The following is a 72,089-nucleotide window of genomic DNA, read 5'->3' on the forward strand; positions in this document are numbered from 1 at the left end:
AAGACATAGGGGAAAAAATTCAACCGTCGGATTTTTCAAAAGTTGAAAGGTGTGGGCGTGGCTAAGCCTCAAACTTTGACCTGTCGCCACGCTACTCTTTTTTTCACAGCTCCCTACTGGACTCCTTTTACCCAATCACCAGGATTCTGTGGCAAACAGCAGTAGACAAGTTGAGGTTACTTGGTCTCCAGTACTGGCAGGTTTTGAAAAAAGGCGGGGCTTTGGGACCATGGCGAAAATCGCCATCACGCCATGGAAATACGTTTGTCTCTCATTTCTTCAGTTATCGTGATATTGCTACGAAACTTCTGGTGAGTGATCCTAGTCTGAGCTCCAAGAGAAATAGACAGCTGAATTTTGTGGGCGTGGCCTATGTTTTGAAATAGCGCCCCCTAGGACCATTTAAACTATTAGCCCCAAGCCATGCTTTGACTGAGGATTACGAAATTTGGTACACTAATGTGGTGTCTCAGGACCTACAAAAAAGTCTCTTGGAGTCAAGTTCAAAGTCGCACAGGAAGTCGGCCATTTTGGATCAAGTACGCGATTTAGTGGTTTTCGCACACGTTGTTTGGAGAGTGATGCTCCGTCGCCCTTTTCACCAATCTCCTTCAAACTTCTGCTATATACCCTTAAGACATAGGGGAAAAAATTTAACCGTCGGATTTTTCAAAAGTTGAAAGGTGTGGGCGTGGCTAAGCCTCAAACTTTGACCTGTCGCCACGCTACTCTTTTTTTCACAGCTCCCTACTGGACTCCTTTTACCCAATCACCAGGATTCTGTGGCAAACAGCAGTAGACAAGTTGAGGTTACTTGGTCTCCAGTACTGGCAGGTTTTGAAAAAAGGCGGGGCTTTGGGACCATGGCGAAAATCGCCATCACGCCATGGAAATACGTTTGTCTCATTTCTTCAGTTATCGTGATATTGCTACGAAACTTCTGGTGAGTGATCCTAGTCTGAGCTCCAAGAGAAATAGACAGCTGAAGTTTGTGGGCGTGGCCTATATTCTTAAATAGCGCCCCCTAGAGCCATTAAAACTTTCAGCCCCAAGCCATGCTTTGACTGAGGATTACGAAATTTGGTACACTAATGTGGGGTCTCAGGACCTACAAAAAAGTCTCTTGGAGCCAAGCGTAAAGTCGCACAGGAAGTCGGCCATTTTGGTGCAAGTACGTGATTTAGTGGTTTTCGCACACATTGTTTGGAGAGTGATGCTCCGTCGCCCTTTTCACCAATCACCTTCAAACTTCTGCAATACACTCTTAAGACATAGGGGAAAAAATTCAACCGTCGGATTTTTCAAAAGTTGAAAGGTGTGGGCGTGGCTAAGCCTCAAACGTTGACCTTTCGCCATTACTTTACTTGACTTAATAACTCCCATGTGCATGATCAGATCTTTTTCGAACTTTGTCTGTGTGATCATTGACCATATCTGTAAACAATGACAATGTGGACAGCTGACATCACCTAAGCCCCGCCCCCTGACTACAGGAATTTATTTTTTATGCTGAAATGCCCATATTTGTCCCCTCTAATTTAGTCAACATGACCCTAAGGTCATGCACTGTCTTCATGATGCTGTAATGACCATTCAGATCTGATAGCTTTCCAGAAAGGGAGGGGCTTTGATGCCATGGCGAATTCTGGCGTAACGCCGTAATCTTAATATTCAATTTAATGGTGAGCTCAGAGGGGATGCTGAGTCAGGGTGAGGTGCAGACTAGGAGGCCATTCGCGGTTTCTGGTGTCGGGGTGGTTGACGTTTCTGTTCTGTCAGACGTGCACTGGTGCCCCGGGCTGCCGTCCAGACCGGAGCGGCGCGGAGCTGCGAGGGCCGAACGACGCTGCTTGCAGCTTTAATTAGGCCCGAGCAGCGAAAGCGCTGCGAAGGCCTCTTGTTTTTGCTCTGATTATTATTATTTTTTGTTATTCCGTGCCCCCTTTGAACAGCTTTTTGGGGACCTTAACATACCCCAAAACTCACAATATTTTGCACACTTGTCAGGCCTGGTGAAAAATTTGATATTTTAAAGGTCCCAAAAAAATCGCAAAGAAAATGGCTGAACAGCGCCCCCTACAAAGTGAAAAAAAACCCTCTCCATAAAGCTTAGTTTATCGTACAGTTATGAAATTTGGTACACTTGTAGTACTCAACAGTCCGCACAGAAAAGTCTCTTGCAACCATGGTCAATATCAAACAGGAAGTCGGCCATTTTGGTTTGAAATGGCGATTTTTTGCCGTTTTTGCCGTTTTTAGGGTCCGTTTCTGATTGGATTGCTCGATCATTTTTCGCACGATCGTCTCAAAAATTGTGTAAAATTGCTCAGAAGGGATGGGCGAACAAAATGAGATAAGGATTCTGAGTTTTCGCATATGTTGAAGGGGCGGAGCCAGGCCTCGAAGTTTGACTACTCGCCAAAAATATTTAAATTGCTATAACTTCATAACTGAATGGAATAGAGTTACCAAACTTTCTGTGGTCATTCGTCATCCACCCACAAAGTAAATTGAAAGGTCGGATGATGACATCACACAAGCCCCGCCCCCTCAGGACCAAAAAGATCAAGTTTTACTGTGAAAGGTCCCAAATTGCCCCATTTCACTTAATCACCACAAATTTGTAGCTGGTAACTCAAGACAAGTGGGGGTTGCTTGGCGTCACTTTATGGGAGTTTTCGGCAGAGGGCGGGGCTGTGGTGGCGCGGCGAATTCAGGCGTACCGCCTTGGCCTTACGTTTGCCTCCCATTTTGTCATTTCCAAAGATATCGTCACGAAACTTCTTGTGAGTGATCCTAGTCCGGCCCCCCAAAAGATCTGATGTGAACATCTGGTGGGCGTGGCCTATTTTCTGAAATAGCGCCCCCTAGGACCATTAAAACTATTAGCCCCAAGCCATGCTTTGACTGAGGATTACGAAATTTGGTACACTAATGTGGTGTCTCAGGACCTACAAAAAAGTCTCTTGGAGTCAAGTTCAAAGTCGCACAGGAAGTCGGCCATTTTGGATCAAGTACGCGATTTAGTGGTTTTCGCACACGTTGTTTGGAGAGTGATGCTCCGTCGCCCTTTTCACCAATCTCCTTCAAACTTCTGCTATATACCCTTAAGACATAGGGGAAAAAATTCAACCGTCAGATTTTTCAAAAGTTTAACGGTGTGGGCGTGGCTAAGCCTCAAACTTTCACCTGTCGCCACGCCACTCATTTTTTCACAGCTCCCTACTGGACTCCTTTTACCCAATCAGCAGGAATCTCTGGCAAACAGCAGTAGACAACTTGAGGTCACTTGGTATCCAGTACTGGCAGGTTTCAAAAAAAGGCGGGGCTTCAGGAGTATGGCGAAAATCGCCATCACGCCATGGAAGTATGTTTGCCTCTCATTTCTTCAGTTATCGTGATATCGCTACGAAACTTCTGGTGCGTGATCCTAGTCTGACCCCCAAGCGACATAGACATCTGAAATTTGTGGGCGTGGCCTATTTTCTTAAATAGCGCCCCCTAGGACCATTTAAACTAATAGCCCCAAGCTATGCTTTGACTGAGGATTACGAAATTTGGTACACTAATGTGGTGTCTCAGGACCTACAAAAAAGTCTCTTGGAGCCAAGCGCAAAGTCGCACAGGAAGTCGGCCATTTTGGTCCAAGTACGCAATTTAGTGGTTTTCGCACACGTTGTTTGGAGAGTGATGCTCCGTTGCTCTTTTCACCAATCACTTTCACACTTCTGCTATATACTCTTGAGATGAAGGGGAAAAAATTCAACCGTCGGATTTTTCAAAAGTTGAAAGGTGTGGGCGTGGCTAAGCCTCAAACTTTGACCTTTCGCCACGCCACTCTTTTTTTCACATCTCCCTATTGGACTCCTTTTACCCAATCAATAGGAATCTCTGGCAAATAGCAGTAGACAAGTTGAGGTCACTTGGTATCCAGTACAGTTAGGTTTCGAAAAAAGGCGGGGCTTTGGGAGCATGGCGAAAATCGCCATCACGCCAAGGAAATACGTTTGCCTCTCATTTCTTCAGTTTTCGTGATATCGCTACGAAACTTCTGGTGAGTGATCCTAGTCTGAGCCCCAAGAGAAATAGACAGCTGAAGTTTGTGGGCGTGGCCTATTTTCTTAAATAGCGCCCCCTAGAGCCATTAAAACTGTCAGCCCCAAGCCATGCTTTGACTGAGGATTACGAAATTTGGTACACTAATGTGGTGTCTCAGGACCTACAAAAAAGTCTCTTGGAGCCAAGAACAAAGTCGCACAGGAAGTCAGCCATTTTGGTCCAAGTACTCGAATTAGTGGTTTTCGCACACGTTGTTTGGAGAGTGATGCTCCGTCGCCCTTTTCACCAATCGCCTTCAAACTTCTGCCATGTACTCTTAAGACGTAGGGGAAAAAATTCAACCGTCGGATTTTTCAAAAGTTGAAAGGTGTGGGCGTGGCTAAGCCTCAAACTTTGACCTTTCGCCACGCCACTCTTTTTTTCCACAGCTCCCTATTGGACTCCTTTTACCCAATCACCCATAATCTCTGGCAAATAGCAGTAGACAACTTGAGGTCACTTGGTATCCAGTACTGGCAGGTTTCGAGTAAAGGCGGGGCTTTGGCAGCATGGCGAAAATCGCCATCACGCCATGGAAATACGTTTGCCTCTCATTTCTTCAGTTATTGTGATAGCGCTACGAAACTTCTTGTAAGTGATCCTAGCCTGAGCCCCAAGAGATATCCATAGCTGAAGTTTGTGGGCGTGGCCTATTGTCTTAAATAGCGCCTCTAGGACCATTTAAACTATCAGCCCCAAGCCATGCTTTGACTGAGGATTACGAAATTTGGTACACTAATGTGGTGTCTCAGGACCTACAAAAAAGTCTCTTGGAGCCAAGCACAACATTGCACAGGAAGTCGGCCATTTTGGTCCAAGTACGCGATTTAGTGGTTTTCGCACACGTTGTTTGGAGAGTGATGCTCCGTCGCCCTTTTCACCAATCGCCTTCAAACTTCTGCTATATACTCTTAAGACATAGGGGAAAAAATTCAACCGTCGGATTTTTCAAAAGTTGAAAGATGTGGGCGTGGCTAAGCCTCAAACTTTGACCTTTCGCCATTACTTTACTTGACTTAATAACTCCCATGTGCATGATCAGATCTTTTTCGAACTTTGTCTGTGTGATCATTGACCATATCTGTAAACAATGACAATGTGGACAGCTGACATCACCTAAGCCCCGCCCCCTGACTACAGGAAGCCTATTGTTTTATGGTGAACTGCCCATATTTGTCCCCTCTAATTTAGTCAACATGAAACAAAGGTCATGCACTGTCTTCATGATGCTGTAATGTCCATTCAGATCTGATAGCTTTTCAGAAAGGGAGGGGCTTTGATGCCATGGCGAATTCTGGCGTAACGCCGTAATCTTAATATTCAATTTAATGGTGAGCTCAGAGGGGATGCTGAGTCAGGGTGAGGTGCGGACTAGGAGGCCATTCGCGGTTTCTGGTGTCGGGGTCGTTGACGTTTCTGTTCTGTCAGACGTGCACTGGTGCCCCGGGCCTCCGTCCAGACCGGAGCGGCGCGGAGCTGCGAGGGCCGAACGACGCTGCTTGCAGCTTTAATTAGGCCCGAGCAGCGAAAGCGCTGCGAAGGCCTCTTGTTTTTGCTCTGTTTATTATTTTTTTTATTTATTATTCCGGTGCCGCTTTGAATGGCTTTTTGGGGACCTTAACATACCCCAAAACTCACAATATTTTGCATACTTGTCAGGCCTGGTGAAAAATTTGATATTTTAAAGGTCCCAAAAAAATCGCAAAGAAATTGGCTGAACAGCGCCCCCTAGAAAATGAAAAAAACCCCTCTCCATAAAGTTTAGTTTATCGTACCGTTATGAAATTTGGTACACTTATAGTACTCAATAGTCCGCACAGAAAAGTCTCTTGCAAGCATGGTCAATATCAAACAGGAAGTCGGCCATTTTGGGTTGAAATGGCGATTTTTTGCCGTTTTGGCCGTTTTTAGGGTCCGTTTCTGATTGGATTGCTCGATCATTTTTTGCACGATCATCTCAAAAATTCTGTAAAATTGCTCAGAAGAGATGGGCGAACAAAATGAGACAATAAAATTGACTTTTCGTAAATACTGAAGGGGCGGGGCCAGGCCTCGAAGTTTGACTACTCGCCAAAAATTTTTAAATTGCTATAACTTCATAACTGAATGGAATAGAGTTACCAAACTTTCTGTGGTCATTCGTCATCACCTCACAAAGTAAATTGAATGGTCGCATGATGACATCACACAAGCCCCGCCCCCTCAGGACCAAAAAGGTTAAGTTTTACTGTGAAAGGTCCCAAATTGCCCCATTTCACTAAATCACCACAAATTTGTAGCTGGTAACTCAAGACAAGTGGGGGTTGCTTGGTGTCACATTATGTGAGTTTTCGGCAGAGGGCGGGGCTGTGGCGGCGCGGCGAAGTCAGGCGTACCGCCGTGGCCTTACGTTTGCCTCCCATTTCGTCATTTCTAAAGATATCATCACGAAACTTCTTGTGAGTGATCCTAGTCTGGCCCCCCAAAAGATCTGATGTGAACATCCGGTGGGCGTGGCCTATTTTCTGAAATAGCGCCCCCTAGGTCCATTAAAACTGTCAGCCCCAAGCCATGCTTTGACTGAGGATTACGAAATTTGGTACACTAATGTGGTGTCTCAGGACCTACAAAAAAGTCTCTTGGACCCAGTGCAAAGTCGCACAGGAAGTCGGCCATTTTGGTCCAAGTACGCGATTTACTGGTTTTCGCACACCTTGTTTGGAGAGTGATGCTCCGTCGCCCTTTTCACCAATCTCCTTGAAACGTCTGCTATATACTCTTAAGACAAAGAGGAAAAAATTCAACCGTCGGATTTTTCAAAAGTTTAACGGTGTGGGCGTGGCTAAGCCTCAAACTTTGACCTGTCGCCACGCCACTCATTTTTTCACAGCTCCCTACTGGACTCCTTTTACCCAATCAGCAGGAATCTCTGGCAAACAGCAGTAGACAACTTGAGGTCACTTGGTATCCAGTACTGGCAGGTTTCAAAAAAAGGCGGGGCTTCAGGAGCATGGCGAAAATCGCCATCACGCCATGGAAGTATGTTTGCCTCTCATTTCTTCAGTTATCGTGATATTGCTACGAAACTTCTGGTGCGTGATCCTAGTCTGACCCCCAAGCGACATAGATATCTGAATTTAGTGGGCGTGGCCTATTTTCTTAAATAGCGCCCCCTAGGACCATTTAAACTAATAGCCCCAAGCTACGCTTTGACTGAGGATTACGAAATTTGGTACACTAATGTGGTGTCTCAGGACCTACAAAAAAGTCTCTTGGAGCCAAGCGCAAAGTCGCACAGGAAGTCGGCCATTTTGGTCCAAGTGCGCGATTTAGTGGTTTTCGCACACGTTGTTTGGAGAGTGATGCTCCGTCGCCCTTTTCACCAATCTCCTTCAAACTTCTGCTATATACTCTTAAGACATAGGGGAAAAAATTCAACCGTCGGATTTTTCAAAAGTTGAAAGATGTGGGCGTGGCTAAGCCTCAAACTTTGACCTGTCGCCACGCCACTCTTTTTTTCACAGCTCCCTACTGGACTCCTTTTACCCAAACACCAGGATTCTTTGGCAAACAGCAGTAGACAAGTTGAGGTTACTTTGTCTCCAGTACTGGCAGGTTTTGAAAAAAGGCGGGGCTTTGGGAGCATGGCGAAAATCGCCATCACGCCATGGAAATACGTTTGCCTCTCATTTCTTAAGTTATCGAGATATCACCTCGAAATTTGTTGTGAGTGATCCTAGTCTGACCCCCAATAGAAATGGACAGCTAAAATTTGTGGGCGTGGCCATTTTTCTGAAATAGCGCCCCCTAGGACCATTAAAACTGTCAGCCCCTAGCCATTCTTTGACTGAGGATTACGAAATTTGGTACACTAATGAGGTGTCTCCGGACCTACAAAAAAGTCTCTTGGAGCCAAGTGCAAAGTCGCACAGGAAGTCGGCCATTTTGGTCCAAGTACGCGATTTAGTTGTTTTGGCACACGTTGTTTGGAGAGTGATGCTCCGTTGCCCTTTTCACCAATCGCCTTCAAACTTCTGCTATTTACTCTTAAGACATAGGAGAAAAAATTCAACCGTCGGATTTTTCAAAAGTTGAAAGGTGTGGGCGTGGCTAAGTCTCAAACTTTGACCTTTCGCCATTACTTTACTTGACTTAATAACTCCCATGTGCATGATCAGATCTTTTTCGAACTTTGTCTGTGTGATCATTGACCATATCTTTAAACAATGACAATGTGGACAGCTGACATCACCTAAGCCCCGCCCCCTGAATACAGGAAGTCTATTGTTTTATGCTGAAATGCCCATATTTGTCCCCTCTAATTTAGTCAACATGACACTAAGGTCATGCACGGTCTTCATGATGCTGTAATGACCATTCAGATCTGATAGCTTTCCAGATAGGGAGGGGCTTTGATGCCATGGCGAATTCTGGCGTAACGCCGTAACCTTACAATTCAATTTAATGGTGAGCTCAGAGGGGATGCTGAGTCAGGGTGAGGTGCGGACGAGGAGGCCATTTGCGGTTTCTGGTGTCGGGGTGGTTGACGTTTCTGTTCTGCCAGACGTGCCCTGGTGCCCCGGGCTGCCGGCCAGGCCGGAGCGGCGCGGAGCTGCGAGGGCCGAACGACGCTGCTTGCAGCTTTAATTATTATTATTATTTATTATTCCGTGCGCGAAATGAATGGCTTTTTGGGGACCTTAACATACCCCAAAACTCACAATATTTTGCACAATTGTCAGGCCTGGTGAAAAATTTGATATTTTAAAGGTCCCAAAAAAATCGCAAAGAAAATGGCTGAACAGCGCCCCCTACAAAGTGAAAAAAACCCCTCTCCATAAAGCTTAGTTTATCGTACAGTTATGAAATTTGGTACACTTGTAGTACTCAACAGTCCGCACAGAAAAGTCTCTTGCAAGCATGGTCAATATCAAACAGGAAGTCGGCCATTTTGGGATGAAATGGCGATTTTTGGCCGTTTTTGCCGTTTTTAGGGTCAGTCTCTGATTGGATTGCTCGATCAATTTTCGCACGATCGTCTCAAAAATGGTATAAAATTGCTCAGAAGAAATGGCCGAACAAAATGAGACAAGGATTCTGAGTTTTCGTATATGCTGAAGGGGCGGGGCCAGGCCTCGAAGTTTGACTACTCGCCAAAAAAATTAAAACTGCTATAACTTCATAATTGAATGGAATAGAGTTACCAAACTTTCTGTGGTCATTTGTCATCCTCCCACAAAGTAAAATGAATGGTCGGATGATGACATCACACAAGCCCCGCCCCCTCAGGACCAAAAAGGTCAAGTTTTACTATGAAAGGTCCCAAATGGCCCCATTTCACTCAATCCCCACAAATTTGTAACTGTTAACTCAAGACAAGTGGGGGTTGCTTGGCGTCACTTTATGGGAGTTTTCGACAGAGGGCGGGGCTGTGGCGGCGCGGCGAAGTCAGGCGTACCGCCGTGGCCTTACGTTTGCCTCCCATTTCGTCATTTCTAAAAATATCGTCACGAAACTTCTTGTGAGTGATCCTAGTCCGGCCCCTCAAAAGAACTGATGTGAACATCCGGTGGGCGTGGCCTATTTTCTGAAATAGCGCCCCCTAGGACCATTAAAACTGTCAGCCCCAAGCCATGCTTTGACTGAGGATTACGAAATTTGGTACACTAATGTGGTGTCTCAGGACCTACAAAAAAGTCTCTTGGACCCAAGTGCAAAGTCGTACAGGAAGTCGGCCATTTTGGTCCAAGTACGCGATTTAGTGGTTTTCGCACACGTTGTTTGGAGAGTGATGCTCCGTCGTCCTTTTCACCAATCTCCTTCAAACTTCTGCCATATGCTCTTAAGTCATCGGGGAAAAAATTCAACCGTCGGATTTTTCAAAAGTTGAAAGGTGTGGGCGTGGCTAAGCCTCAAACTTTGACCTTTCGCCACGCCACTCTTTTTTTCACAGCTTCCTATTGGACTCCTTTTACCCAATCACCAATAATCTCTGGCAAATAGCAGTAGACAACTTGAGGTCACTTGGTATCCAGTACTGGCAGGTTTCGAGTAAAGGCGGGGCTTTGGCAGCATGGCGAAAATCACCATCACGCCATGGAAATACGTTTGCCTCTCATTTCTTCAGTTATTGTGATAGCGCTACGAAACTTCTTGTAAGTGATCCTTGTCTGACCCCCAAGAGACAAACATAGCTGAAATTTGTGGGCGTGGCCTATTTTCTTAAATAGCGCCCCCTAGGACCATTTAAACTAATAGCCCCAAGCCATGCTTTGACTGAAGATTACGAAATTTGGTACACTAATGTGGGGTCTCAGGACCTACAAAAAAGTCTCTTGGAGCCAAGCGTAAAGTCGCACAGGAAGTCAGCCATTTTGGTCCAAGTACGCGATTTAGTGGTTTTCGCACACGTTGTTTGGAGAGTGATGCTCCGTCGCCCTTTTCACCAATCACTTTCAAACTTCTACTATATACTCTTAAGACGTAGGGGAAAAAATTCAACCGTCGCATTTTTCAAAAGTTGAAAGGTGTGGGCGTGGCTAAGTCTCAAACTTTGACCTTTCGCCATTACTTTACTTGACTTAATAACTCCCATGTGCAAGATCAGATCTTTTTCAAACTTTGTCTGTGTGATCATTGACCATATCTGTAAAAAATGACAATGTGGACAGCTGACATCACCTAAGCCCCGCCCCCTGACCACAGGAAGTCTATTTTTTTATGCTGAAATGCCCATATTTGTCCCCTCTAATTTAGTCAACAAGACACCAAGGTCATGCACTGTCTTCATGATGCTGTATTGACCATTCAGATCTGATAGCTTTCCAGAAAGGGAAGGGCTTTGATGCCATGGCGAATTCTGGCGTAACGCCGCACCCTTACAATTCAATTTAATGGTGAGCTCAGAGGGGATGCTGAGTAAGGGTGAGGTGCGGACTAGGAGGCCATTTGCGGTTTCTAGTGTCGGGGCGGTTGACGTTTCTGTTCTGCCAGACGTGCCCTGGTGCCCCGGGCTGTCGGCCAGGCCGGAGCGGCGCGGAGCTGCGAGGGCCGAACGACGCTGCTTGCAGCTTTAATTAGGCCCGAGCAGCGAAGCGCTGCGAAGGCCTATTGTATCTGCTCCGTTTCTTTTTCTTTCTTTTTTTTTCTTTTTTTTTCTTCCGCGTCTTTGGATGGCCTTTAGGGGGTCTTAGCATATCCAAAAACTCACAAAATTCTGGCCCAATATAGAAAGTGCGTGAAATTTACGTATTTCACTGGCAACGTGAAAGTTGGTAAAAAAATGTTTCGACAGCGCCCCCTGGAAAATTTAAAATACCCCTCCGCTTTGACCTTTTTTCATAGTAGAGTGATGAAATTTGGTACACTTGTAGAACTCAACAATACGCACAGAAAAGCCTCTTGCACCCATGGTCAATATCAAACAGGAAGTCGGCCATTTTGGACTAAAGTGGCCATTTTGACCCCGTTTTGGCCATTTCTATGGTCTATATTTGGTTGAACAGTTTGGTCATTTTTCGCACGATTGTCTCAAAAATAGTGTGCGATCGAAGAGAAGCGATGGACGAATCAAATGAGCAAATAAAATTGACTTTTCGTAAATACTGAAGGGGCGGGGCCAGGCCTCAAAGTTTGAGCACTCGCCAAAAAAATTCAAATTGCTTTAATTTCATAAATGAAAGTATTACAGCTAAAGTAATTTTCTATGGACAATCGTCATCGCCCCCCGAAGACAAATGAATGGTCGATTGATGATGTCACATAAGCCCCGCCCCCTCAGGCCTTAAAAGGTCAAGTTTTACTGGGAAATTTTCCAAAATTCGCCCTTTCAAATAATCAGCCCAAATTTGTAGCAGGTAACTGAAGACAAGTTGGGGGTTGCTTGGCGTCACTTTATGGGAGTTTTCTGCAGAAGGCGGGGCTGTGGTGGCGCGGCGAAGTCAGGCGTACCGACGTGGCCTTACGTTTGCCTCCCATTTCGTCAATTCTAGAGATATTGCCACAAAACCTCTTGGGAGTGATCCTAGTTCAGCCCCCCACAAAATGTGATGTGAACATCCGGTGGGCGTGGCCTATTTTCTGAAATAGCGCCCCCTAGGACCATTAAAACTGTCAGCCCCAAGTCATGCTTTGACTGAGGATTATGAAATTTGGCACACTAATGTGGTTTCTCAGGACCTACAAAAAAGTCTCTTGGAGCCAAGTGCAAAGTCGCACAGGAAGTCGGCCATTTTGGTCCAAGTACTCGATTTAGTGGTTTTCGCACACGTTGTTTGGAGAGTGATGCTCCATCGCCCTTTTCACCAATCGCCTTCAAACTTCTGCTATAGACTCTTAAGACATAAAGGAAAAAATTCAACCGTCGGATTTTAAATAAGTATAAAGGTGTGGGCGTGGCTAAGCCTCAAACTTTGACCTGTCACCACGCCACTCTTTTTTTCACAGCTACCTATTGGACTCCTTTTACCCAATCGCCAGCAATCTCTGGCGAATAGCAGCTGACAAGTTGAGGTCACTTAGTCTCCAGTACTGGCAGGTTTTGAAAAAAGGCGGGGCTTTGGGAGCATGGCAAAATTCACCATCACGCCATGGCAATACGTTTGCCTCTCATTTCTTCAATTATCGTGCCATCGCCACAAAATGTCTGGTGAGTGATCCTAGTCTGAACCCCAATAGATTTGGACAGCTGTAGTTTGTGGGCGTGGCCTATTTTCTGAAATGGCGCCCCCTAGGACCATTAAAACTGTCAGCCCCTAGCCATGCTTTGACTGAGGAGTACGAAATCTGGTACACTAATGTGGTGTCTCCGGACCTACAAAAAAGTCTTTTGGAGCCAAGTGCAAAGTCGCACAGGAAGTCGGCCATTTTGGTCCAAGTACTCGATTTAGTGGTTTTCGCACACGTTGTTTGGAGAGTGATACACCATTGCCCTTTTCACCAATCACCTTCAAACTTCTGCTATAGACTCTTAAGACAAAGGGGAAAAAATTCAACCTACGGATTTTAAATAAGTATAAAGGTGTGGGCGTGGCTAAGCCTCAAACTTTGACCTGCCGCCACGCCATTCTTTTTTTCACAGCTCCCTATTGGACTCCTTTTAACCAATCAACAGCAATCACTGGCAAATAGCAGCAGACAAGTTGAGGTCACTTGGTCTATAGTACTGGCAGGTTTCGAATAAAGGCGGGGCTTTGGGAGCATGGCGAAATTCGCCATCAAGCAATGGAAATACATTTGTCTCTCATTTCTTCAATCATTGTGACATCGCCACACAATTTCGTATGAGTGATCCTACTCTGACCCCTAATAGAATTGGACAGCTGAAGTTTGTGGGCGTGGCCTATTTTCTGAAATAGCGCCCCCTAGGACCATTAAAACTGTCAGCCTCAAGCCATGCTTTGACTGAGGATCACGAAATTTGGCACACTAATGTAGTGTCTCAGGACCTACAAAAAAGTCTCTTGGAGCCAAGCGCAATGTCGCACAGGAGGTCGGCCATTTTGGTCCAAGTACTCGATTTAGTGGTTTTCGCACACGTTATTAGGAGAATGATGTCTCGTCGCCCTTTCCACCGATCACCTTCAAACTCCTGCTATATACTCTTAAGACATAGAGGAAAACTTCAACCGTCGGATTTTAAATTAGTTTAAAGGTGTGGGCGTGGCTAAGCCTCAAACTTTGACCAGTCGCCATTACGTTACTTGACTCAATAACTCCCTTGTCCATGATCAGATCAATTTCAAACTTTGTCCGTGTGATCACTGACCACATCTGAAGACAGTGACAATGTGGACAGCTGGCATCACCTAAGCCCCGCCCCCTGACTACAGGAAGTCTACTGTTTTATGGTGAAATGCCCATATTTGTCCCCTCTAATTTAGTCAACATGACACTAAGGTCATTCACTGTCTTCATGATGTTTTAATGACTATTCAGATCTGATAGCTTTTCAGAAAGGGAGGAGCTTTGATGCCATGGCGATTTCTGGCGTGACGCTGTGACCTTACGTTTGACTGTAACTTCCACAAACAGCCTCCGATTTGCCAGAGACTGAACATCACATCACCAGTGTGGTAAAGATAGAGTATCTCCTAGTGGTGAGACGTGTAATGCTGGGCTCAGAGGGGATGCTGAATCAGGGTGAGGTGTGGACGAGGAGGCCGTTCACGGTTTCTGGTGTCGGGGTGGTTGACTTTCTGTTCTGCCCGACGTGCCCTGGTGCCCCCGGCTGCCGGCCAGGATGGACAAGCGCGGAATTGGGTTTGGAGAGCGTCGGGGATGGAGCGGAGGGGGTGCGGAAGGAGGGCGAGCAGCTTCGCTGCGAGGGCCGAACGACGCTGCTTGCAGCTTTAATTATTAGGCCCGAGCAGCGAAGCGCTGCGAAGGCCTATTGTATCTGCTCCGTTTATTATTATTACGCTTTCTTTTTTCTTCCGCGTCTTTGGGTGGCCTTTAGGGGGTCTTAGCATATCCAAAAAGTCACCAAATTCTGGCCCAATATAGAAAGTGCGTGAAATTTACGTATTTCACTGGCGATGTGAAAGTTGATAAAAAAGTGGCTCGACAGCGCCCCCTAAAGAGTGAAAAATACCCCTCTCCATAAAGCTTAGTTTATCGTACAGTTATGAAATTTGGTATACTGGTACTACTCAACAGTCCGCACAAAAAAGCCTCTTGCAACCATGGTCAATATAAAACAGGAAGTCGGCCATTTTGGGTTGAAATGGCGATTTTTAGCCGTTTTGGCCATTTCTAGGGTCTATATTTGGTTGAACAGTTTCGTCATTTTTCGTACCATAGTCTCAAAAATAGTGTGCCATCGAACAGAAGCGATGGACGCTTCAAATGAGAAAATAAAATTGACTTTTCGTAAATACTGAAGGGGCGGGGCCAGGCCTCAAAGTTCGAGCACTCGCCAAAAAAATTCAAATTGCTATAATTTCACAAATGAAAGAATTACAGTTAAAGTAACTTTCTATGGATAATCGTCATCGCCCCCCGAAGACAAATGAATGGTCGCTGGATGATGTCACACAAGCCCCGCCCCCTCAGGACTTAAAACGTCAAGTTTTACTGGGAAATTTTCCAAAATTCGCCCTGTCGAATAATCAGCCCGAATTTGTAGCAGGTAACTGAAGAGAAGTTGGCGTTGCTTGACGTCACTTTATGGGTGTTTTCTGCAGAAGGCGGGGCTGTGGCGACGCGGCGAAGTCAGGCGTACCGCCGTGACCATACATGTGCCTCCCATGTCGTCATTTCTATAGATACAGTCACGAAACGTCTTGTGAGTGATCCTAGTCCGGCCCCCCAAAAGATCTCATGTGAACATCAAATGGGCGTGGCCTATTTTCTGAAATAGCGCCCCCTAGGTCCATTAAAACTGTCAGCCCCAAGCCATGCTTTGACTGAGGAGTACGAAATTTGGTACACTAATGTGGGGTCTCAGGACCTACAAAAAAGTCTCTTTGAGCCAAGTGCAAAGTCGCACAGGAAGTCGGCCATTTTGGTCCAATTACTCGATTTAGTGGTTTTCACACACGTTATTAGGAGAATGATGTCTCGTCGTCCTTTCCACCTATCACCTTCAAACTCCTGCTATATAATCTTAAGACATAGAGGAAAAAATTCAACCGTCGGATTTTATACAAGTATAAAGGTGTGGGCGTGGCTAAGCCTCAAACTTTGACCTTTCGCCATTACATTACTTGACTTAACAACTCCCATGTGCATGATCAGATCTATATCAAACTCCGTCTGTGTGATCATTGACCACATCTCAAGACAATGACAATGTGGACAGCTGACATCACCTATGCCCCGCCCCCTGACTACAGGAAGTCTATTTTTAAATGGTGAAATGCCCATATTTGTCCCCTCTACTTTAGTCAACATGACACTAAGGTCATGCACTGTCTTCATGATGTTGTAATGACCATTCAGATCTGATAGCTTTTCAGAAAGGGAAGGGCTTTGATGCCACGGCGAATTCTGGCGTGACGCCGTGACCTTACGTTTGACTGTAACTTCCACTAACAACCTCCGATCTGCCCGAGACTGAACATGGCAATCAACAATCATGCCCTTTATTCAACGAGGCACACACCGTTGGTGAAAGTTGTGTAATGTCACCACAGCGCCCCCTACACACCATTAAAACTGTAATAACTCCTACAGACGAGGTCGTAACTGCACCAAACTTGCTATGTGTACTCACACAATGGCACCCACCACAGTCCTGTGGTAAGTTGTTGATATTGCTTTAGCTCCGCCCCCTGACAGATATTAGGCCCTTAATAACACATGCATGATGCAATTCACACCAAACTGCACACAAATGACTGTCATCAACCTACAAACTTCTTCATGGAATAATTCTTAAATTTGGGACAGCGCCCCCTAGATACAAAAAACCTTTGTAACTTCTGCAAAAAAGTTCCAAACTACATCAAACATTGTGGGAGTCATCACACATCTGCAATCAACACATGTATGTGATCACTTGTTCAATTCACTTTAACTCCACCCACTTACAGCTTTTTGTCTCTAGATGACCCATGCAACGTTTGATTGATTCCAAATTAACAGAAAACCATCTTTGATGACCAAAGATGACCTCTATGGCATTTACTTGTAAATGGTCACAACGCCCCCTAGATGGGTTCAAACTTTATTAACTTCTAAAGTCAAAGTCAGAATGGCATTATACTTGGCTTGTGACATCACGTGACTGCACCAAACACATTGATGTGGTTGTTGATTCAAATCCCTGTAGCTCCGCCCCTTTCAGCTCACTGGCTTTAGATAACACACACAACGTCCGTTTGATGCCAAAATAACAGAAAACTGTCCTTGTCAACCAAAGCTGACCTCAATGGGATTTTTCTGTAATTGATCACAGCGCCCCCTAGATAACTTTAACTTTCGAAAACTTTAATAAATATGGGCAAAAAAGCACTAAAGTTGGTCTGTGTCATCACACCAACAGTGTGCTAAAGATAAAGTATGCCCTAGTGGTGAGACATGTAATATAATGGTAGGCTCGGAGGGGATGCTGATTCAGGGTGAGGTGTGGATGAGGTGACTGTTAGCTTTTCTTGGTGTCAGGGTGGTGGACGTTTCAGTCCGTGGACGTGCCCTGGTGCCCCGTGCTGCCGGCCAGGACGGAGCGGCGGGGAGTTGGGTTTGGAGAGCATCGGGGATGGAGCGGAGGGGGTGCGGAAGGAGGGTGAGCATCTTCGCTGCGAGGGCCGAACGACGCTGCTTGCAGCTTTAATTATTAGGCCCGAGCAGCGAAGCGCTGCGAAGGCCTATTGTATCTGCTCCGTTTATTATTATTACGCTTTCTTTTTTCTTCCGCGTCTTTGGGTGGCCTTTAGGGGGTCTTAGCATATCCAAAAAGTCACCAAATTCTGGCCCAATATAGAAAGTGCGTGAAATTTACGTATTTCACTGGCGATGTGAAAGTTGATAAAAAAGTGGCTCGACACCGCCCCCTAAAGAGTGAAAAATACCCCTCTCCATAAAGCTTAGTTTATCGTACAGTTATGAAATTTGGTATACTGGTACTACTCAACAGTCCGCACAAAAAAGCCTCTTGCAACCATGGTCAATATAAAACAGGAAGTCGGCCATTTTGGGTTGAAATGGCGATTTTTAGCCGTTTTGGCCATTTCTAGGGTCTATATTTGGTTGAACAGTTTCGTCATTTTTCGTACCATAGTCTCAAAAATAGTGTGCCATCGAACAGAAGCGATGGACGCTTCAAATGAGAAAATAAAATTGACTTTTCGTAAATACTGAAGGGGCGGGGCCAGGCCTCAAAGTTCGAGCACTCGCCAAAAAAATTCAAATTGCTATAATTTCACAAATGAAAGAATTACAGTTAAAGTAACTTTCTATGGATAATCGTCATCGCCCCCCGAAGACAAATGAATGGTCGCTGGATGATGTCACACAAGCCCCGCCCCCTCAGGACTTAAAACGTCAAGTTTTACTGGGAAATTTTCCAAAATTCGCCCTGTCGAATAATCAGCCCGAATTTGTAGCAGGTAACTGAAGAGAAGTTGGCGTTGCTTGACGTCACTTTATGGGTGTTTTCTGCAGAAGGCGGGGCTGTGGCGACGCGGCGAAGTCAGGCGTACCGCCGTGACCATACATGTGCCTCCCATGTCGTCATTTCTATAGATACAGTCACGAAACGTCTTGTGAGTGATCCTAGTCCGGCCCCCCAAAAGATCTCATGTGAACATCAAATGGGCGTGGCCTATTTTCTGAAATAGCGCCCCCTAGGTCCATTAAAACTGTCAGCCCCAAGCCATGCTTTGACTGAGGAGTACGAAATTTGGTACACTAATGTGGGGTCTCAGGACCTACAAAAAAGTCTCTTTGAGCCAAGTGCAAAGTCGCACAGGAAGTCGGCCATTTTGGTCCAATTACTCGATTTAGTGGTTTTCACACACGTTATTAGGAGAATGATGTCTCGTCGTCCTTTCCACCTATCACCTTCAAACTCCTGCTATATAATCTTAAGACATAGAGGAAAAAATTCAACCGTCGGATTTTATACAAGTATAAAGGTGTGGGCGTGGCTAAGCCTCAAACTTTGACCTTTCGCCATTACATTACTTGACTTAACAACTCCCATGTGCATGATCAGATCTATATCAAACTCCGTCTGTGTGATCATTGACCACATCTCAAGACAATGACAATGTGGACAGCTGACATCACCTATGCCCCGCCCCCTGACTACAGGAAGTCTATTTTTTAATGGTGAAATGCCCATATTTGTCCCCTCTACTTTAGTCAACATGACACTAAGGTCATGCACTGTCTTCATGATGTTGTAATGACCATTCAGATCTGATAGCTTTTCAGAAAGGGAAGGGCTTTGATGCCACGGCGAATTCTGGCGTGACGCCGTGACCTTACGTTTGACTGTAACTTCCACTAACAACCTCCGATCTGCCCGAGACTGAACATGGCAATCAACAATCATGCCCTTTATTCAACGAGGCACACACCGTTGGTGAAAGTTGTGTAATGTCACCACAGCGCCCCCTACACACCATTAAAACTGTAATAACTCCTACAGACGAGGTCGTAACTGCACCAAACTTGCTATGTGTACTCACACAATGGCACCCACCACAGTCCTGTGGTAAGTTGTTGATATTGCTTTAGCTCCGCCCCCTGACAGATATTAGGCCCTTAATAACACATGCATGATGCAATTCACACCAAACTGCACACAAATGACTGTCATCAACCTACAAACTTCTTCATGGAATAATTCTTAAATTTGGGACAGCGCCCCCTAGATACAAAAAACCTTTGTAACTTCTGCAAAAAAGTTCCAAACTACATCAAACATTGTGGGAGTCATCACACATCTGCAATCAACACATGTATGTGATCACTTGTTCAATTCACTTTAACTCCACCCACTTACAGCTTTTTGTCTCTAGATGACCCATGCAACGTTTGATTGATTCCAAATTAACAGAAAACCATCTTTGATGACCAAAGATGACCTCTATGGCATTTACTTGTAAATGGTCACAACGCCCCCTAGATGGGTTCAAACTTTATTAACTTCTAAAGTCAAAGTCAGAATGGCATTATACTTGGCTTGTGACATCACGTGACTGCACCAAACACATTGATGTGGTTGTTGATTCAAATCCCTGTAGCTCCGCCCCTTTCAGCTCACTGGCTTTAGATAACACACACAACGTCCGTTTGATGCCAAAATAACAGAAAACTGTCCTTGTCAACCAAAGCTGACCTCAATGGGATTTTTCTGTAATTGATCACAGCGCCCCCTAGATAACTTTAACTTTCGAAAACTTTAATAAATATGGGCAAAAAAGCACTAAAGTTGGTCTGTGTCATCACACCAACAGTGTGCTAAAGATAAAGTATGCCCTAGTGGTGAGACATGTAATATAATGGTAGGCTCGGAGGGGATGCTGATTCAGGGTGAGGTGTGGATGAGGTGACTGTTAGCTTTTCTTGGTGTCAGGGTGGTGGACGTTTCAGTCCGTGGACGTGCCCTGGTGCCCCGTGCTGCCGGCCAGGACGGAGCGGCGGGGAGTTGGGTTTGGAGAGCATCGGGGATGGAGCGGAGGGGGTGCGGAAGGAGGGTGAGCATCTTCGCTGCGAGGGCCGAACGACGCTGCTTGCAGCTTTAATTATTATTTCTTTTTTCTTCCGCGTCTTTGAATGGCCTTTAGGGGGTCTTAGCATATCCAAAAAGTCACCAAATACTGGCCCAATATAGAAAGTGCGTGAAATTTACGTATTTCACTGGCGATGTGAAAGTTCGTCAAAAAGTGACTGAACAGCGCCCCCTAGAAAGTGAAAAATACCCCTCTCCATAAAGCTTAGTTTATCGTACAGTTATGAAATTTGGTATACTTGTAGTACTCAACAGTCCGCACAGAAAAGTCTCTTGCAACCATGGTCAATATCAAACAGGAAGTCGGCCATTTTGGGTTGAAATGGAGATTTTTAGCCGTTTTGGCCATTTCTAGGGTCTACATTTGGTTGAACAGTTTGGTCAATTTTCGCACGATTGTCTCAAAAATAGTGTACTATCGAACAGAAGCGATGGACGATTCAAATGAGAAAATAAAATTGACTTTTCGTAAATACTGAAGGGGCGGGGCCAGACCTCAAAGTTCGAGCACTCGCCAAAAAAATTCAAATTGCTATAATTTCATAAATGAAAGAATTACAGTTAAAGAAATGTTCTGTGGACAATTGTCATCGCCCTCCGAAGACAAATGAATGGTCGATTGATGATGTCACATAAGCCCCGCCCCCTCAGGACTTAAAAGGTCAAGTTTTACTGGGAAATTTTCCAAAATTCGCCCTTTCCAATAATCACCCCAAATTTGTAGCGGGTAACTGAAGACAAGTTGGGGTTGCTTGGCTTCACTTTATGGGAGTTTTCTGCAGAAGGCGGGGCTGTGGCGGCGCGGCGAATTCAGGCGTACCACTTAGGCCTTACGTTTGCCTCCCATTTCGTCATTTCTAGAGATATCGCCACGAAGCTTCTTGTGAGTGATCCTAGTCTGCCCCCCCAAAAGATCTGATGTGAAATTCCGGTGGGCGTGGTCTATTTTCTGAAATAGCGCCCCCTAGGACCATTAAAACTGACAGCCCCAAGCCATGCTTTGACTGAGGATTACGAAATTTGGTACACTAATGTGGTGTCTCAGGACCTACAAAAAAGTCTCTTGGAGCCAAGTGCATTGTCGCACAGGAAGTCGGCCATTTTGGTCCAAGTGCGCAATTTAGTGGTTTTCGCACACGTTGTTTGGAGAGTGATGCTCCGTCGCCCTTTTCACCAATTGCCTTCACACTTCGGCTACATACTCTTAACACATAGATGAAAAAATTCAACCGTCGGATTTTAAATAAGTATAAAGGTGTGGGCGTGGCTAAGCCTCAAACTTTGACCTGTCGCCACGCCACTCTTTTTTTTCACAGCTCCCTATTGGACTCCTTTTAACCAATCACCACCAAACAGTGGCGAATAGCAGCAGACAAGTTGAGGTCACTTGGTCTATAGTACTGGCAGGTTTCGAATAAAGGCGGGGCTTTGGAAGAATGGCGAAATTCGCCATCACGACATGGAAATACGTTTGTCTCTCATTTCTTCAGTCATTGTGACATCGCCATACAAGTTCTGATGAGTGATCCTACTCTGACCCCTAATAGAATTGGACAGCTGAAGTTTGTGGGCGTGGCCTATTTTCTGAAACAGCGCCCCCTAGGACCATTAAAACAGTCAGCCCCAAGCCATGCTTTGACTGAGGATCACAAAATTTGGCACACTAATGTAGTGTACCAGGACCTACAAAAAAGTCTCTTGGAGCCAAGCACAATGTCGCACAGGAGGTCGGCCATTTTGGTCCAAGTACTCGATTTAGTGGTTTTCGCACACGTTATTAGGAGAATGATATCTCCTCGCCCTTTCCACCGATCACCTTCAAACCTCTGCTATATACTCTTAAGACATAGAGGAAAAAATTCAACCGTCGGATTTTAAATAAGTATAAAGGTGTGGGCGTGGCTAAGCCTCAAACTTTGACCAGTCGCCATTACCTTATTTGACTTAACAACTCCCATGTGCATGATCAGATCAATTTCATACTTTGTCTGTGTGATCACTGACCACATCTGAAGACAGTGACAATGTGGACAGCTGACATCACCTAAGCCCCGCCCCCTGACTACAGGAAGTCAACTGTTTTATGGTGAAATGCCCATATTTGTTCCCTCTAATTTAGTCAAGATGACACTAAGGTCATGCACTGTCTTCATGATGTTGTAATGACCATTCAGATCTGATAGCTTTTCAGAAAGGCAGGGGCTTTGATGCCATGGCGATTTCTGACGTGACACTGTGACCTTACGTTTGACTGTAACTTCCACAAACAGCCTCCGACTTGCCCGAGACTGAACATCGCATCACCAGTGTGGTAAAGATAGAGTATCTCCTAGTGGTGAGACGTGTAATGGTGGGCTCAGAGGGGATGCTGAGTCAGGGTAAGGTGTGGACGAGGAGGCCGTTCACGGTTTCTGGTGTCGGGGTGGTTGACTTTCTGTTCCGCCAGACGTTCCCTGGTGCCCCCGGCTGCCGGCCAGGATGGAGAAGCGCGGAGCTGGGTTTGGAGAGCGTCGGGGATGGAGCGGAGGGGGTGCGGAAGGAGGGCGAGCAGCTTCGCTGCGAGGGCCGAACGACGCTGCTTGCAGCTTTAATTTTTCTTTATTTATTATTCCGGTGCCGCTTTGAATGGCTTTTTGGGGACCTTAACATACCCCAAAACTCACAATATTTTGCACACTTGTCAAGCCTGGTGAAAAATTTAATATTTTAAAGGTCCCAAAAAAATCGCAAAGAAAATGGCTGAACAGCGCCCCCTACAAAATGAAAAAAAAACCCTCTCCATAAAGCTTAGTTTACCGTACAGTTTGGAAATTTGGTACACTTATAGTACTCAACAGTCCGCACAGAAAAGTCTCTTGCAAGCATGGTCAATATCAAACAGGAAGTCGGCCATTTTGGGTTGAAATGGCGATTTTTTGCCGTTTTTGCCGTTTTTAGGGTCCGTTTCTGATTGGATTGCTCGATCATTTTTTGCACAATCCTCTTAAAAATGGTATAAAATTGCTCAGAAGAGATGGGTGCACAAAATGAGACAATAAAATTGACTTTTCGTAAATGCTGAATGGGCGGGGCCAGGCCTCGAAGTTTGACTACTCGCCAAAAAAAATTAAATTGCTATAACTTCATAAATGAATGGAATAGTTACCAAACTTTCTGTGGTCATTCGTCATCCACTCACAAAGTAAATTGAATGGTCGGATGATGACATCACACAAGCCCCGCCCCCTCAGGACCAAAAAGATCAAGTTTTACTGTGAAAGGTCCCAAATTGCCCCATTTCACTTAATCACCACAAATTTGTAGCTGGTAACTCAAGACAAGTGGGGGTTGCTTGGCGTCACTTTATGGGAGTTTTCGGCAGAGGGCGGGGCTGTGGCGGCGCGGCGAATTCAGGCGTACCGCCGTGGCCTTACGTTTGCCTCCCATTTCGTCATTTTCAAAGATATCGTCACGAAACTTCTTGTGAGTGATCCTAGTCCAGCCCCCCAAAAGATCTGATGTGAACATCTGGTGGGCGTGGCCTATTTTCTGAAATAGCGCCCCCTAGGACCATTAAAACTGTCAGCCCCAAGCCATGCTTTGACTGAGGATTACGAAATTTGGTACACTAATGTGGTGTCTCAGGACCTACAAAAAAGTCTCTTGGAGCCAAGTGCAAAGTCGCACAGGAAGTCGGCCATTTTGGTCCAAGTGCGCGATTTAGTGGTTTTCACACACGTTGTTTGGAGAGTGATACTCCGTCGCCCTTTTCACCAATCACTTTCAAACTTCTGCTATATAGTCTTAAGACATAGAGGAAAAAATTCAACCGTCGGATTTTAAATAAGTATAAAGGTGTGGGCGTGGCTAAGCCTCAAACTTTGACCTTTCGCCACGCCACTCTTTATTTCACAGCTCCCTATTGGACTCCTTTTACCCAATCACCAGGAATCTCTGGTAAATAGCAGCAGGCAAGTTGAGGTCACTTGGTCTCCAGTACTGGAAGGTTTTGAAAAAAGGCGGGGCTTTGGGAGCATGGCGAAATTCGCCATCACGCCATGGAAATACGTTTGCCTCTCATTTCTTCATTTATCGTGATATCACCTCGACCATTGTTGTGAGTGATCCTAGTCTGACCCCCAATAGAAAAGGTCAGCTTAAGTTTGTGGGCGTGGCCTATTTTCTGTATTAGCGCCCCCTAGGACCATTAAAACTGTCAGCCCCAAGCCATGCTTTGACTGAGGATTACAAAATTTGGTACACTAATGTGGTGTCTCAGGACCTACAAAAAAGTCTCTTGGAGCCAAGTGCAAAGTCGCACAGGAAGTCGGCCATTTTGGTCCAAGTGCGCGATTTAGTGGTTTTCACACACGTTGTTTGGAGAGTGATGCTCCGTCGCCCTTTTCACCAATCGCCTTCGAGCTTCTGCTATATACTCTTAAGACATAGAGGAAAAAATTCAACCGTCGGATTTTAAATAAGTATAAAGGTGTGGGCGTGGCTAAGCCTCAAACTTTGACCTTTCGCCACGCCACTCTTTTTCACAGCTCCCTATTGGACTCCTTTTACCCAATCACCTGGAATCTCTGGTAAATAGCAGCTGACAAGTTGAGGTCACTTGGTCTACAGTACTGGCAGGTTTTGAAAAAAGGTGGGGCTTTGGGAGCATGGCGAAATTCTCCATCACGCCATGGCAATACGTTTGCCTCTCATTTCTTCAATTATCGTGACATCGCCACAAAATGTCTGGTGAGTGATCCTAGTCTGACCCCCAATAGAAATGGGCATCTGAGATTTGTGGGCGTGGCCTATATTCTGAAATAGCGCCCCCTAGGACCATTAAAACTGTCAGCCCCAAGACAAGGTTTGACTGAGGATTACGAAAATTGGTACACTCATGTAGGGTCTCTGGACCTACAGAAAAGTATCTTGGAGCCAAGCGCAATTTCGCACAGGAGGTCGGCCATTTTGGTCCAAGTACTCGATTTAGTGGTTTTCGCACACGTTGTTTGGACATTGATGGCCCGTTGCCCTTTACACCGATCACCTTCAAACTTATGCTATGTACTCTGAAGACAAAGGGGAAAAAATTCAACCGTCGGATTTTAAATAAGTATCAAGGTGTGGGCGTGGCTAAGCCTCAAACTTTGACCTTTCGCCATGACATTACTTGACTTAATAACTCCCATGTGCATGATCAGATCTAATTCAAACTTTGTCTGTGTGATCACTGACCACATCTCAAGACAACGACAATGTGGACAGCTGACATCACCTAAGCCCCGCCCCCTGACAACAGGAAGTCTATTGTTTTATGGTGAAATGCCCATATTTGTCCCCTCTAATTTAGTGAAAATGACACTCAGGTCATACAGTGTCTTCATGATGTTTTAAAGACCATTCAGATCTGATAGCTTTCCAGAAAGGGAGGGGCTTTGATGCCATGGTGAATGCTGGCGTGACGCCATGACCTTACATTTGACTGTAACTTCCACAAACGGCCTCCGATTTGCCCGAAACTGAATATGGCAATGAACAATCATGCCCTTTAGCCAATGAGGCACAAACGGTTGGTGAATGTTATATAATGTCACCAAAGCTGACCTCAATGGGACTTTTCTGTAGTTGGTCACAGCGCCACCTAGATAACGTTATCCTTCGATAACTTTAAAAAACATGGTCAGAATAGCATTAAAGTTGGTCACTGTCATCACACCACCAGTGTGGTAAAGATAGAGGATTCCCTAGTGGTGAGACATAAAATATAATGGTGGGCTCAAAGGGGATGCTGAGTCAGGGTGAGTTGCGGACAAGGTGGCCGTTAGCAGTTTCTGGTGTTGGGGTGGTCGACGTTTGTGTTCTGCGGACGTGCCCTGGTGCCCCGGGCTGCCGGCCAGGCAGGAGCGGTGCGGAGCTGCGAGGGCCGAACGACGCTGCTTGCAGCTTTAATTTTATTTATTATTCCGGTGCCGATTTGAATGGCTTTTTGGGGATCTTAACATACCCCAAAACTCACAATATTTTGCACACTTGTCAGGCCTGGTGAAAAATTTGATATTTTAAAGGTCCCAAAAAAATCGCAAAGGAAATGGCTGAACAGCGCCCCCTAGAAAATGAAAAAAAAACCCTCTCCATAAAGCTTAGTTTATCGTACCGTTATGAAATTTGTTACACTTATAGTACTCAATAGTCCGCACAGAAAAGTCTCTTGCAAGCATGGTCAATATCAAACAGGAAGTCGGCCATTTTGGGTTGAAATGGCGATTTTTTGCAGTTTTGGCCGTTTTTAGGGTCCGTTTCTGATTGGATTGCTCGATCATTTTTTGCACGATCATCTCAAAAATTCTGTAAAATTGCTCAGAAGAGATGGGCGAACAAAATGAGACAATAAAATTGACTTTTCGTAAATACTGAAGGGGCGGGGCCAGGCCTCGAAGTTTGACTACTCGCCAAAATTTTTTAAATTGCTATAACTTCATAACTGAATGGAATAGAGTTACCAAACTTTCTGTGGTCATTCGTCATCACCTCACAAAGTAAATTGAATGGTCGCATGATGACATCACACAAGCCCCGCCGCCTCAGGACCAAAAAGGTTAAGTTTTACTGTGAAAGGTCCCAAATTGCCCCATTTCACTAAATCACCACAAATTTGTAGCTGGTAACTCAAGACAAGTGGGGGTTGCTTGGCGTCACATTATGTGAGTTTTCGGCAGAGGGCGGGGCTGTGGCGGCGCGGCGAAGTCAGGCGTACCGCCGTGGCCTTATGTTTGCCTCCCATTTCGTCATTTCTAAAGATATCATCACGAAACTTCTTGTGAGTGATCCTAGTCTGGCCCCCCAAAAGATCTGATGTGAACATCCGGTGGGCGTGGCCTATTTTCTGAAATAGCGCCCCCTAGGACCATTAAAACTGTCAGCCCCAAGCCATGCTTTGACTGAGGATTACGAAATTTGGTACACTAATGTGGTGTCTCAGGACCTACACAAAAGTCTCTTGGACCCAAGTGCAAAGTCGCACAGGAAGTCGGCCATTTTGGTCCAAGTACGCGATTTACTGGTTTTCGCACACCTTGTTTGGAGAGTGATAATCCGTCGCCCTTTTCACCAATCTCCTTGAAACGTCTGCTATATACTCTTAAGACAAAGAGGAAAAAATTCAAACGTCGGATTTTTCAAAAGTTTAACGGTGTGGGCGTGGCTAAGCCTCAAACTTTGACCTGTCGCCACGCCACTCATTTTTTCACAGCTCCCTACTGGACTCCTTTTACCCAATCAGCAGGAATCTCTGGCAAACAGCAGTAGACAACTTGAGGTCACTTGGTATCCAGTACTGGCAGGTTTCAAAAAAAGGCGGGGCTTCAGGAGCATGGCGAAAATCGCCATCACGCCATGGAAATACGTTTGCCTCTCATTCCTTAAGTTATCGAGATATCACCTCGAAATTTGTTGTGAGTGATCCTATTCTGACCCCCAATAGAAATGGACAGCTAAAATTTGTGGCCGTGGCCAATTTTCTGAAATAGCGCCCTCTAGGACCATTAAAACTGCCAGCCCCTAGCCATGCTTTGACTGAGGATTACGAAATTTGGTACACTAATGTGGAGTCTCAGGACCTACAAAAAAGTCTCTTGGAGCCAAGTCCAAAGTCGCACAGGAAGTCGGCCATTTTGGTCCAAGTACGCGATTTAGTTGTTTTGGTACACGTTGTTTGGAGAGTGATGCTCCGTTGCTCTTTTCACCAATCGCTTTCACACTTCTGCTATATACTCTTAAGACATAGGGGAAAAAATTCAACCGTCGGATTTTTCAAAAGTTGAAAGGTGTGGGCGTGGCTAAGCCTCAAACTTTGACCTGGCGCCACGCCACTCTTTTTTTCACAGCTCCCTACTGGACTCCTTTTACCCAATCAGCAGGAATCTCTGGCAAATAGCAGTAGACAACGTGAGGTCACTTGGTCTCCAGTACTGGCAGGTTTCAAAAAAAGGCGGGGCTTTGGGAGCATGGCGAAAATCGCCATCACGCCATGGAAATACGTTTGCCTCTCATTTCTTCAGTTATCGTGATATCACTACAAAACTTCTGGTGAGTGATCCTAGTCTGACCCCAAGAGAAATAGACAGCTGAAGTTTGTGGGCGTGGCCTATTTCCTTAAATAGCGCCCCCTAGGACCTTTTAAACTAATAGCCCCAAGCCATGCTTTGACTGAGGATTACGAAATTTGGTACACTAATGTGTTGTCTCAGGAAAAAAAGTCTCTTGGAGCCAAGTGCAAAGTCGTACAGGAAGTCGGCCATTTTGGTCCAAGTACTCAATTTAGTGGTTTTCGCAGACATTGTTTGGAGTATTATGCCCCATCGTCCTTTTCACCAATTGCCTTCAAACTCCTGCTATATCCTCTTAAGACATAGGGGAAAAAATTCAACTGTCGGATTTTTCAAAAGTTGAAAGGTGTGGGCGTGGCTAACCCTCAAACTTTGACCTTTCGCCATTACATTTCTTGGCTTAATAACTCCCATGTGCATGATCTAATCTATATCAAACTTTGTCTGTGTGATCACTGACCACATCTGAAGACAATGACAATGTGGACAGCTGACATCCCCTAAGTCCCGCCCTCTACTACAGGAAGTCTATTGTTTTATGGTGAAATGCCCATATTTGTCATGATCTGAAAGCTTTCCAGCGGCCCTAGATAAGTTTAACCTACAATAACTTCAAACAACGTGGTCAGAAAAGCATTACAGTTGGTCTGTGTCATCAGATCCACGAGAGTCGTAAAGGTAGAGTATGCCCTAGTTGTGAGACGTGTAATATAATGGTGTCCTCAGAGGGGATGCTGAGTCAGGGTGAGGTGCGGACGAGTTGATCGTTTGCGGTTTCCTGTGTCGGGGTGGTCGACGTTTCTGTTCCGCGGACGTGCCCTAGTGCCCCGGGCTGCCAGCCAGGCCGGAGTGGCGCGGAGCTGCGAGGGCCGAACGACGCTGCTTGCAGCTTTAATTAGGCCCGAGCAGCGAAAGCGCTGCAAAGGCCTCTTGTATTTTTGCTCTGTTTATTCTTTTTTATTTATTATTCTTAGCCCGCTTTGAACGGCTTTTTGGGGACCTTAACGTACCCCAAAACTCACAATATTTTGCACACATGTCAGGCCTGGTGAAAAATTTGATATTTTAAAGGTCCCAAAAAAATCGCAAAGAAAATGGCTGAACAGCGCCCCCTACAAAGTGAAAAAAAACCCTCTCCTCAAAGCTTAGTTTATCGTACAGTTATGAAAGTTGGTACACTTGTAGTACTCAACAGTCCGCACAGAAAAGTCTCTTGCAAGCATGGTCAATATAAAACAGGAAGTCGGCCATTTTGGGTTGAAATGGCGATTTTTTGCCGTTTTTGCCGTTTTTAGGGTCCGTTTCTGATTGGATTGCTCGATCATTTTTCGCACGATCGTCTCAAAAGTGGTGTAAATTTGCTCAGAAGAGATGGGCGAACAAAATGAGACAAGGATTCTGCGTTTTCGTATATGTTGAAGGGGCGGGGCCAGGCCTCGAAGTTTGACTACTCGCCAAAAAAATTTAAATTGCTATAACTTCATAATTGAATAAAATAGAGTTACCACACTTTCTGTGGTCATTCGTCATCTACCCACAAAGTAATTTGAATGGTCGATTGATGACATCACACAAGCCCCGCCCCCTCAGGACCAAAAAGGTCAAGTTTTACTGTGAAAGGTCCCAAATTGCCCCATTTCAGTTAATCACCACAACTTTGTAGCTGGTAATTTAAGACAAGTGGGGGATGCTTGGCGTCACTTTATGGGAGTTTTCGGCAGAAGGCGGGGCTGCGGCGGCGCGGCAAAGTCAGGCGTACCGCCGTGGCCTTACGTTTGCCTCCCATTTCGTCATTTCTAAAGATATCATCACGAAACTTCTTGTGAATGATCCTAGTCCGACCCCCAAAAGGATCTGATGGGAACATCCGGTGGGCGTGGCCTATTTTCTGAAATAGCGCCCCCTAGGACCATTAAAACTGTCAGCCCCAAGCCATGCTTTGACTGAGGATTACGAAATTTGATACACTAATGTAGTGTCTCAGGATCTACAAAAAAGTCTCTTGGACCCAAGTGCAAAGTCACACAGGAAGTCGGCCATTTTGGTCCAAGTACGCGATTTAGTGGTTTTCGCACACATTGTTTGGAGAGTGATGCTCCGTCGCCCTTTTCACCAATCGCCTTCAAACTTCTGCTATATACTCTAAAGACATAGGGTAAAAAATTCAACCGTCGGATTTTTCAAAAGTTGAAAGGTGTGGGCGTGGCTAAGCCTCAAACTTTAACCTGTCGCCACACCACTCTTTTTCACAGCTCCCTACTGGACTCCTTTTACCCAATCACCAGGAATCTCTGGCAAATAGCAGTAGACAACTTGAGGTCACTTGGTCTCCAGTACTGGCAGGTTTCGAAAAAAGGCGGGGCTTTGGGAGCATGGCGAAAATCGTCATCACGCCATGGAAATACGTTTGCCTCTCATTTCTTCAGTTATCGTGATATCGCTACGGAACTTCTGGTGAGTGATCCTAGTCTGAGCCCCAAGAGACATTGACAGCTGAAATATGTGGGCGTGGCTTATTTTCTGAAATAGCGCCCCCTAGGACCATTTAAACTAATAGCTCCAAGCCATGCTTTCACCGAGGACTACGAAATTTGGTACACTAATGTGGTGTTTCAGGACCTACAAAAAAGTCTCTTGGAGCAAGGCGCAAAGTCGCACAGGAAGTCGGCCATTTTGGTCCAAGCACGCGATTTAGTGGTTTTCGTACACGTTGTTTGGAGAGTGATGCTCCATCGCCCTTTTCACCAATCCCCTTCAAACTTCTGCTATATACTCTTAAGACATAGGGGAAAAAATTCAACCGTCGGATTTTTCAAAAGTTGAAAGGTGTGGGCGTGGCTAAGCCTCAAACTTTGACCTGGCGCCACGCCACTCTTTTTTTCACAGCTCCCTACTGGACTCCTTTTACCCAATCAGCAGGAATCTCTGTTAAATAGCAGTAGACAAGTTGAGGTTACTTGGTGTCCAGTACTGGCAGGTTTCAAAAAAAGGCGGGGCTTTGGGAGCATGGCGAAAATCGCCATCACGCCATGGAAATACGTTTGCCTCTCATTTCTTCAGTTATCGTGATATCGCTACGGAACTTCTGGTGAGGGATCCTAGTCTGACCCCCAAGAGAAATAGACAGCTGAAATTTGTGGGCGTGGCCTATTTTCTTAAATAGCGCCCCCTAGAGCCATTAAAACTGTCAGCCCCAAGCCATGCTTTGACTGAGGATTACGAAATTTGGTACACTAATGTGGTGTCTCAGGAACTACAAAAAAGGCTCTTGGAGCCAGTGCAAAGTTGCACAGGAAGTCGGCCATTTTGGTCCAAATACTCGATTTAGTGGTTTTCGCACACATTGTTTGGACAGCGATGCTCCATCGTCCTTTGCACCAATCTCCTTCAAACTTCTGCTATATACTCTTAAGACATAGAGGGAAAAATTCAACCGTCGGATTTTTCAAAAGTTGAAAGGTGTGGGCGTGGCTAAGCATCAAACTTTAACCTTTCGCTATTACATTACATGACTTAATAACTCCCAAGTGCATGATCAGATCTATTTCAAACTTTGTCTGTTTGATCACTGACCACATCTCAAGACAACGACAATGTGGACAGCTGACATCACCTAAGCCCCGCCCCCTGACAACAGGAAGTCTATTGTTTTATGGTGAAATGCCCATATTTGTCCCCTCTAATTTAGTGAACATGACACTAAGGTCATACACTGTCTTCATGATGTTGTAATGACCATTCAGATCTGATAGCTTTCCAGAAAGGGAGGGGCTTTGATGCCATGGTGAATGCTGGTGTGACGCCATGACCTTACATTTGTCTGTAACTTCTAGAAACGGCCTCCGATTTGCCCGGGACTGAACATGGCAATGAACAATCATGCCCTTTAGCCAATGAGGCACAAACGGTTGGTGAATGTTATATAATGTTACCAAAGCTGACCTCAATGGGACTTTTCTGTAGTTGGTCACAGCGCCCCCTAGATAAAGTTATCCTTCGATAACTTTAAAAGACATGGTCAGAATAGCATTAAAGGTGGTCACTGTCATCACACCACCAGTGTGGTAAAGATAGAGGATTCCCTAGTGGTGAGACGTAAAATATAATGGTGGGCTCAAAGGGGATGCTGAGTCAGTGTGAGGTGCGGACAAGGTGGCCGTTAGCAGTTTATGGTGTCGGGGTGGTCGACGTTTCTGTTTCGCAGATGTAGCCTGGTGCCCCGGGCTGCCGGCCAGGCCGGAGCGGCGCGGAGCTGCGAGGGCCGAACGACGCTGCTTGCAGCTTTAATATCTTATTTATTATTCTTAGCCCGCTTTGAATGGCCTTTTGGGGACCTTATCATACCCCAAAACTCACAATATTTTGCAGACTTGTCAGGCCTGGTGAAAAATTTGATATTTTAAAGGTCCCAAAAAAATTGCAAAGAAAATGGCTGAACAGCGCCCCCTAGAAAGTGAAAAAAAACCCTCTCCATAAAGCTTAGTTTATCGTACAGTTATGAAATTTGGTACACTTGTAGTACTCCACAGTCCACACAGAAAAGTCTCTTGCAAGCATGGTCAATATCAAACAGGAAGTCGGCCATTTTGGGTTGAAATGGCGATTTTTAGCCGTTTTTGCCGTTTTTAGGGTCCGTTTCTGATTGGATTGCTCGATCATTTTTTGCACGATCATCTAAAAAGCTGTGTAAAATTGTTCAGAAGGGATGGGTGAACAAAATGAGACAAGGATTCTGACTTTTCGTATATGTTGAAGGGGCGGGGCCAGGCCTCGAAGTTTGACTACTCGCCAAAAATATTTAAATTGCTATAACTTCATAACTGAATGGAATAGAGTTACCAAACTTTCTGTGGTCATTCGTCATCCAACCACAAAGTAAACTGAATGGTCGGATGTTGACATCACACAAGCCCCGCCCCCTCAGGAACAAAAAGATCAAGTTTTACTGTGAAAGGTCCCAAATTGCCCCACTTCACTTAATCACCACAAATTTGTAGCTGGTAACTCAAGACAAGTGGGGGTTGCTTGGCGTCACTTTATGGGAGTTTTCGGTAGAGGGCGGGGCTGTGGCGGCACGGCGAAATCAGGCGTACCGCCGTGGACATACGTTTGCCTCCCATTTAGTCATTTCTAAAGATATCGTCACGAAACTTCGTGTGAGTGATCCTAGTCCGGCCCCCCAAAAGATCTGATGTGAACATCCGGTGGGCGTGGCCTATTTTCTGAAATAGCGCCCCCTAGGACCATTAAAACTGTCAGCCCCAAGCTATGCTTTGACTGAGGATTACGAAATTTGGTACACTAATGTGGTGTCTCAGGACCTACAAAAAAGTCTCTTGGACCCAAGTGCAAAGTCGCACAGGAAGTCGGCCATTTTGGTCCAAGTATGCAATTTAGTGGTTTTCGCACACGTTCTTTGGAGAGTGATGCTCCGTCGCCCTTTTCACCAATCTCCTTCAAACTTCTGCTATATACTCTTAAGACATAGGGGAAAAAATTCAACCGTCGGATTTTTCAAAAGTTGAAAGGTGTGGGCGTGGCTAAGCCTCAAACTTTGACCTGTCGCCACGCCACTCTTTTTTTCACAGCTCCCTACTGGACTCCTTTTACCCAATCAGAAGGAATCTCTGGTATGGTGTCAGGTTTCCGCCAAAACCCGTGCAAGCGTAGCCAAAACCCGTGCACGCGTATTGTGCACATCGCGCGTGCGAACGGGACTCGCGCGTGGAGGTTAGAACCTCATGAGTGAAAATATACATGGCGAGGAGGTCATTTGTACACTGAGAGGGAGCAAACTGTGTCTGTGAGCGCACAAGGATGTGCACAAGTGACAAACCTGCGTGCGCTCGTTGGCCAACGAGCACACGGCAGAGGAAAACATGCGCGCGGCAGCCTCACTGCGCGCTCGGTGCGGCAGCCTCACTGCACGTGTGGCAGCCTTTCTGCGCGCTCGGTTTCCGATTCTGCTCGCTCGGCTGTTGGGAGTTTTGGCACTCTGGAGGCGTGGAAGAATTAAAGTGCCAGAAACTGAGCAGTTGAACTTTCAATTTGAGAGCAGAATTTCATATCAAGAGACCATCTTTTTAATTTCAGAATACTATTTTATATTATTGCTCTCAAAACTTGTAATGCTTGCGCTCAAAATGTCTGCTCTCTTTCAAATTCACTCTGTTCTCCTTCAAATCTTTGTTTTTGCGCTCAGATTTAACCTTCTTACACTGGTATTGTCTTCTCATGTGACAACTTTTTCTCTACACGGATCAAAACTCCTCCCACAAGTCTGTCCCCTGCTCTCACGGATCTTGTCTGCTCTCGCTCAAAACTTAGAAGTACAATCTCCTAGCAACCGCTCAGCCAATAGAAAGACTTGTGGGACTGGGCGGGAACAAACCTCTTTGGGGTGCGCTCGTTTTGCGCTCTGTGGATTTTCCTGTGTGGCTGCCGCATCTGCGCACTAACAGCCTGGCTAATACCCGCTCTGATCTGGAGCGAGAGTTTCACCTGCACCAGCAAAATGGACCAGAACCAACAAGACGCTCAAGTAAGTTATTTTTCAAGGCTACTAGCTGCAGTTTATTCCATAAAATTGTTTTGTTATGCTACTTTTTACGACTCCTCACATTTAATATTGCAACAGGGGCACATAGCTAGGTGGATTAGGGTCCTACATGGAATAAAATGTCCGGCGTTTTATCCAGGAACTGGGGATCGAGTTATGAGGGGCTAGATATGTGTCAGGGAAAGATCCAAAAATGTTTTCTAGTGCCGTATTCCCCAGAGTTGGATAAGTGAATGAAAAAGGATTGTTTTAACCAGCGCAGTAATTCTTATCTGCCAGCAGTCTGTCTGCTTTAGATGAGAATAAACCATGTAACTTAATGGGAGGTAGTAGCATTTTGTGTGCAAAACTGTAAAATTACTAAATTATGATACCAGTTATTCCTGTTGAGCTCAATAATCATGTTGACTGCAAATGAAAAGTAAGAAGTAACACATTTGCAGGAGCCAATTTAGACAGTAGACAAATTTTCACTTAGGGTGGAATATCCCTTTAAATCAAACTTCAAACATGCACGTTAGCAATATACAGAATATTTTAATTACATTTCATGTTAATCATTATTGTTTACTTAACAATGATTGTTGGTCACTGATTTAAAAAAATGTCTTTAATAGGTTTCCTGTCCATTGTGTGATAAGAATTTACTCAGGAGTCTATACAACTGCATGCCAGCTTTTGTGGTGAAGGAGGAAGAGGACAGGTGCATGTTTTTACCCATGCACGTTGTACACAATATGTTATGAGAGTTTAATCTTTTTTTTTTTTTGTTTGTTTCCACATCTGAACAGCATCATACTGGATGTGGATGACTCTTCCAAGCACTTAATCTGGTTAGAATTTTTACAAACATTTGTGTTAATGTGTAGGTTTTAAAATAAATAATAATAAACACAATGTTGTTGTCAATAGCTTATCAGACATCCTGAAGTTCCTACAAGAAAGAGTTGACAACACTAAAACCTTTAACATAATGTGACAAGGGACGACCTTTACCAGAAAGGTCTGAAACAGCGGGCCAGACAGAAGCAGGCTTCCCCCAAAAACCAGCTAATTGTTTCCTTTATTGGAGAACACGACATTGATGAAGGAGCACTACGCCGAGAGTTCCTAACTGGTATGTATTCCTTGCTAATGTCAACATACCAACTTTGAATATAGTTGAAAATGGCAAACTATCATTTCTTTTTTCCCAATAGAAATGATGCGAGGCCTTGAGTTGAACTTATTTGAAGGAGTTTCATGCAAAGGCAAAACCCCAAATATAGTATCTCTTACTACCAGGAAAACAGATACAGGTATGTACAGTATGATGCTGCTCTGCAGTGTAACTTGGCTTGTTTTGTGTTCAGGATCTGTGGGGAGATCATTGCCACCAGCTTGGTTCAAGCAGGACCAGCACCGAATTTCTTTTCTACTTGGTCTTACCATTTCTTGCGTCATGGACAAATAACAAATGAAGATGTGCCAGAGGTGACTGATAAGGAAATCCAGAACCTGATTCAGGAGGTAAATTAAACAGAATAATTTATTTTCTGTAAATTGTACTAACAAGTGTTTCTGATTGAAGGTCGAACGTGCCGAAGAAGACGCACTGACAGACCTTTCTGATGCCATTGTAGCATGTGGCTACACTGGTCAATTCACAGCGATCGCAAAAGGGCCATCATTGAGTAGGCTATGTTAATGTAGCATTAAACAAGTCATGCAATTTTTGAAAATTGAGTTATTACAAGTTCATTATTCTTTTTACTAGGGCCATCAGTTTGCATTCGGTGATGAGACTCATACCGATGCTAAGTCAGCTTAGAGAAGGACTGGCCATCTAGGGTTTGGATGAGCTGTTGCCACAACACCACCAGGCACTTCAGCCCCTCTTTCTTCCTGGGAACCTTAAACAGGTATGTACAAATTCTTTAGGCCTCTGCAAAAAAAATATGTCCATTACAAAAACATATAGGAAATGCAGAGAAGCTGAAGCTGTTTTTGTTCCATCAACAGTTCTAATCGATTCTTATAAAAATACTAAGAATCAAATCGATTCACAAGTACAATAATCTGTTTGTTTAACAATGTTTGCCCCAATTTATTTTTTACAGCTATCATTTTTTTTACAGACAGCAATTTTAAGTTTTCTTTAAGGAAGCTATCAGATGTATTTTTTATTCTAATATCATGGCAATGAAGTTTTACATATTTTTTAGTGGTATACATCTTCATTTTCTTATATTAATTTAGCTCTGCAGGATAAGCAGAAGCAGCCCTAACAGTTTTATCTTTTTAATTCACAGTATTTTTAAAAACGTCTTTTGTAGGTGGATGCAGACTTCGTTGTGGAGGCACTGGCTCCTCAGTACAGTGACAATGGATCAGTAAGACACAAAGGAAGTGGACATGATCAACTTTTTGCAGGACCTCTTGCAAAACCTGGAAGAAGGAGGTAGCCACAGAACCATGCAGGATTATTCCACTTTTACTGCTCATAATGCTTAGCTCTTTTTAAAATTGTTATGTTCAGTGCCTTGGGCTCCTGCAAAGGCAGTGGAAGGTGTTACATAAATAAAAATTGATTGATTGAGAAAATTTTGAAGTGTCAGAGAGACCATTGTGTTTCACTCAATCCCCCATCAAATAAAAAAAATTTAAAAATAAATTATAAATATATTTGTTTTGAAACTGATTTAGCCATTACACCTTAATTACAGAGAGATAATCAGTACCTCAATCATGTTAGTGACACACTGATTTTTTTTCACCCTTCAGGAACAGATGACCAAGATGGGAGCCCATCAGATGGCTGTGGAGCAAAGCAGTTGTCAGTGCAAGGATTTTTTTCAGTGGGTTTCAGGCCAGGCACATTTGCCACTAACAGACACAGAAAGAGAATTTTACAAGATAACTAAATGTTGATCACGACAGTACCACCCGGTATGGACCACACTTAATCACCTTACCTACATGGCACGTTACTACATACACTGACTTTGAAAGTCAGCTTACTCAGGCAGTCTGTGATAGATTTGATTTTAGCAGACATTAAGTGAAAACAAGATGGCCACTGTTCTGGGTTCAGGTTACTGTATAATGGTTCAAATTTAACTTTGAATCCAAAAAGACAAATGGTTTTGTTAAATAATGTAATGTTTTGGAGCTAGAAAGCGACATTGTTACATGAATCCATAAAGTTAGGCTTATTGCCATTTCAAATACATGTTATGTATTTCTTTTGTAACATTAATAAAAGCACTGGAACTGATCTCTTGATTTTTTATTTCAAGTACACATTAATCTGACAAAGCAGCATTAACATATTCTCTGCACAATAGATAAAAGTTCCTTAGTGTTTGAACGCTCCCAATTTTGTGCCAGTAGCAACTGCAGTTCAGCATCTTAGGTGTGTTCTTGCTGTGTCTTTCTAAATCCATGCTTTCGTTCTTTTTTAAACACAGAAACAGTTTTGTTTACCTGTTAGTAGCTACAGTTTCGCCGACGGCTGCCAGCTTCTTCAGGCTGACGCTGTTGGTGGCGCGTCACTTCCTTCTCCGTTTATCTGCGGGAAGCAGAGACAACTGCCCGCAGATAAACGGAGAAGGAAGTGACGCGCCACCAACAGCGTCAGCCTGAAGAAGCCGGCAGCCGTCGGCGAAACTGTAGCTACTAACAGGTAAACAAAACTGTTTCTGTGTTTAAAAAAGAACGAAAGCATGGATGCAGTTCAGCATGCTGCTCTTCAGTGAGGGGACTGTCGAACTCCGGGACCACAGCAGCACCGTCCACATCTGGGCTGTACTCTGCAGCAACATCCCAGTCGATGTCTGGCTCTTGGAAATCCTGACATTACAACAAGAGAACAGTGATGATGTTTCTATATTGAGCTGCAATTTGTCAACAAATAAGCAAAATTTCCTAAATTTTAATAGAAACCAAATTATCACATTGTTGTGCAGGATTACTATATGTCAAAATTAGATTTAAAAAAAATTACAAATAGCAGGGACAAGAATAACAAAAATTCAAAATGGTTTTGATTTAGAACTTTTACTATTTTGCAGGGGTGTAATTGTCATTTACTTGCATCACCGTAATTAAGTACAGTTTGCAATTTAAAATGTTTAACCTTTAGTAGGTTTTAGGGCTGGTTGATGAATAAAAGCATATTAATTTAAAAAAATCTAATCGATCGATAGATAATTATTTCAAAATTTTAAAACCATAGAAGAGAATATATATTGAATTGCATCCCTGGCCATTTTATGCTATTTCTTTAAGCGACAGTCTGTAGTTTTCTGCCACTAGGGGGCAGTACGTACCTAAATCATAACAAACAAGCTACATTTTTGTGTTCCGTGATGAGCCTACCAATGAATAGCCGTAAAGGCCACCAAAAAAAGCACTGGGAGTGTTGCAGCACAATTTTTTTACGGGCTAACTACCTTGTCAGATCGTTCAACCTCCTGCAAAATGACAACAGGCACATCGGACTCCCTTTCATCAGTCAGCAGTAGAGAAATGCCATATTTCACATTCAGTATCTTTTAAAGCGGCGTTCAGTATGTTCATAGAGCTCCTCATTTAGCTTCATGTTTGTGTTTCAATCTTTATTGAAATAATTTTTTAAACTTCCTGTAGAAAGCAAGGAGATCGTGACGTAACAGTTTTTTTTATTTTTATATAACTTTATTAACAAACAAAGCTTACAGGCAGATGTAACTGCTGGTTGTTGGAACTGTGAGCTGCACAAAAACAGGCATAGTTGCTCCAATGACTGGATTCAAATTGGGTTTTGGAGTTAGAAACCTACTCAATATGGCGGTGAAGCAGTTACTCTCCAGCAGCCAATGATGTCTATGGTACGGCTTATGTACAGAGAAACATGCTGTCTAAAGCCTGGTTCATGCTTCTCCGTCAGCTCCGCAAGGGACAGACACGCACGGATTGACGGAAGTGTTTTGCTCTCATACTTCTCCGTCTCCTGGAGAGCGTTGCAAAGCAATTCCTCGGCAGGACAACAGAGGGCGTAGCGCTGTTCTGTGGTATCCTGTCATGTATCGGTCCAAGATAGTGTGTTTATATTGTATTTTTTGTGTATATAAGAGACTTTTAACACGGACATATTTGTCTCTCATTCTCCTCCACCTCTTCATGCGCTCGCCACCTCTAAACCCACGTTTCCTGTCATTTCCGTCCACAAATAAAACGCTTGCTGCGCATCTTCTCTCTCCTCCAGTCACGGGGGAACTAAAAGTTCATGTTTTTAGAGTTTTTTCGCAAGGTATTCTTCAAGCTGCTCCGTGTCTGCTGCTTGTTATCCTCGGCTCTCTTTATGTTTTTGAGGGTGCAATGGCGGCGCTGTAAACAACAGCGGCATCCTGACCAATCACAAGCTTGCGTTGTCTGTCTCGACTGACGGCTGTTTAGAAAAGAGAGCTTTACTCCATCCGTCCTTGCGGAGCTCTCCGGCAGGCACGCAAGGACGTCGCGTGTCTCCGCACTGACGCAGACGGAGAAGCATGAATCAGGCTTAAGGCTACGTTCACACGGCAGGTCTTAAAAATCCATTCAGAATTTTTGAGTAAATTTAATGTTTTGTGTGGTTGTTCACATTATAACTGAAATACAACAGCAAACACTCTCCTGTGTTAACGTTAAAAGTGATCCGCACGTACAGAAGAGAACAAGAACTCACACACTAGGAGCTCTGTGGAGTCTGAACTGAGAGGTGGAGCTGTGATCCCAAGAGCTTCACTGACAGACTTCATCCACAATTCCAGGATCACACCTGTCAAGTCTCCTGTTTTGAGCTGGAAACTATTTTTAAAACTAAACTATTTTACTCCTTATTCTCACAGTCGTCCCATGTTAGTATTTTCCCTCACTTAAGCCGCTTTCACATCTGGGTCGGCATGGATGCATTCGGAACCAAATGTTTTGTTCGCATATGGCTCACATGTGTGTATTTCGTTCTAAGGAGACTTTTTTTTCCAGACTACTTCCCTCGGAGGTCCGGCTGGTGCCGAGCAGACACTATGGACTGATTGGCAGCTGAAACTCACACCTACCGCCTCCTATTGGGGAGTTGGATCAAACACCGGGGGGTTTCCGCATATGCGATTACTTTTCATCCTGGTTGCTGTTTAGCCCACATGAAGCACTGAGCTGCTGTCTCCCGCTCCGCAGCAGAGGAGGACAGCAGTGTGTGTGTGTGTAGCAGCGGTTATAAGGACACGCCTGCAGCGGAGGACACTACAGCGCTGAAGTAGGAAGGATTAGAGGAGAGCAGATTATTAGAGAAGCGCAGTGTGTGTTGGTGCAGCGGTTTGATGAGGAATTATTGTTTAGCATAGGCGGACACCACAGACTTCTTCTGCGCGTCTTTACCGCCGCCCACATGCTCGGGGATTTCCGCATTCCTGAGAAGCCCTGGGAATCACATGTGAACAAGAAACCACCCGTTCTATTCCGAACTCACGTGGCTGAGCCCCGACCATAGCAAAGCATCAAAAAACGGAACCAGAAAAACTTTTAGCGCTGAACTCACCTTCAAAATTAAATGTTAACCCTAACGTTTACAGTTGAAGCCATTACAACATGTTTGAGGTAATTTGGCCACTCCGGCTCTCTGTAGTGGTTTCCCAATTACACGAGGGAGGGAGGGGTTAACAGAACTCCGTTGGTAACCACGGTGAACAGGCTTGATGAACCATGAACGAATATCCCCAAATAATTAAAAACCATGAAGCCAAATGCAAAGTTTAGGGCAGAACATTGACCCAGAGGTTTTCTGATTGGCAGATTTGTGAGAATACATGAAATGACCGCTTACAGACGGAGCAAGCTAGTTGCTAGCTTATGTGGCTTGACTAGTTATATCAATACAAAGTCATCTTGTTTCTCGTTTAAAATTATATTTATAATTTTAAAATATCTATATATTGCCCAGCCCTAGCTGTAGCCTATACTACACTGCTTACATTATTTCAGAATTTAATTTCACTATGTAAAAAAAAAAATACAGTCAATTGCAGAAAGCCTCTTTCTAAGATGAATAATAAAGCATCATTGGAATAATTTAATTTCAAACCACTGAATAGACCAATGCAGATGTCAAATATTTACATTTCTACACTTAACTTACCTTGACATTTCTTGATGAACTGTAGACCGAGGGATAGTCTGTTAAGGTGTTGTCGCTGGTGTTGTGCGCTGTGGCACAGTTGGTGTTTGTTGCGGGCCCTCTGCTTGTAGATGAGCATTCAGTAAATCCATAAGGTTTCTCGTAACTTCTCGGATGGAACCAGTCTAAAGAAATAAAACAAAAAACACAGAAAAAGTTGTATTTGGTTATACAGCAAATGGGAAACACCTACAAATTGAAAAAAATTGTAATTGGCTTGCACATTTATTGAAATTTATCAAGTCCAAGGCCTACAAAGCACTTTACACAACAGCCACACCCTTTTCACATGCTTACAGTGGTGATAAGCCAGATAGTAGCTACAGCTGCCCTGGGGCACACTGACAGAGGCGGGCCTGCTGAACACTGGCACCACCGGTCCCTCCGACCACCAACAGCAGGCAAAGTTGGTTAAGTGTCTTGCCCAAGGACACAACAGCAGCACTCTCTGGTTGGAGCTGGGATGGAACCTGCTGTTTATCTGGCCCTGACCCACGCCTGTTCCCTGACCATGCACCAACCTGCTTCCCTGGATTACCATGAGAATTTCAGGACTAAACTTTTAATAAAGCTTTTACACATTTTCTTATTTTCTGGTGTCATTACAGGTCCTCCACCTCAGCCATTACATTCATTTTCCTCTACATCTTCTGTGGTTTAACATGCAACAGTGAATTGTGCTGCATCATGGTACCACAGACTGTGTAATACAACATTTCGCGCATTTCACAGAAAACAAATGTTAGTTCGCTTACACCAGAAATACAACCTTACTCATTGCTGAGACTTAGAAACAGAAACTGTTTTTGTTTTGTTACTGCTTATGTAACCCCAGACTCAGTATTAGTAAGTTAGGCTCATTATGTTTAAAGACCAACGGCTAGGTTTGACAGGATTACAAAAAGAAATAATGCAAGTGCAAAATGAAATGGAAGGAGGCAGGAATTGAGCAAAAATAGAAATTGTTATTTTGTTGGGGAAATTACTACTGGATTACACTCACTTAACATAGCATTAATATTTTCAGAAACTTACCAACAGATTGAAAGCTAGCTGACGCGCCAGTCAGGGCAGGTGTTGTGTCAAAATGTGTTTCCCTATCAAAAACGGTTTTCTCCTACGGCTTTGGTCAAAATTTTCCATCGTTCAATTATAATGAGTTCCACTTTTTAATAACATTCTCTTACTTTGATGACCCATCTTGTTCATTACAGCGCGAGAAAAACATTGGGATATATTTATGTCGATGGATGAAACACATTTTGATAGTTAGCAGTTAGATGAGGAAACAATGTTCATGGAGTAAACGCTAACGAATAACTACTGTAATGTCCAAAGAGCTAACTATTAAAAACAAAGGTGGGAATACTAAACAAAAAACATCTACACTAGGTCCAGAGCTAGCATTGGGGACGAGTGATATGTTAGGGTAAAACTCAAATCTGCTGAGGCCATTTTATGAAAGTTGTAGCTATAGTGAATAACCTAATCCACCTAGCTATGTGCCCCTGTTGCAATATTAAATGCGAGGAGTCGTAAAAAGTAGCATAACAAAACAATTTTATGGAATAAACTGCAGCTAGTAGCCTTGAAAAATAACTTACTTGAGCGTCTTGTTGGTTCTGGTCCATTTTGCTGGTGCAGGTGAAACTCTCGCTCCAGATCAGAGCGGGTATTAGCCAGGCTGTTAGTGCGCAGATGCGGCAGCCACACAGGAAAATCCACAGAGCGCAAAACGAGCGCACCCCAAAGAGGTTTGTTCCCGCCCAGTCCCACAAGTCTTTCTATTGGCTGAGCGGTTGCTAGGAGATTGTACTTCTAAGTTTTGAGCGAGAGCAGACAAGATCCGTGAGAGCAGGGGACAGACTTGTGGGAGGAGTTTTGATCCGTGTAGAGAAAAAGTTGTCACATGAGAAGACAATACCAGTGTAAGAAGGTTAAATCTGAGCGCAAAAACAAAGATTTGAAGGAGAACAGAGTGAATTTGAAAGAGAGCAGACATTTTGAGCGCAAGCATTACAAGTTTTGAGAGCAATAATATAAAATAGTATTCTGAAATTAAAAAGATGGTCTCTTGATATGAAATTCTGCTCTCAAATTGAAAGTTCAACTGCTCAGTTTCTGGCACTTTAATTCTTCCACGCCTCCAGAGTGCCAAAACTCCCAACAGCCGAGCGAGCAGAATCAGAAACCGAGCGCGCAGAAAGGCTGCCACACGTGCAGTGAGGCTGCCGCACCGAGCGCGCAGTGAGGCTGCCGCGCGCATGTTTTCCTCTGCCGTGTGCTCGTTGGCCAATGAGGTTTGTCACTTGTGCACATCCTTGTGCGCTCACAGACACAGTTTGCTCCCTCTCAGTGTACAAATGACCTCCTCGCCATGTATATTTTCACTCATGAGGTTCTAACCTCCACGCGCGAGTCCCGTTCGCACGCGCGATGTGCACAATACGCGTGCACGGGTTTTGGCTACGCTTGCACGGGTTTTGGCGGAAACCTGACACCATACTCTGGCAAATAGCAGTAGACAACGTGAGGTCACTTGGTATCCAGTACTGGCAGGTTTCAAAAAAAGGCGGGGCTTTGGGATTATGACGAAAATTGCCATCACGCCATGGAAATACGTTTGCCTCTCATTTCTTCAGTTATCGTGATATTGCTACTAAACTTCTGGTGAGTGATCCTAGTCTGATCCCCAAGAGAAATAGACAGCTGAAATTTGTGGGCGTGGCCTATTTTCTTCAATAGCGCCCCCTAGAGCCATTAAAACTGTCAGCCCCAAGCTATGCTTTGACTGAGGATTACGAAATTTGGTACACTAATGTGGTGTCTCAGGACCTACAAAAAAGTCTCTTGGAGCCAAGCGCAAAGTCGCACAGGAAGTCGGCCATTTTGGTCCAAGTACTCGATTTAGTGGTTTTCGCACACGTTGTTTGGACAGTGATGCTCCATCGTCCTTTTCATCAATCTCCTTCAAACTTCTGCTATATACTCTTAACACATAGAGGAAAAAATTCAACTGTCGGATTTTTCAAAAGTTGAAAGGTGTGGGCGTGGCTAAGCCTCAAACTTTAACCTGTCGCCATTACATTACTTGACTTAATAACTCCCATGTGCATGATAAGATCTACATCAAATGTTGTCTGTGTGATCACTGACCACATCTCAAGACAACGACAATGTGGACAGCTGACGTCACCTAAGCCCCGCCCCTGACAACAGGAAGTCTATTGTTTTATGGTGAAATGCCCCTATTTGTCCTCTCTAATTTAGTGAACATGACACTAAGGTCATACACTGTCTTCATGATGTTGTAATGACCATTCAGATCTGATAGCTTTCCAGAAAGGGAGGGGCTTTGATGCCATGGTGAATGGTTGCGTGACGCCATGACCTTACATTTGACTGTAACTTCCACAAACGGCCTCCGATTTGCCCGTAACTGAACATGGCAATAAACAATCATGCCCTTTAGCCAATTAGGCACAAACGGTTGGGGAATGTTATATAATGTCACCAAAGCTGACCTCAATGGGACTTTTCTGTAGTTGGTCACAGCGCCCCCTACATGACGTTATCCTTCGATAACTTTAAAAAACATGGTCAGAATAGCATTAAAGTTGGTCACTGTCATCACACCACCAGTGTGGTAAAGATAGAGGATTCCCTAGTGGTGAGACAAAATATAATGGTGGGCTCAAAGGGGATGCTGAGTCAGGGTGAGGTGCGGACGAGGTGGCCGTCAGCAGTTTCTGGTGTCGGGGTGGTCGACGTTTCTGTTTCGCAGATGTAGCCTGGTGCCCCGGGCTGCCGGCCAGGCCGGAGCGGCGCGGAGCTGCGAGGGCCGAACGACGCTGCTTGCAGCTTTAATTGTTATTGTTTTTGAATGCTTTGTAATTCCGACCAGACACGGAGTCAGAGGTGAAAGAGAAAGAAAAAGACAAAAGGTGGGGAGAGATGGGGAGGGGGGGGGGGTCCACAAAAATAATCAATAATGAACAAGAGTCTGCTTCTAGACCTGCAGAAAGAGAAGAGCAGAAAAAAATGGGACACACAACAATACATCAGGAGCAAGCTATCACTGCGTCAACCTGATGATGAAATATGAAATCAACATTGTTTAACTGAACAATCACATGATAATAAATCATAGTGCATTTAGTGGCAACGACAGCCTTAAGAAATGTGTTGAATGTGCCCAAGCCCATACTTTTGAGAGCACCATGTGAGCACCTGTGTGTGTACACGCACTTGTTTATGTAAGGTTTCTCTATAAAAGCGTCCAATAGAGAGTGTGAGGGACCACAGATCTGCCCCCCAAAGATGTGTAGGAGATGGGGGAGCTCCAAGTCCCAGAGATCCAGGCGCTGCCCCAGAACACAGGAACCCCAAGGAGACTGCAACCAGAAAGGCCCCCGCCCCCCTCGAGAGGCACAGAGGATCGCCCCGGGGAGCCACAACCAGCAGCCGGCAGAGTCCCGGGAGATATCAGTGGCAAGCCCACAGGCCCGCCCGCAGCCTCCCACCCCCTAGCCGGCCGAGTCCGGGACTCAGCGACCCGGGACTCAGGGGCTACCACCCCCACCGGGGACCCAGCAGAGCCCAGGGGCCCAGACCACACCAGGCAGACCCCGGGATTGATCAAGCAGACGCCAATAATCTTAAACCCCCTGACCCGGGAGCCACGAACACTCAAGCAGACCAAGGCACCACACCCCACACCAGGTGTGGCAGGGGGAGGGGAGACGAAGATCTATATCATCAAAAGGTCCAGGTATTCCTTCGGCACTGTGGAGAGGGTCACCAACGTTCCCAACATTACCCATTAAAACCAGAAGCATTCTCCTGGATGCCCTCCATCATTGAGGATCATTTATGCTCATTTCCCGAGCCATTTCTCAATTAACTCTAAACTTCCCGCTCCCACCCAGAGTCGAACCTCCTGCTCCTGTCCGGAGCAGAACCTCCTGCTCCCATCTAGAGCACAACCTCCCACTCCTCTCAGGACCACGTCCTACCATCGCCTGTACCAGCCAGCCGCTTCCTGCTTCTCGCTTAATCTGTCCCAGCCGTGGGGTAAGTTACTGAATGTGACAGGATTCAATTCAATTGAAGTTTATTTATAAAGTGCCAAATCATGACAAGAGTCGTCTCAAGGCACTTCACATAGTAAACATTCCAATATAGGTCAATTCATTAAGTCAATCAGAAAAAAAGTTTCCTATATAAGGAACCCTGCAGGTTGCATCGAGTCACTGACTAGTGTCAGAGTCTTTTAAGCAATCCTCACACTAAGCAAGCATGCAGCGACAGTGGCGAGGGAAACTCCCTTTTAACAGGAAGAAACCTCCAGAGGATCCTGGCTCAGTATAAATAGCCACCCACCACGACTCACTGGGGATGAAGAAGACAGAGCACACACACACACACACACACACACACACACACACACACACACACACACACACACACACACACACACACACACACGGTCTGTGTGCGACTACGTGTCAGAGTTCTGGACTATGGAAGCCAGGGTCACCTGGGGAGACTCAGTTCTCAGGTCTGTGTTCACGGAGAGACTGGCTGGCTACGTGTGGGATGAGATGGTGGGGCGTGAGCTGCCCTCGACGCTGAATGAGATGGTGGATATGGTCCGCCGCATCGACCAGCAGGTCTTCACTCGTCCACGGGCCCGGAGAAATACCACACCCCCTCACCTCGTGGACTTAACATTGCCTGCCCCCCTTGTTGACTGGAAATGAACTCTTGCAGCTGAGTCACCTACCCCCCGTCGAAAAAGCACAAAAGCACAAGGAGGACCTGTGCCCCTACTGTGTGTCCCCTGATCACAGTTTGGCCCAATGTCCATTCAGACCGGGAAAAGACCAGGCCAGGTGAACTTCGGGGGCCTTCTGCGTGGACCATCACCAAGTAACCCCTCTGTCAGTCGACTCCTGATGAATGTCACTCTACACCTCTCATCTGGGCCCACTTCACTCAAGGCCTTGTTGGCCTCAGGCGCCTCGGACAACTTCATGTACAGCAACCTGGCTACCCAGCTTGGGCTCCCTCCGACTAGACTGAAATGGACGATCTCCATCACGTCCGTCGATGGTCGCCCCCTGGAGCCCTTTCCCATCTGCCATAGCCCCCTCTTCAGATGAGCGTGGCTGATTATCATGAAACAACTCACTTCCTGCTGATATCTGCCCTGGTGACACCACTCAAACCGGGTATACCCTCGCTGTCACTGCCTGACCCTAACATGTCTTGGTCCACCGGCTGCCTGCAGGGCTGGGGACCCAACTACACTCTCCATCGGCCCCTGCCCTCCATCCTCCAGGAAACGCCTCATGACTCCACCCTTGAGGCCGTTCCACCGCCCTATCAAGACCTGGTGGCAGTGTTTGACCAGAAGCAGACCAGAGAGGGCTATTACATCAAAGAAAACACCAGGGTATCTTTCCAGCACCCTGGTGAGAATGTCATTAGCCTGCTGAGGGTTCAGGTTCTGTATGTGTTGCTACGAAAGTGGAAAAAGATCTGTTACAGCAACAGAATTCAGTATCATTTAGTGTAATAATGTTGTTCTTACCCGTTCAAACTGTATCCACTCGTATCAAAGATTCCGAACTCGAGTTGTATTTTCCTCTCCAAGGTCCACAGCTGAGTGTCTTGCACACATTCAGCCACTGGACGCACCACGGCTTTGAGAGGATGATGGGCATCTCCTTTTTGCACCACATCGTCTTGAGAATGCAATAGAAGGTTCAAGCTCTTCCTTCAATCACTGAGCTCTAAATAGTGGTAAGGAAAAAAATAGTAATATAAAAAGTACTCTTGCATATGTATTCAAATTTAACTGTACAAGAGGGTGCATGTAAAGTAGAAACAACAGTGGACCCAAAACAGAGCCTTGGGGTACCCCACAGAACAGATCGGTAGAATCTGACATGATGTGGTTTATACAGACTCTGTAACTTCTGTTAGAAAGGTACGATCTAAACCAGCCTAGAACAGTTTCAGAGGTCCCCATGGAGTCACAAAATCTGTTAATTAAGGTGCTGTGATCAACAGTGTCAGAAGCTGCAGAAAGATCTAATACAGGTGCTGGCCAGTAAATTAGAATATCATCAAAAGGTTGAAAATATTTCAGTAATTCCATTCAAAACGTGAAACTTGTACATTATATTCATGCAATGCACACAGACCAATGTATTTCCGATGTTTATTACGTTTAATTTTGATATTTATAGGTGACAACCAATGAAAACATCAAATCTGGTATCTCAGAAAATTAGAATATTCTAAAGGCCAATGAAAAAATGTTTGTTTCTCTAATGTTGGCCAACTGAAAAGAATGAACATGAAAAGAATGTGCATGTATAGCACTCAATACTTAGTCGGGGCTCCTTTTGCCTCAATAACTGCAGTAATGCGGCGTGGCATGGACTCGATCAGTCTGTGGCACTGCTCAGGTGTTATGAGAGCCCAGGTTGCTCTGATAGTCGTCTTCAGCTCCTCTGCATTGTTGGGTCTAGCGTATTGCATCCTCCGCTTCACAATACCCCATAGATTTTCTATGGGGTTAAGGTCAGGCGAGTTTGCTGGCCAATCAAGGACAGGGATACCATGGTCCTTGAACCAGGTGCTGGTGGTTTTGGCACTGTGTGCAGGTGCCAAGTCCTGTTGAAAGGTGAAGTCTGCATCCCCATAAAGTTGGTCAGCAGCAGGAAGCATGAAGTGCTCTAAAACTTCCTGGTAGACGGCTGCATTGACCCTGGACCTCAGGAAACAGAGTGGGCCAACACCGGCAGATGACATGGCACCCCACACCATCACTGACGGTGGAAACTTTACACTGGACCTCATGCAACGTGGATTCTGTGCTTCTCCGCTCTTCCTCCAGACTCTGGGTCCTTGATTTCCAAAGGAAATGCAGAACTTGCTTTCATCAGAAAACATAACTTTGGACCACTCAGCATCAGTCCAGTCCTTTTTGTCCTTGGCCCAGGCGAGACGCTTCTTGCGCTGTTTCTTGTTCAAGAGTGGCTTGACACACGGAATGCGACACCTGAATCCCATGTCTTTCATGAGTCTCCTCGTGGTGGTTCTTGAAGCGCTGACTCCAGCTGCAGTCCACTCTTTGTGGATCTCCCCCACATTTTTGAATGGGTTTGTCGTCACAATTCTCTGCAGGGTGCGGTTATCCCTAGAGCTTGTACACTTTTTTCTACCACATTTTTTCCGTCCCTTCGCCTGTCTGTTAATGTGCTTGGACACAGAGCTCTGCGAACAGCCAGCTTCTTTAGCAATCACCTTTTGTGTCTTGCCCTCCTTGTGCAAGGTGTCAATGATTGTCTTTTGGACAGCTGTTAAGTCAGAAGTCTTCCCCATGATTGTGGTGCCTTCAAACAAAGACTGAGGGACCTTTTAAAGGCCTTTGCAGGTGTTTTGAGTAAATCAGCTGATTAGAGTGGCAGCAGGTGTCTTCTATATTCAGCCTTTTCAGAATATTCTAATTTTTTGAGATACCAAATTTGGAGTTTTCATTAGTTGTCACTTATGAATATCTAATTTAAATGTAATGAACATTGGAAATACATTGGTCTGTGTGCATTGCATGAATATAATGTACAAGTTTCACGTTTTGAATGGAATTACTGAAATATTTTCAACCTTTTGATGATATTCTAATTTACTGGCCAGCACCTGTAGTACTAACATTGTGATTTCCCCATTGTCTGCAGCCATCATGATGTCACTGGAAACTTTAAGCCAAGCTGTTTCTCTTTAATGCTTTTTATGAGAACCTGATTGGAAATAAGCTAATGACTCATAATAAACTCTAACAATTCGACAATTACTTTTATTTCTAATATAGATTAAGTCAACTGTTACTGATCTTTTTAAAATAAACTATTATAGATATTCTTTATAAACTGCCTTTTGTAAACAGTAAATGTCTAATGCGTTTGTTAAAAAACCTTCTTACTTCAGATAACTCCATTGCTAACACTAGCTCAGCTCTAGGTCAAAGCAGCAATGCTCTCTCTGTTGACTCAGCTTTTCCTGCATGTGCATGTTAGGAGGTGTGGCTTTCCGCTCTTTCGAGAAGGGCAGGGTAGTGAGCAACAGCTGTTTGAATTTAAAAATCTCCTCCTCCTCGACGTCAACTTACAGACCCAACCTTTAAAGTTGTTGCAGGAACCACATTTTACCACAGGATGTCATTTTTTCTTCATTTCTAGATAATGCACCTTTAATGATATGTTGCATGTAATTAATTACTTACATTAACGATTCTATTAGATTTTTTATCTGCTATTGAAAACCTACAAATAGAAAATGACTAATAGCTGCCTCCCAAGTTTCTCCCAAGAGAAATTAATTGTCCCAGAGGTGAGCCATCACATAACACACACTAATTATAATTAAAGAGCAAAATGAAACATGTTTTTTATGCTCACCTGTGTCTGATAAATTTTACAAAACGTAATGAAGCTAATTTTCAACTGCAAATGTTTTGGGTTATTAGATTTAAGCATAGCAATATAAGATTTTTAATAGATGGATAAAATGTTTTTCTGATTAGTTTTTTCTAATAATATTTTTGTTAACAACAAATTTTAAATATCTGAGCAAAATATCTGAATGTACAAGTCAGCAATGCATGGTCAGGCCAGCACAGAGTGTGTGAATAAGCACTTTTAGTTAGACAAATAATTGCCCTTGTTGTACCGTCATTAAAAAGAAATATGGAGCATATTATAGAATGTCTCCAAGGACCTCCTTAAGCCCCGCTGCTATCTTCAATTAAAGAAGATAAGCTTCATGTCACTTCACAAAAGCATTCACCAGAACAAAGTACAGGAACAACATTACTTAAAAGTCAATGTGTTTCTACATGCAATGTTGCCTCATCATTTAATTTTGCCATGCCAACCTCTTTCCTTTTGGGTGTGCAGAGTACAAGCTTTGTAAAACTGTTGGAACTTACATCCCTCCTCTTAAGTCTTCAAGAGTCTTTTAATTTAAACTATTTTCATTATCAAAGAGACAATGGATAGACATGAAGTTTCATCCATCCCTTTTCTTAACCCGCTGTTCCACACAGACTGTCAGTACATCGCAGGGCAAGACATGAAGTTCAGTTTGGCTAATTACATCCAAATCAATGTACTGCATATAATCAAATAGAATAAAGGAAATGCTTTTTTCTGTTTCACACGTTAAATTTGCAGTGTGATTAAAGCTCAATGAGGGTTCTCCACACAAAGCATTGGTTAGAAATAAACCCCAACATGCTGTGCGCCGTTCATAGTTCAGCATTCAAAAAAGGCATTTGTGGCAGTAAAGCCTAATTTATACTTATCCATCAGCTCCGTGAGGGAGAGATGCACACGCATCGGCAGAGCCCATTTGCTCTGCTCAGCTGGGGAGTGTTGCAAAGAAATTTCCTGCCAGGACAACAGAGGGCGAAATACTTTTCTGAGGTATCCTGCCACCATAACGGTCACATATCCAGTCCACAATAGTAGAAACAACAGTGGACGCAAAACACAGCCATGCCATTAGAGACTCTAACAACCATAGTTAAATGTTTACCTGGGGTCAGAGCGAGAGACATTCAATTCTACCTGAAACTGCTGGCTAAGGATAAATGTAAATACAGTAAGACTAATTCACGCTTGTGGTAACGACACCCGGTTACGCCAATTGGAGGTCACTAAAATCAATGTTGCTTCGGTGTGCAAGTTTGCCCAAACAATGTCGGACTTCGTAATTTTCTCTGGCCCACTGCCTGATCGGACCAGTGACAACATGTTTAGCCGCATGCTGTCCTTCAACCGCTGGCTGTCTAGGTGGTGTCCTGAAAACAACGTGGGCTACATTGATAATTGGAAAACTTTTTGGGGAAAACCTGGTCTGATGCGGAGAGACGGCATCCATCCCTCATTGGATGGAGCAGCTCTTCTTTCTAGGAACATGGCCAGTTTTATTAGTCCTCCATGACTACCCAGGGTCCAGACCAGGAAGCAGAGTCGTAGTTTAACCCACCCCTCTGCAGCTTCTGTACTGTTACCCACCCACTACCCCATAGAGACAGTGTCCTGCCCACGGCCAAAACCACACAGATTAAAAATCAGGCTTAATAGAGCAAATCATGGAAATCTCATAAATATTAGAACAAATTCAACTGAGCAGAAAATTAAAAAAATTAAATGTGGATTACTGAACATTAGGTTTACTTTTTCAAAGACTTTGTTAGTTAATGACTTGATTTGAGATAATCAGATCTCTTTGCTCTCCCTCAAAGAATCCTGGCTGCAGAAAGAGGACTATGTTAGTTTAAATGAGTTGAGTCCTTCTAATTATTTAAATCATCATATTTGAAGTACAGGGCGAGGAGAAGGAGTAGCAACCATTTTCCATTCAAACCTAATAATCAATCCCTTACCAATTAATAGGGGTAGGTTTAATTAATCCATGTGGCTATGCATCTCAAAGCTTCACGTGATTATTCGGCATTGATTAATGAATGACGATGCTTAAAAAAATGTTAAAAATGATCAAAGTTTTGTTGTGAAGCCGGTACTTAAAAAGACATGTAACAGGAGCCTTAGTGCGCACCGCCTGGACTGTTTAATGAGTGGCACTATACCTCTTTGCAAAATGGCGGCAGCTTCAGCAACCTCCGAAGAGTGGCCGATTCTCTCCGTACCAGGGTTGACTGCAAGTGTGTGGAAGTCCTTCGGATTTTATGAGAAAGTTAACAAGACAATTGACAAATCCTATGCAATTTGAAAAATCTGCAAAGCCAAAATAAAATATCTCAGCAACACCACAAACATGAGGCAGCATCTTGTATGCTTTCACCCGGAAACAGAAAATGCACTTCCGACCGTGCCCACCAAAAAAAGACCAGAAGAGCAGTTGTTCCTGCCTTGCCCATAAAGGGGGCAGATTTCTTTCTGGGGAATGATTTGGCTGGTGGAAAGGTTTTCCCTGTGCCTGAGGTTCTGAGGACTCCTGAAGTCAGCATAATCAAAGAACCAGACCCAACTTCAGATGTTTCCTGCTTGTGTGGTGATGAGGGCCCACATACGAAAGTATGGGCCTGACTTGTCTGACTCTTTTCATGTGTCAAAACAGTCCCCTGAGACTTCTAAGGCTGCCGTTGTTGTAGGGAGCCCTGAAAGGTCAAAAAAGAGTATTTTACCCTTTGACCCAGTGAAAGTCACCTTGCCCGCTTCTAGGGAAGAGTTCACTGCAGCACAAAAAAAGATGTCTCTGTCAAAATGTTGGTCTACTGTTCTTCCTCAGGAAGAAGCCGAAAAGAAAAAAGGTGGCATTTCTTGTGGATGAGGGTCTACTACTTCGACGCTGGGTTGGTGATCCCAAAAGTGACTCGAACGTTGTTCATCAGGTGGTGGTCCCAGAAGTGTTTGGGAGTCAGGTACTGAGTTTAGCTCATGATAACCCATTGTCAGGTCATCTGGGTATAACCAAAACGTATAATAAAGTGCTCCACCATTTCCTCTGGCCTGGCCTGAAGTCTGATGTTTCTAGTTACTGTAGGACTTCAATTGAATTCAATTCAAAAATACTTTTATTAATCCCAGAGGGAAATTGATTGCTGTAGTAGCTCAGAATAATAATAATAATCAAGTCATCAGCTTGCCATGTGTGTCAAGCGCCTCGTGATTTTTATCTTGAGAGGCGCTATAGAAATGACATTTTCTTCTTTCTTCTTCTTCAAGTGGCTGGAAAATCTAATCAAACTATCCCTCCAGATCCTTTGTCACCTATTCCACTGTAAGGGAAAAATGAGAGGTTCTTACATTTTAATTAATGAGCCGTAAGGCGTGGGATTCCATAGTAAATATGAAATCCGCCTCACGGATCGGGGGTTATTTAAACCAGAAGATCGGATCTTTTTAATGCAGAGATTAAGTAACCGTTCTGTATTCACTCAGAGACAACAGAATAGAGAGAGTCAAGTTTAAAAGTTAAGGATTTTATTACTAACAATTAAACTAGGCTTATTTCAGAACTGAGTGTATAGTGCGACTAAAAATGGATGAGACAGTGAATGGATGACGTGTCATGTAAATCAGAACCAGCAAATCCGAAGAAGCGATTAGTTCTGACGGCAACTGAAGATGTTGTTTTGGAATAAGCTTGGGTTAGTTTCAGAACCGCATGAGACACTATCAAGCTGGTCTACCTGCCTTGTGGAAGTCCTCTGGTGAGATCAGGAATGTTGAGGGCCAGCGGACCCTCTCTGAAAACCGAGCTGGTAGCAGAAGCCGCGGTTCCGACCAGACCTGTCTCGAGTTACCTCCGGCACACGACTCTTTATTGGCGTCTGTTCAGACCCAGCCTGGGTCGGTGGAGCTTTTATTCTGAAAGGAGCTGTTGTTGTCGCTGGCTGTTATTGCGACTGGATTTTCTCAGCTTGCCGTGGTTGTTTCGGTTGAAGAGTTAAAGGTCAGATTGGCCACTCCGACACTTGCTCTGGAACACTTTGAACTGGCGTTGGAGCTGACGTGGCATAGTTTTATACCTCGGATGTTATGGTTTATTGTCGAATGAAAATTACCAAACACCGTCAGAAGCACGCCTCCGTCAGATCTGTAAAATTCTGATTGGACCAGTGAATTAATGTGTTATGTCTTTTTAACACTACGTGAATTGAGTCATGTTGGAACATTTAAGGTTACAGACTTATTTTCTAAGATCATAATAAAATAATTAATATTTTTAACTTCACAGGTCGGTCACATCTTATTATTGACTAACACTTTGATGGATTAGCTTTATTAAAATAGAGTTCTTTGATTAATTAAAAGAAAAGAGTTAATTCTTCGTTCTTCTGTCTTCATCGCTGGAATGTAAACAGTTTAGAAGTGAATGCATGACCTTGAGGCTGCTTCATGCACACTGGGACTGTGTCAGAAGGAAACAGCTGTTGGTAGAAATGGCTCCTTCATCACGTTACACCACTAATGGGGGAACCATTCTCAAGAGTGATCGTAGACTGTGTAGGCCCCTTACCATGTTCTAAGAATGGAAACCAGTGTTTACTAACTATCATGTGTACTTCAACAAGGTTTCCAGAAGTGATTCCCTTGCGGCAAATCACAGCCCCTATCATTACTAGGGTCTTGGTGAAGTTTTTTTCTGTGTTTGGTCTTCCTTAAGTGGTTCAAACAGACCAAGGGACCAACTTTAAATCTAGAACTTTTGCTCACGTGCTCAAAGGCTTAGGGATTAAACATGTGACCTCAAGTGCATACCACCCTGAAAGCCAGGGGGCGCTAGAAAGGTCTCACCAAACCGTTGTAATGTTAGATTAAATAGTATGTTTGGTTAAGTAAATTGCTTTAAGAGCTATTTATTTACTAACACTACTTGAGACCAATAAGCTGTAATACTCTATTTAAATATAGAATATCACCTTGCTTGGTCTTTATTTGTTTTAGTCAGAAGATTCTAGGATTCTTTTATTCATTAAGGGATCGTACACACTTTGTTTGATTCAAGAAGCAGTCAGGTTTATATAAAAATTTAAGAATTTATTTTACAAACAATTAAGACTTGACAAATTGGTTAAATTATTATACTGTGAGTGGATGGAACTAAAGGATGGTGTCTGGAACTTATGTGTGAATATAATGTGTTCAGAGTCTCCGTATCTCAGAAATCGGAGTTCTGGATGGAAAGAATTTGGTTTGCAAATAAGCTATAAGTTGTTATTATCAAAACCACATACAGACGCTATCTTGTTCTGTTCTACCTCACCCGTTCTGAAGACCCCCATTTGGATCTGAGATGTCAAGGAACCGACGACCCCACTGCACTTGGTTCGTAGAGAAACCTCGATGCGACCTCCGGGTCACAACGATAGATGAAACTGAGCATCTTAAAAATAGCTGAAGAAGTTTGCGTTAGCTTTGTTCTGCAGGTACCATCTTGTTGTTCTCAGCTTCGCAGGTGCGAAAAAGGTTAAAGGTTTTGACAACATGTCAAAATACTTTCTGGTTAAAGAGGTGCTAAAGATGGCCGGTCTGAAGCCCGCTCTAGAACTGACAAATTACTCCAAGCTATCTTGTTTTAAGGAATCAATATTATGATTTGGCCAGCCAATCAGGGGCTGACAAGTTTGACAGATGTTAGCAAGCATCTCAGAACACACTCTCTTTGATATGGAGACTATGAATCTGGGCAAAGGGTTAACTATGTGTCATGCGTTAACTTAACCTTACTCTGTCTTGTATGAGTGCAAATGGGGATGACCTCATCCAGTAAACATGCTAAGCATATATCATTAAACGGATCAATGGACATTTCATTGTATATCATTATACAATCTTCTTTCTTCTGGGAATAAAGGAGTTCATTTAAAAGAGTTTCTCTGTGAAGACCTTGGAGGAGAGAGAATGCTATTGTTTTTCCTTTATTATCTCTCAGGCTCTGATTCCAGCTGGTGTGAGGAAGCAGGGTCTGATTTAAAGGGACTACGTGTAGGCATCCAGACTCCTGTGAGGGGAAAACATTGTAGGTTGTGTCATAGCCAGGTTAAGTTGACCTGGCTGTAGATCTTGACCTGTGGGATCTCAAAATCAGTTCATTTCGTGACGTTACACCGTTAAGGCAATGCTGCGAAAATATTGTATGGACACTCGAAATGAATGGGATGAGGGAATTCCGTTTCTGTTGTTCGCAGCCTGGGAGGCAGTTCAAGAGTCTTTAGGCTAAAGACCAGCTGAACTAGTGTTTGGACATGAGGTGAGAGGACCATTGACAATTCTTAAAGAGAAATTGGTCCAGCCCTCAGAAACTCAATACAAGATTGTCTTCTTCTTTGTCTACATTTGTAAATAACCTATCGATTAACTCAGTTCCTTTAAAGCTACTCTCGGTAAGTAAATACATTTTTTTTAAGATTTAACTATTTTTCGAAAACGATCTCATTTTATGACTGTGAGACTTGTGTAAATATTTGCACTTCGACCAACTTAACTTCGATCAGAGACAGCTTTACTTGCACTAGTGTCCCCTCCATTGCCGGAAAACACTGAAAACAGGCAAGCCCTGAATTTAATGATGTAATTAATTCAAGTGAAAAAGATTTGTACTTCCATCAAATTTATTTAATGGAAATTTAATGAGTCTGGCACATGAATAGGACACCTGTACAAAAAAAGCTGCCATACAGAACAAAAGTGCATTCCTCAAAATAAAATTCAGCTTATTCAGTCTGGAATATAGGTAACAGAAAAAAAAACTGCTGTATTTGAAGGTAATACATTGCATTTTTCAGAACAAAAGTACATAATTCAACTGAACATATATTTAGCCAGGAGCTTTAGTACAGTGAGGCGAACACAACACAATAGAGCAGAGTGACACTGTTACAGACTAACACACCCCACCCCACCCGTTCTTCCAGGTCAGGAAGGAGAGAAGGTAGTAAGTAAGTAAGTAAGTAAGTAAAAGTTTATTTTTTGAGCGCCTTTCACAGATATAAATCACAAAGCGCTGTACAACATGATAAAGATCAGGGCAAATACCTCTAACCAATAAAAACATCAGAAAAACAATAGCAGTGATAAACGTAGAAAATAAAATCACGAGTATAAACAAAGTGAAGGTGTGAACCCGAACAAAGCCATCTTTTTGAAACATTTAGGGAAGGAACACCTGGATGAAAAGGTGAGTTTTTAGATGATTTTTAAAGACCTCTACAGTGTTAGAGAGACAGAGATTTGAAGGTAGACTGTTCCAAAGTCTGGGTGCAATAGTCTGAAAGGCCCTGTCCCCTTTGGTTTTCAGTCTGGTTCGAGGAACAGGCAGGAGGTTTTCGGATGTGGATCTAAGGTTCCGAGAGGTGGTGTGTGGGGATAAAAGCTCAGATAGGTAGCTTGGAGCCTGGTTGTTAAGGACTCTATAGGTCAGGACTAAAACTTTAAACTGTATTCTATATTGTACCGGGAGCCAGTGGAAGGACTGTAACACTGGAGTGATGTGAGCTCGTCTGCTGGATTTGGTTAGGAGTCTGGCTGCTGCATTTTGGATGGCTTGAAGGCGTGAGAGGGAGGTTTTGCTGAGACCAGTAAAAAGAGCGTTACAGTAGTCTAAGCGTGATGACACAAAGGCATGAATGATTTTTTCCAGATCTGCAGTAGAAACCAGTTTAGGGACTTTTGAAATGTTTCTCAGTTGAAAGAAACAAGAGCGGGAGATGGGTTTGACGTGTGAGTCTAAACTTAAAGCTGGATCAAAAATAACTCCTAGGTTTCTAATGTTGGCCTTGGCTGATGGGCAAAAAGAGGCAATTTCTTGCTCGATTTTTGGCTGAAGTTCCGGGGGTACAGCGATCAGGGTCTCTGTCTTGTTAGCATTGAGGACAAGAAAATTGCTGGACAGCCAGTTACTGATCTGGGTCAGGCAGAGTACAAGTGTGGCCAGCCTGTCCAACTGGTGTGGCATAAAGGACATATAGAGCTGAATGTCATCAGCGTAGATGTGGTAGGAGATGTCTGGGAAAGACTGAATGATGCCAGCTAGGGGAAGAATATAGAATGCAAATAGTAGAGGCCCTAGAACTGAACCTTGCGGGACCCCGCATGTTAGAGAGGCAGTATCTGAAGAGAAGGTTTCGGACTTCACTGTGAATGTTCTGTTGGTGAGATAGGAAGAGAGCCAGTCTAGAGCAGAACCTGAAATCCCAGCCAGGGCCTTTAACCTGTTTAGTAGAACGTTGTGGTCTACAGTGTCAAAAGCTGCACTGAGGTCTAGCAGGACCATGACAGAGCATTTGCCTGCATCAGCAGCCATCAGGAGGTCGTTATGCACCCTTACTAGAGCAGTCTCAGTTGAGTGCTGCTTCAGAAAGCCAGACTGGAAGGGGTCAGAGATCTTTGACTTAGAAAACCAGGATCTGAGCTGGGTTTCAACAACCTTCTCAAGTACTTTGCTGATGAAAGGTAGCTTAGAAATGGGCCTAAAGTTACTGGTGGAGCTGGCGTCAAGGTTGGGTTTCTTTAAGAGAGGAGTCACTACTGCATTTTTAAAGTAAGATGGAACACAGCCTTGGCTCTGAGCTGTTGATTATAGTCAACAGAGATGGACTGATAGAGGCAAGGGACCCGACTAAAACAGAGGGAGTTAAGATATCTGATGAGTATGATGAGAGTTTCATCTGACTGATTATTGAGGTTAAGTCATTTAGTGTAATTGGGGAGAAGGAGGTGAAAGACTCGGAGCACTGGGGGGCCTCCCCTCCTGAGGGGGCGAGGGCTGGTGGAATGCTGGATCTCAGATTCAACACCTTGTTTTCAAAAAAGTGGAGAAATCTGTTACAGTCATCAGCTGAAGATAGCTGAGCCTGCTGCGGAGGAGAAGACACGATGCTGGAGATGATATCAAACAAAACCTTAGGATTGTTCTTATTTTGACATATGAGGTTGCTGAAGAAAGAAGACCTGGCATTTTCTACAGCTTTGTTGTATGAATCTACACGTTCTTTAAAATATCCGCGATGAACAACCAGACCTGTCCTCTTCCACCGTCGTTCCGCTTTTCTATAGGAGCGTCTAAGTTCAAGAATCTGGTTGTTCAGCCAGGGTGAACTGGAGGCACTGGAACTGCGGCTGGTTTTGTAAGGGGCGACCTGATCTAGAATTTTGAGGCAGTGATCATTAAATGAGTTGGTAAGGAGCTCTACATCATCAGAGGAAGGAGGTACAAAGTCAAAGAGGGAGGAGAAATTTAAAATGGTAGAACTGTTGATAATACGTCTTTGCTTAGCAGAGACTGGTAAAAGAGATTCAGAATTTAGGTTAATATGAAAAGAAACTGACTTATGGTCACTGAACACAACATCATTTATCAACAAGAAGTCCGTAAGAAAAGACCAGATCCAGGGTGTGGCCTGCTCTGTGAGTGGGACCAGACACGTGTTGAGAGAAATTAAAAGAATTCATCATGTTTAGGAACTCCCTAGTGGAGCTGTTAGATAGATCCTCAGCGTGGATGTTGAAATCTCCAACAATGATTATCCTGTCTAGTTTAATAGTTGAAGATAGGAGATCCTGAAAGTCAAACAGGAAGGATGAAGTAGATCCAGGTGGGCGATAGACCAGAATTCCATAAACTGGTTGAACTCGACCAATTTTAATCATGATAATCTCGAATGAGCTGTAGGAGTTTGAGGATATAATTTGGCACGAAAAGTGTTTCTTAAAGATAACAGCTGTTCCTCCACCGAGGCCTGTGGTTCGTGGAGCAGAGAAGAAAGAGCAGTCTTGAGGACAGAGCTCACGGAGATGAGTGACGTCATTTTCGCGCTGCCACGACTCGGAAATCCACAAAAAGTTTAATTTTTTGGTCCGGAACAGATCGTTGAGGATGTGAGACTTGTTGGCGATGGAGCGCGCGTTAATCAACATCATTTTCGCAGAGGAATCTGGCGATGTGTGTGCCGCGGGCTCGATAATGGCGGGTGGCTGGCGGGCTAAGCTACGTAGCGACTCCAGGCTACGCCCGCGGAGGTTCTTTGTCTCCCACGCCTTCAGGTAGTGTCCCACATCAGGGGCTCCATTGAGCAGCGAGATCAGCCCAACTCCGTTGAGTTTCTGTTGGATCCGCCACAACACAGCTGCGGAGCAGCGATCAGGCAGAGCTTCGCCTCTCAGGATCTTTCGAAGCTGAACAAAGAAGCTGAACAACAAATAACCAAACCAGATCAGGAGCCTAGCAGACGCACAGCCACTCATGGGCGCCATCTTGCTTGTCATGCAGCTATCTTACATCTTACCAGTAACTGGACAACCATAAGAAATGACACCACACACAAACGTCAATTTATCACAGCTTCTATTGCTGTTCTGTTCATGTGGATGCTGCCGGTACCACTGTGGAGGAAGGGGAGACAGGGACAGTTAGGTGGTGCCAAAAGAATGAAATTAATAGAACAAAATAGATCCTATCTACCCATCTAACTGAACGAAGGGATAAAACAAAAGCTTCAGCTAAACTTCTCTGCAAAATAGGTGGATCCAAAAACATTACGGGTGTGTGTGTGTGGGTGGGGTGGGGGGGGGCACTTCCTTATAGTGTTTTTAACAAGTTTCCACTACGTGATGAGATGTACAGGGATCCCCCAGCTTACCTTGTCCACAGACCCCCTCCAATAAACCTTCAAACAAAAGCAGCTCCAGAACACAGGTGGGTTAATCAAGCAGAAGCACGTGGGAGGAAGAGTCTCTCTGCTCTTCAGGGAAGCCTCCTTTTATCATCTGCCCTGCTCCACAAGGGGTCCAAGGTGAAAGTAATCAGCAATCCAGGGCCTCCACACCTAGTATCTGCACCCTGAGTAAAAAAGGGACAGGAGAGAGGAGAGAAAGAGGAAAAACAAAGGGAGAAACACACACCCTGCCTGACTGGCATGTAACACCCCCACCCTTATAAGTCCAAATAAAGTGTTTTGGACAAAGAGGAAAAACAAAATTCATGCAGTAACCAAAGCCTAAAACGCACGCGATAGTGTGTCAGCTAAAACATTCTCAGACCCTTTTTTATGGTGTATCTTGAGATTGTAGGCTTGGATGATCAACGCCCACCGCGTGAGCCATTGGTTATGATTATACACCCTTAAGAGAAACACAAGTGGGTTATGGTCGGTGAAGACCTGTACAGGTTCCACAGTTAGGCCAAGACAAACCTCAAAATGCTGTAGGGCTAAGAGAAGAGCAAGTGCTTCCTTCTCTATAGTAGAGTGTTTGCTCTGATGTGGGCTGAACTTCCCTGAGAAATAGCTCACAGGATGGTCTATACAATCTTCATCTTCTTGCAGGAGAACAGCACCCACCCCTACCGCACTGGCATCAATATCCAGTTTAAATGGCAGTTTAAAGTTGGGGGCAGCAAGAACTGGAGCACAAGAAAGCAGCCCTTCCAGATTGTCAAAGTCATGCTGACATTCTTCAGAGCAGACAAACAACTTTAAAGAGCTGGTCAGGGCAGTTAATGGGGCAGCCACCGTCGAGAAGTTCTTACAGAATCGACAGTAAAAACCTGCCATTCATAAGAAACGACGCAACTCCCTTCGGGTAGCAGGAGTGGGAAAGTTAGTAATGGATTGGTTCTTTAGCATCCACAGGACAGACTCTGCCATCGCCCGCCAGCCGACCAAAATAAGTGATGGTACCTTTTCCAAACGCACATTTTGCCAACTTAAGCGTCAAAGAAGCTGAGAAGAGGCGTCTAAAAACCTCCCGTAACGTAGCCAAGTGGTCACTCCGCTCACTGGAATAAACCGCTATGTCATCTAGGTAAACTTGACAATTCGGTACTCCTCTAAGTACCTTATTTACCAGTCTCTGGAAAGTAGCCGGCGCATTACACAGACCAAATGGCATCACTGTATACTGAAGAAAGTCATCGGGTGTCACAAAAGCAGAGATATCCGAAGCTTGAGGTGTTAAAGGAATTTGCCAGTATCCCTTTAACATGTCCAGCTTAGTGACAAACTTAGCTGGACCGATTTCATCAATGCAATCGTCAATGAGTGGCAATGGATAGGCATCAGGATCTGTAACAGCATTTACCTTACGAATATCAGTACAGAACCTCAGACTTCCATCCGCCTTTACATCCAACAAGCAAAGACAACTCCATGAGCTTGAACTGGGAACAGCCAGCCCATTGCTAACCACATATTATACTTTCTTTTTGATTGCTTCCCTCTTCACCGGATTAACCCGATATGCACGCTGTTTAATAGGTGTGGGTTGTGTTAGAAGAATATCGTGGGAGATTACTGTAGTTTGGGTAGGGATGTCACCAAACAGACCTCGGAACTCCAAGATGAGCTTCTGCACATCAGCAGCATGATTATCTGTTAGATGTGACAAATAGTGGGACAGGTTAGACAAAATCTCACTATCGCTGGGGTTTGCCCAGAGGGGGGCCTCCATCCGCAAGGTTTGGTCATCTCCACCATCCTCAGCAGTTGAATCAGACACCACACAAACCACAGGGGGCCTCATTCCCACCCTGGGTGGCTGGACATTCACTGTCCCTTGAGTGATAACACTTCATCATGTTAACATGAGACATTCTAGTCCTACAACGGCAATCAGGAGTTTTGACAACATAGTTTGTCTCACTAAGCTTCTGCTCAACCACATATGGACCAGAAAATTTTGTCTGTAAGGAAGAACCAGGTATTGGTAATAACACAAGTACCTCGTCTCCTGGGCAAAACTTACGCAGCACAGCTTTTTGGTCATAACGTTTTTTCATGTCACTTTGCTTGGAGGTTAGAGACTCTTGAGCCAGAATAGATGCAATGTCACTTAACCAGGGGCAGAGAGAGAGAATAAACCTCCAACTTATTAATGTCGACAAAACGCAGCAACACATCCTTTTACCTTCAGGTATCCTTACTGAAGCAACTTTTATGAGAAAATAAAAAACATGAAGTGATTAAATGAAACGAGAATCAGGAAAGGAAGAAATGTTATTTCTGATTTTATATTTTTCACTTTATTTCAAACTATAATTTTGTGTTTTCATCACCTTTACCCTGAATTTTATTTAAATACCTTAATCTTTATTCATTTCAGGATTTTTGTGTTCATTTGTTTTGAGAATAAATCATATCATAAAACTATTTAAAGTTTTTTTATATAAGTTTTGAACATTAAATGTTCAATAATTTTTAGAAGTATTTGTTCTGCTGAAATTCACCTGGTATGTGAGAATGTAAAATCAGTCATTTTGACATAAATAAATAGAAGAAAATATTTGTGATATATATTTAGGCCATATGGCCATTCATTCACCCAAATGAATAATAAACCAGCTTTTATCAAGCACCCCCTGTCCTGCAAGTCTCTGCATCAGTCAAACTTATTCATATATTTGCATTGCCTTCTCAGGATGACATCAAGTGCTGCAGAAACCTTTTAATCACTCATTCATTTAGATCAGGTGTGTGGCAGCAGGGAAACACCTAAAACATGTAGGACGAGGGGCTGAGGACCAGGGTTAAGAAACACTATGAAGAAAAACTCAGAGTGGGGCTCCAGCTGCTACTGAGAGAGGGGTGGAAGCTTTGTTCACACCAATTGCAGAATGGATGCAAACCAGTTTCACATGGATCAGAAATCACATAGAGTTTATTTTTTCTGTAATCTACATGAGGATTGTTAATGTTAAAGAATTTATCTGAGAAGTTAGACGTGGTTTAGTGTTAAGGATATTTAATGAAATTATTTTCATTTAATAATCAGTTGTAAAATTTTGGGGAATCGTCAACACATTTGACTAAAGGGGTACTCGTGATACGTGAAAACTGCTTAGGGGATCCACGGGTCACAAAAGGTTGGGAACCACTGGTCTACTTCATAGTGTTACTTCTTCTTTATGCGTGGCATTAGATAATGTTGCCCCTTTTAAAATAAAGAAAAGGTAGCACAGGAAGTTGGCTACCAGATTTTATTCTGAACTGCGTACTTTAAAACAGAACTCTAGAAAATTGGAGAGAACATGACACTCTACAAACCAGGTGTACTTATCCTGGAAAAATTGTCTTGTGGTTTATAAAAATAAGCTTTGACGTTGCTAATTGAGGAGAATAAGAATAATCCTGACTTTCTTTCAAAAGTCTTTATTTTAAGAAACGTAAAAACTAAATCTCAAAGGCTCAAAACCAAGGGATCCAACTCTAACTCTAAATCACTCACAGGAGGAAAACCCGAACACTGGAAACTGGAAAACAGGAGGCTACAAACCTGCAGACAGTGGTTGGGCCGAGCATCGTTGCTCTGAGCTGCTCTGAGTAGCATTCCAGGAAAACCAACTCTTGTGTTTTCTCCCACCTTCAGTCCTCCAATGAGGCTATGAAAATGGACCTTATAATTTGTACAAAGATGATCAATTAAAATGTCAGATTTAATTAAAACCATTTTATGAAATTCTACATCTTTGTACTTACAGCTTGCTGGGAGTATGCTTTGCCTTGCAGGTTGGTTTTGAGGACATTAAACACCGTTTGTGATGCAGACCACCTTGCATCCGGATCTCTGATTGCTGAGATGCCAAACCTGAGATGCCAAACCTGAGATGCCAAAGCTTAGAGCAGCTGGCATAGAATTTTTTTTCAAAAGTCAAAAATATAGCTTGTATCAATTCTTTACACCCTCAGAAATATAAACTGAACAGTTTTTGCCACTTTAAAAGCTGTTTAGCATAGGTTTGAATTTGGCTAGTTTAGCTTACTGCCTCCTTACCAGTAGGCACTCCAAAAGGTGGTTTGTAAATCAGTTACCAACACCATTTTACAACTCTGTCAAAATATAGGCCTATCTCAAAATTCTTATGGGCTTATATGTTTACTAAATGGCACTGATGTACCGAAAAGCTTGCAAGGACGCCACATGAATGCCCTGAGCACACAGCTAGCTGCTGTGGCTAGCTTTTGCTCAATAGTAATTGTGGTGTTTATTGCTGGGCGATAAAATGACAGCAGTATATATTTGGAAATAACTTTTCCTCAATAGACAAATGAGAATCGGTTTAGAACTTTTATATGAAGAACAAATGAACAGCCGATCCCAATTGAGCCAAATGGCTCATTATCAGCCTGATGCACTGCTAAAGGCTAATTTATGTAGATTAAGCCTTCCCCAGGTAGCAGGCTGACATTGGCCAGATCTGGCATCAAGCCGGCACACCTGGCATACATCTGGCATGGCAAATTACATGTCAACCAGGCAGGCGTGGGCCAGATCTGGCAATGATGGCACGGCTCATATGGGGCATGCCACATGTGGGCCAGTTGAGGGTTAGGCTGCTATGGGCCAGATCTGTTCATACCAGATGTGGGCCAGTTGTGGGAGTTAGTATGTCACCCAGTTCACGTGAGAAGATTCTCAAAAGTCGACTTATAGGAGGGCAAACTAAGGCTCAAGGACCAAAATGCAGCTCACCTATAGCCCACACACTTGGGTGAATTATTGCTCAGTCAGTACCATCTATTTGTGCTCATGTGTGGGGAACAGAAACTTAAGAGGAGCCATTACAGTCTAAACTCAGTATTTTCAATTATCAGGTTTTGAGCCAGTTTCCTCTCTCAAACTAGACTGATCTGCTGTAACAATTATGTCAAATCTTGAAGGTTCACAGGGATTATTCAATATCTAATTCCAAGTCTGATTTATTAAGGTTTGAATGTCGAGACTCGGAACCCCAAAAATCAAGGTGAAATTTGAATTATACAGATTTGTTCAGTAAATATTAGTTTATTCAAAATACTGAAAAGTCACATCTGAAAAAAATCGTTGTAACTAATCAACTAAATGCACCATAAATTATTATTTCTTTACATTAAATCTGGCTTTATCCCTTATCCAAATTTTGTTGCAAAATAGATGGCAATTTTTCATAATTTTTCTGCATGAAATGGCCTATCTTCATATGAAATAACTCGTATCCAAAAGTTACAAATTTACGTCACTCTTAAAATTTTTCTCTACCTGCAGAGTGTGGAGATAATGAATATCAAGTTCACACAAAACCTCCCACATCAAATTTCTCATTTCACATTTTCTAAACATCCTTTATTGTGGTGGGCTAGTATAAAAATTAAAGTCTTTTAAAACATATTGCTGGTTTCTTCCAAAAATTTTGGCCGATTGCTGCCATATTGTGTCTATCCACAGGTCTGTTTGAACATTTTACTGGAAATGCCCTTCAACCAGTCCGATACACTGACAAGTTCAAACATCCGTTGTGATACTTCAAAATGTTTGCTCATACTTTCTATAGTTTGAAATTGAGGTGGTTGGCAGCTGAGAATTTTGCCAAGAATTTTGACTCTTTAATAATACTGCAAATAAAGTGTCAAAATGTAGAGAATCTAGAAATAGAACTACAAAAAAAAGTTACACAATATGCCAAAAGTGGATGCTTTATTCTACTATTCTATTCTAAGGTGTGGTAACACACAAATTTCCCCACTGTGGATCAGTAAAGTCTTATCTTATCTTATGTTAAAATAATGGAATAACAAAAAGCAAAACACTGCTTTAATTATTTTTAATCTAATTAATAATCATGTCATTATTAATCTAAACAATGTATGGCTAATCTATTGAATCGTGTGGTAAGTCATCAGCAGCATCATCTCTCCTGCCTCTCCAGCCTCCACCCACTCTGTTGCAGACTGTGAGAACTTTCTGTCTTTCTTTGTGATCAAAGTCAATAAGGTTAGATCTAGCATCTCTCCTTCAGCCTTATCGCTGCCTCTCCCGACTCCAACCAGGCCCATCATCCTAGATAGCTTTGCTCCTGTTTCTTTGCCTGAGTTAACCAAACTAGTTAACTCTATGAAGACCTCTGCATGCCCCCTCCACATCTTACCCTCATCTTTGTTTAAAAGTGCTTTTCAGTCCATCGGTCCCAGCGTGCTCTCCATAATTAATGATTCTCTGATCTGTGGTCAGGTCCCTGCTTACTTTAAGAAGGCTGTGATCCACCCACTTCTTAAAAAACAGAGTCTCGACCCCTCTCTCCATAGCAGCTTCAGACCCATCTCTAAACTTCCGTTCATCTCCAAGATCTTGGAAAAGGTTGTGGCTAAACAACTCACAGCTGCTCTTGATGAACATAACATCTATGCTAGCTTCCAGTCAGGTTTTTGTAGAGCTCATTCTACTGAAACAGCTCTTCTTAAGGTAGGTTTATGCTTGACGCGTCCGCGAGGTCCACACGGCTCCGCGCAGAAAAGTTGCGTCATTTTAACAACCACGCCCCTCCACCGCACCTCCGCACGGCCCAAAATTTCCGCAACGCGCACCTAGGAAATTTTCTAACCACGCGGACGGTCGGACGCGGAAAAACATGGCGGACTGGCAAGAACTAGTATGGCAGAGGTTTGTAAATACAGAGATCACTGTGATCAACATGTCGTTAATAATTCTTGGAGAGAAATAGCTCTCACTGTCGGAAAAGACGAGGATGCTGTTAAAAAATGCTGGAATACCATGTTGTAAACAGCAATTTCTATGGTGTAGTGTTGGATGCATGCAGTAGAGCTCCATGCTGCCCCGTTCAGTTTGGGAGAATATTGGCTCACTGCAGAGACGAGCCGCATGAACCATAAACGCTGCGAGTTGTGAAGCGCGTTCCATCCGCGAGCCGCATCACCAAGCGGAAAGTGAATGCGTCAAGCATAAACCAAGCGTTAGGGTCTCTAATGACCTTCTGACTCACAGTGACGCAGGGGACTGTTCTGTTCTGGTCCTGCTGGACCTGGCCATCACCTGCTACTGGAGATGCTAAGAGACTGGGTAGGCCTATCAGGAACTGCTCTGGTGTGGTTTTCCTCTTATCTTTCTGAGCGTTCCTTTTTCTGTCTCTCCAACTTTAGGTCCTCCACCACCCCTCTTAGCCATGGTGTCCCACAAGGTTCTGTACTGGGGCCTCTGCTCTTCATCCTCTATCTGCTTCCTCTTCAGCACACCCTGAGCTCTTTCAAAGGAATCTACTACCATCTTTATGCAGATGACATCCAACTGTACATCTCCTTTAAGCCCCATGAGATGTCTAAGCTGCAGCTGTTACACACCTGCTTAGACTCTATCAAAACCTGGATGGTAGGAGCTTTCTTCAGCTGAATGAAGATAAGACTGAGATCCTCATCTGTTCCCCAGACAAGCTGGTTCCCAAAGACAGAGACTCTCTTGGTCAGCTTGCTTCCCACACCAAACCTTCTGTCAGGAATCTTGGCATGACATTTGACCCAGCTCTCACCCTGGATTCTCATGTCAGTTCTCTTGTTCACTCTTCCTTCTTCCATCTCAGGAACATTGCTAAGCTGAGTCCCATTCTGTCTCGCTCTGAACTTGAGACAGTTCTCCACACCTTCATCTCCTCACGCGTAGACTACTGTAACTCTCTTTTCACGTGTCTGAGCAGAAGCTCCCTGAACCGTCTACAGGTGGTTCAGAATGCCTGTGCTCGGCTTCTGACCACGTCCTCCAAACACACCCACATCACCCCGCTTCTCCTCCAGCTTCACTGGCTGCCAATCAAGTTCAGGGTTCATTTCAAGATCCTGGTTCTGGTCTATAGGGTCTTACATGGACAAGCACCATCTTACATTGGTGATCTTCTTAGTCCCTACACCCCCAGCAGGTCTCTGAGGTCCAGTGATCAAAGCCTTCTGGTTGTGCAGCGCACCAGGCTAAAGACCAAAGGTCATTTGCTGCTGTGGCCCCAGACTCTGGAACTCTCTCCTCCTGAGCCTGAGATCAGTAGACTCAGTGGTCTCCATTAAAAATCAGCTGAAGACTCACTTGTTCAAGCTGGCTTTTGTGTGACCTTCATCACCACTTTATGGTGGTGTGGTGAAGGGTTAAAGGTATTGGCTTGGCATTAAAATTGTAGAAATGCAAAATAACTACACTTTACCATCTATTTAAACTTGTACTGGGTTCAGTTTTTTTTATTTTGTTAAGGACTTTTGTCATAAATCATTACAGAAAATCCAAATCCTCTCCTCCAGACAGTGAAGAACTGTGTTTCGCAAACGTCGTTCCAGCACGTAAAACAAGCTAGCTGCTGTTGCTAGTATTGTGAATCACTGTTATTTGTTTACTTTCATACTCCTAATTATTACGTAAAATTGCGTTTACAGCTGCAGCAAAAGGTCTGAGCCATGTGTCTGTGTCCTCAGACAACACAACATAACATGAGACTCCAATAGGAAGGCGGGCGGGGGGTGGGGGTCTGGGATCCTGTTTCCCCCAGCGAAAGCAGCCATCTACCGCGCTCATCTGCTGTACAGTCACAGGTGGGAGGGAGATCTTGGGAGAAGCGAAGAGCACATTGACTCCTGCAGATTGATGACCTCGCCAGGCTGAAGTCCACCAATCCGAAGGCAGGGGGTAGGTCGGGTTTTCACAGCATCTGTCTGCATTCCTTCGTGGGGGGTTGTTGCTTGCCACTCAAGGCTACCAGGGTGTCAGATTCAGATAACAAGAATTTGTTTGGGTCAGGCTGAGATAATTTTCCTTTCTGCCTTCAGTCTTTAAACTGATCATTCCAGTCCTTCAGTGAAGCCAATTTTGGGTTTTTAAACCTGTCCATATTGTCCGGTGACTCCCTCTGAGATGACATCCATTTTGCCCACTAATACCAGTATCGCAGCTAGAACATTGTCCAGCTTACGATTCACCTTGTGTAATGTCCCAGTCTGAGAAGTCTCCACAGGGACAGTGCTTTCCGTGGGTGCGGGTTGCCCTCCAATCGCTCCAGTCTTCCCAAATTTCCAGAAAACCAGATATCCACCTACTCCAGTCAGGAGAAATCCAGTGATCATCAGGCCGGAAATCCACACGTCTTCGACGTCCTCAGTGGACAGCTGGCTGAGGCATATGATCTTCCACTCCTTCCAGGAATCCAGCATATATCCCACCGGGTGTGTGTCCCTGTGGACATGCGGGAGCCCCCTGCTCCGTTCTCATTGTTGAAAAAATCTTATCGATCGCACTGAATGACCAATCCATCAAACCCATGGTTAGTAAAAAATAGGGTTTTTCAGAAGAAATGCAGAGAAGCACTCTGTGGGCAGACAGGACAAAGAGTGTTGGGGAAAAAAGATAAGGGAGCGAGAGAGAGAAGCGTCTGTACTCCGCGAGTGCCCTGAAGAAAAAAAAATAAAAACGTAAAGCAGTACAAAACTTTGTCAAAGGATGGTTTCAATGTCAGACCTTCAAAGCGAGATTCATGAATTAGAGATCAAACTGTTGTAGAAAATTTCTTCGTTGATGGAGGAATCGAAAATGTGGCAAAGATGCATTCTTTTTGTACCCATTTGATTCCAGAGAGGTGGGAATATTTAAAATTTCTCAACTGGCCACCACTCTGTGAAGTACTTTGTGATGGATGAGCATGTACATTAATTTGTCAGGCTCCCTTATCACAATCATTTTG

The 72,089-nt window shown here is 44.1% G+C and overlaps 1 long non-coding RNA gene and 1 other non-coding gene across 5 annotated transcripts; one reads left to right on the top strand and one right to left on the bottom strand.

Moving 5' to 3' along the window:
- Nucleotides 1-33,979: 33,979 nt before the first annotated feature.
- On the top strand, nt 33,980-38,384 carry LOC139063561 (uncharacterized). Of its 4 annotated transcripts, none has more exons than XR_011516931.1 (8): nt 33,980-35,603; nt 35,692-35,733; nt 35,813-36,017; nt 36,100-36,373; nt 36,471-36,573; nt 36,657-36,801; nt 37,216-37,340; nt 37,664-38,384. It is a non-coding gene; the product is annotated as an uncharacterized lncRNA (long non-coding RNA). The 4 variants fall into 4 exon arrangements; XR_011516932.1 differs by having other exon boundaries at nt 36,100-36,150; nt 36,253-36,573; XR_011516930.1 differs by having other exon boundaries at nt 36,100-36,573.
- A 141-nt stretch (nt 38,385-38,525) lies between these two features.
- On the bottom strand, nt 38,526-44,574 carry LOC107374558 (uncharacterized). Its single transcript, XR_011519264.1, has 3 exons — nt 43,679-44,574; nt 42,036-42,199; nt 38,526-38,731 (listed from the first exon to the last, which is right to left on the bottom strand). It is a non-coding gene; the product is annotated as an uncharacterized protein (transcript).
- Between the last annotated feature and the right edge of the window lie 27,515 nt (nt 44,575-72,089).

Source organism: Nothobranchius furzeri, chromosome 2, assembly GCF_043380555.1.
Source record: "Nothobranchius furzeri strain GRZ-AD chromosome 2, NfurGRZ-RIMD1, whole genome shotgun sequence".
NCBI lineage: Eukaryota > Metazoa > Chordata > Actinopteri > Cyprinodontiformes > Nothobranchiidae > Nothobranchius > Nothobranchius furzeri.